This window comes from Hyperolius riggenbachi, chromosome 10 (genome assembly GCF_040937935.1).
Source record: "Hyperolius riggenbachi isolate aHypRig1 chromosome 10, aHypRig1.pri, whole genome shotgun sequence".
NCBI classification, from domain to species: domain Eukaryota; kingdom Metazoa; phylum Chordata; class Amphibia; order Anura; family Hyperoliidae; genus Hyperolius; species Hyperolius riggenbachi.
The window spans coordinates 203,718,773-203,790,861 of NC_090655.1; the positions used below are offsets into that span (position 1 = coordinate 203,718,773).

At 43.5% G+C, this 72,089-nt stretch overlaps 1 protein-coding gene across 1 annotated transcript; it reads left to right on the forward strand.

Moving 5' to 3' along the window:
* Positions 1–22,936: 22,936 nt before the first annotated feature.
* Positions 22,937–54,095, forward strand: LOC137535789 (membrane-spanning 4-domains subfamily A member 15-like). The gene is made up of 7 exons (XM_068257691.1): positions 22,937–22,987; positions 26,931–27,221; positions 32,924–33,034; positions 35,318–35,374; positions 39,143–39,283; positions 40,857–40,982; positions 53,255–54,095. The coding sequence occupies exons 1-7, from the start codon at positions 22,937–22,939 to the stop codon at positions 53,390–53,392; spliced, it is 915 nt and encodes a 304-aa protein (XP_068113792.1). The 3' UTR covers positions 53,393–54,095.
* The last annotated feature ends 17,994 nt before the right edge of the window (positions 54,096–72,089 follow it).

The following is a 72,089-nucleotide window of genomic DNA, read 5'->3' on the forward strand; positions in this document are numbered from 1 at the left end:
TCATATTTTATATTTAGCGGAAATATGGAATTCTATAAAAATGTTAATTTAGTAAGCCATGAATTTAAGAAGCCAGGAAGCCTGTGCAGAGAGGATCCACAGGCTTCCTGTACCGGGTCACAGCGTGACTTTACGTCAGAGTCGCTGATCTAATGTAATTGATAGCGGCCATCCCGGGAGCAGGAGTGCTTAGATAAGGGGCGGTGAGTGTCTCCTTTTTACCAAATAGATGTGAGTATGCTTATACGCATACCCACGACATCTTCTCAAGGCCCCTTTAAGGTGGTTCTCATGAAACGAGGGGTCAACTTCGCCATGTGGCCGAGTTATTCAAACATAAGGATTTATGAGGATTTTCCATGTAAACATCAACATTGTCATGGCCTAACCTTTTAATCAATTGTAGCACCTAATATCGATTTAAAGACATGATCAACAATTTATGATCACTTAGTCTAATTAAATGTGGCAATTTTGTGGAGCTGATTTGCAAAACTCCCGTGGACCAATTGGAAGTTCGGCATAAAACTCACAAACTTGTCAGCAAAGATTTCACTCATTCCTACTGGCTTTGCCACCAGAGGGGCAGCTGTGGAGGAAGAGCTTGGAAGTGAAAACTTTAAATAAAAACATTCCTCAGATCTGCGGTAGTCTTCCAATGTCATTTTAATTCAATTAACTGCTATTATTGCTCTCCAAAGACCAGAATTAACTGGCATACTTTTTCCTCATTGACTGCAATGTTATTTGACATTAAAAGAAAAAGGAACATTAACAACAGCAGGTGAACATTAACAAATAAGGCCATAGCTACAGAATGTTCCATGTAAGGGCTCGTTTCCACCATAGCGAATCCGCATGCGGCGACGAGATGCAGATTCGCTTGTTACACTGAAGTGGCCGGGGCTGTTTCCACATGTGCGGCGTGCGGGAGCGATTTGGCGGTGGGCCAAATCTGCACGACGAGACCCACAGAATTCGCCTGCGTCGGGAATCCGTGCGAATCGCCGCTAATGTATTTAATAGTAAAAACGCATGCGTTTGTTACATGCGTTTTTACCCGCGATTTCGCGTGCGATTTCGCACCTTTTTCAATGTTATTTTGCCCTGGCAGTGTCATGGTTAATTTCGCATGGCACCCTGCCATGCGAAATCGCACGCGAAATCGCGGGTAAAAACGCATGCGGAAACGCATCCGCATGCGTTTTTACAAGCGTCGGAATGCCGGCGAAATCGCGTCGCAACAGTGGAAACGAGCCCTAATGCTAGGTACACACCATACAATTTTCTGTTAGATTCTTCTGTTAGATTTACCTACAACATGGAAAAAAGCTATCTGGCAGGTAAATCTAAGAGAAAATCTAACAGAAAATTGTATGGTGTGTACCTAGCATAAGTGAAAGGTACATATACCAAGGAAAAATAAAACATATACAGAGAAGAGTCACCCCTGTTGATGCTAATGGACTATCCTGCAGTGTTGCTTGTGGATTGTCACCAAAGTCGTTTTTGCATCGAAAATGCTTTTTACAATTTTGAGAAAATATTTGGTAAAATACATTGGCCTCAATTCACTAAGCTTAACTCCTGTCTTTAATAACTCTTCTGAGCTGTTTTACAGTTATCACAACTATATCACTATGGTGATAACTATAAAACAGCTCAGAAGAGTTATTAAAGACAGGAGTTAAGCTTAGTGAATTGAGGCCATTGTATTTTCTCAATATGGAAAATTCACAAAAAAATGCAAAAAAAGTGTTATATTTTATTTTTACTCAAAATATTATTTATTTTAGTGTAAAAATGTGTGAGAAATAAAATAAAAAAAAATTACAAACTTATTTCAAAATTATTTTAAATGGCATGTTTCCCAGAAAGTCAAATTTTACATTATTTATGAGAAAATGAATGCGAAAAGAATATCAGCATTTTCGCTCATCACTGCTTTCCTGAAAGATAATGAGGCTCTGAATGCTTCTTTATGTGTGTTGGGGATAGGACTGCCTTCTCTCCGGTGCCCATCCATGGCGACGGTTATCACCGTGATAGGTTAAAAGAAGGACGAGGGCGAGAATGTTACAGCTGCTTTATTTTTCCATAATAGTTATTTATTAAATAGCAATAATAAAATCCATTTGATTTCCTTAAGCATATATGGGTGTGTAGTGCACAGCACACATCGATATTTTTTCATTTATATGATTGAGCAACCCAGAAAACTGTTCAGGTGCTTATGTGTAATCGGAGAAGGTTGGGAAGCAGTGGAGATAACGAGGCATATATATAAGGCTTAAACAAAGAAATCACAGATTCTCATTGATCAGCTGATCCTGCACAGGTACAGTGCTATTGTGTATAGATGGAGGGATAGCTTGCTGTAATGTACATTGATGTGATGTGATGCAATAGCTGGTAATAAGCATAGATGTTAATATAGGTTCAGGTCTTGTTTCTTCTTGTTCTGGTGTTGGGTTTGTATTAAGTTTATTGATAAGTTAAATCTGAGTGTGAAATTAGCTGGACCCAATAGCCAGTTGGGAGCATTATGTGTGGCCAGTTTGGTGGCCAAGAGTACAAAAGACATGCATAAAATAACATCAGAAGGACTTCAAAGTCATATGCAAACAAATAGTAGCAGTAGGGTATTGCTTTTGTTTGCATATGCAAGCAAAAGCAACTTGGGTAGCAAAACATATTTTACAGCATTGAGATGGTTGGTTTTACTTTCATCATCATCATATTAAGTGATCTTATGTTAAAAAGATTTACAAATGTCTATACTGATGTTTAATTAATTCTGATGGCAACATTCTCTGGAACTGAAATCAAAAGTTGTGGACAGGTTGTATGCACTATGCCTCTTAAAACTATGAGCAATCCTGCACTCTGCAGAAGCATAGCTTTGCACGGCTAGGTGGAGATGAATATGTAGGGCAGTATGCAGTAAGACATGGCAGCTCTGTGTATAGGCTAGGTAATAGTTTATTGGTTCAATGCAATGTATTTTAAAGGGGAAAGTCATCCCCTTTCCATCAGGTTTGGTAAAGGTGAGATAATTCTCCAGCTGGCTGGCCATATCTTTTTTTTTTCTTACACACAATGAATGAGCTCTCCCCCTTTGTCTCTCTAATTATACAGCCAGCCTGCACGGAGTTAAAAAGCAGCGCCTGCACTTCCTACTTCCTCTCTGATCACTCCTCCTATCCACACAGGAGTATTTTATCTTCCTTATACAAAGTTATGTAGCACAGAATAATCTTATTTCAGTTCAAATAGCATGGATTTACTAAAGACAGGTCCTGTCGCACCAACATCCTCAGCATTTGTGAAGTGTTGAACGCAAATTTAGATCTTGGGAAAGGAATAGATGTAGTGTATTAGACTTTGCAAAGACATTTTACACTGTTCTCCAAAATAGCCTGGTGCAGCTCAGGATACAGGGACTAGGGGGTTAATTCATCATTCAACGCAGTAATATTACCATACACGCACAGTGCGTGGCAATATTACCTGTAGTACCACACGGAAGTACCATGAGAAATGCTAGTAGCATGACACGCACTGTTACCATAGTAACGGTCACACTACTGAAATACTGCGGGTCACGCTACTAGCTCTCACTTTACTTCCGATAAATATATTTTACTGATAAGGTTTGAAAAATCTCTTGGAGAAAACTCAGAAGAAAGTTAATAGGATATGGGAAAATGTGTTTCTGTGGATAGAGATACGGTTGAGGGGCAGAAAGCAAAAATAGGTGGTAACATACCATACTGAAAATAGGAAACTGTAAGCAGTTGAAGGAAACCAGAGTTGAAGCTCGGGTTCAGAAAGCTATTTTTACCTAAGGAGAGGAAAGCTCCTGCATACTAATGGGGCTTTCCACAGTGTCTTCTGGTCCCCGGTTGCTGACCCCCTAGATGAGGAGCGACAATGGAGGTCCAGAGGAAGATGTGGGAAGCGACTACAGGATCCAGAGGCTCTTCTTTTCTTTGGTAAGTATGTGTTTTCTTAGCCGAGGTTTGCCTCGGGTACACAATTTCTTGTAAATTGTGCCACTTATGCTAATAATAAATAAGAGTCACTTGGCTTAGCCGGGATGTTTGTACTTTGCACCCATTGCCTGAAGAAGCGGGGCCACACTATGTTGCATTGTCCCCTGGAGTATGTAAATAAACTTGTGTTATTGATAAATACATTGACATTCTTGTGTCTGCTTGGAGGAGGTAAGTTAGCCACTACCTCCTCAAGTTTTAAACTTGTTAAGAGACTTCTCTCCTTTTGGATTTTTTTAGTACGCTATATCAAATCCCCCTTTGGTGGAGGGATGTTATCCCCTTTTTCTGTTTTTACGGAGAGCGACTTCTTAATCATGAGTGGGGTCAGTTCTAATCTCCCCACCTGTTTATACAGTGGTTGCCTTTGAGGTAACTTCGCTTTGTGAGTATAGCTTATTTACTCTACCATTTCCACACCTATTACCAGTATTTACTACACTAAATCTAGCACTTGATGTCCCTACTTTGTATTCTAATACTAAGTAAAGCTGAACTAAAGGGATTCATTATTTCTCAACAACGTTGCCATTTCATTTAAAAACCCTTTTGTAATGACGCACAGAGTAGTGATGACAGCAATTAAATAAAAGTGACATAAAAGAGGTAAACAGCATAACTGTGTATTTTGCTGGGATAATAAAGATAATTGTATGTCATGAAGTTCAAAGATTTTACTCTATTCAAACAGAAGTAAGTTAATGATGTGTAAACTGCTTTAGAGTCATAATAGAAACAAAGACATCCACATGGTGCTTCTGCAGGGGTAATCGGTCTTTAGTGATCAGTGCCACTCAAAGCATGTAAACATAATAAAAAAATATGTACTGGGGAAAATATACATACTATAGTTTTCATTTTATTTAAAAAATTGCAAAAAAAAAGAGAAAAAGAATAGTAGCTTTAAATGATACATCCAGGCAGAATTTTAAAAAAAATCCACTTACCTGGGGCTTCCTCCAGCCCCTGGCAGCTGCCCTGTGTCCTTGCTACAACTCCGGTGGCTCCCTGTGTCCTCTGCTGCAGAAGCCAACCTCGCTAGGTCGGCTTCCTGGTCAGCTTCCTGTGCGTTCCACCACGCGGCTCACGTGGTCTGGCCCACATCATCAGGTCTCTACTGTGCAGGCACAGTACAATCCTGGTGACGTCAGCCAGACCACCTGACCCGCTCAGTGGAACGCTCAAGAAGCCAACCTGGCGAGGTTGGCTTCTGCAGCGGAGTACACCAGGAGCCACTAGAGCAGCAGTGAGGGCACAGGACGGCTGCCAAGGGCTGGAAGAAGCCCCAGGTAAGTGGATTTTTTTTTTATTCTGCCTGGACCTTCCCTTTAAAGTAGAACTAGAATGACTGATCTGCATATTCTACATGAGGTTATCAGTACAAGATCACTATAATACTCATTCTGGCCCATATGCAATTCACATTTTCTTCTGAGTTTTCTCCTATGTGACATTTTTAAACTTGTCAATAAAATGCCCTTTAAAGGGACTCCGAGCTCAGAAAAAAAGGAAAGTTGTACTCACCAGGGGCTTTTTCCAGCCCAGTGCTGGTCGGGAGGTCCCACGCCGGCGTCCTGGCTCCTCTCCTTCTCCCCGCTCTGGAATGGCTGGCAGGCCGCAGCCCGGGCGACACTCTCCCGAGTGTCGGGCTGCTTCTTCCGCATATGACGCGGATTACGTCACACGCCGGCCGCCTCGCGTCATCACGGCGGCCGGCGTGAAAGTACTGCGCATGCGCGAACAAAGCCGTGATGACGCGAGGCGGCCGGCGTGTGACGTAATCCGCGTCATATGCGGAAGAAGCAGCCCGACACTCGGGAGAGTGTCTCCCGGGCTGCGGCCTGCCAGCCATTCCGGAGCGGGGAGAAGGAGAGGAGCCAGGACGCCGGCGTGGGACCTCCCGACCAGCACTGGGCTGGAAAAAGCCCCTGGTGAGTACAACTTTCCTTTTTTTTCTGAGCTCGGAGTCCCTTTAAGCCACCAGAAAGCAAGAAAATACTCAAAATAATTTTGATCTCACCCTTTCACCTACGTTTTGGTATTTTTATAGTTAAAAAGTGCTGGAAAGTTATTTTATATCAAAGATGAAGGATTATCTCCTAGGAGAAAACTCAGGTGAAAAAGTGAATTGCATATGGCCCTCTAAGTCTATATCAAATGGGTTCATGTATCACAGTAGTTTCAACCAATAGTGTATTTCATTACATAGAAAATAGCCCTGATGCTTCCATGAAGGGTCAAAAATTTCAAAATCTGCCTCACAGAAGTATTGTGGGAAACTAATGCCATATTTACATTGTAAACTTTCAATACAGAATAAGGGAGCATATGTACACTGCGTCCCATATACTATCTTCATGACATAAAATTAAGAAGCCTGTTTTTACTGTTACTATCAGCTAATTTAGTTCAAATATACCCAGACATTTATACAGTATGTACAGATAACCCCTTCACTTCGAGGCAACAAAGTCTCATCAGTTCACAACATTATGCATATCTGCACTGGTTAAATCACCTGAATAAAGGTGTGTGTATCTCAAGTTCAAAAGTAATCACCATATTAAGGTAGGTATAGAGCAAGCTCAGTTTAGGTAACAACATGTTGCACAAAGGAGCCCCCAAAACATAGACTTTTCTTCCTCATTCTGTGTCTATTAATAAAATCATATTGATCTTAATTGTAGTCTTCCTTTGGAGTAGGCAAGTGCACCATCTTTCCTCTTTTTAAATTGTTTTTATTTGTTTGGCTCCTGTAGCAATAGTTAGCAAATCACAATTCTGATAAGGAGTTCTAAAACATAACTTTTGCTACAATATCTGTAAAAAAAACAAACAAACAGGTGTGGGAGCTGTACAAATGTAAAGAAAAAAACACAGGGACACTGGGAGCCCTTATGGTGTATTATCTTAGGATAAATGGTCAAACAAAAAAAAAAAGTAATACTACTCACAAGAAAAGGTTGCTTAAAGAGGCATGTGGGAAAGTCCTGTCCCCACTCAGTCTTTTTCTCCTCGAAAAATTATTCACTTTAAAAGTGTCGTGAAGGCCCCACATAGTGGGGTGATAAACTAGGATGTGGAAACAGTAGGAGGCGCCCTTGTGTTTGGATATACTTTCAAGGTATATCTATATAAACAGCGGCTTGCAAAAGTATTCGAAAGTGACCTTAAGACTATACCGCACCCTGCTTGACCTGAGGAAGCGGTTTGAGCAGCGAAACTCGTTGTCTGAAGTGCTTGTTACCAATAAAATAATTATATCTTTTACAAAATTGGAAGTCTCCCTATATAAGGTAGGCAAGCATCGTTATATAGTTATATATTTACAGTGGCTTGCAAAGGTATTCAGCCCCCCCTGAAGTTTTCCACATTTTGCCACATTACTGCCACAAACATGAATCAATTTTATTGGAATTCCACGTGAAAGACCAATACAAAGTGGTGTACACGTGAGAAGTGGAACAAAAATCATACATGATTTCAAGCATTTTTTACAAATCAATAACTGCAAAGTGGGGTGTGCATAATTATTCAGCCCCCTGAGTCAACACTTTGTAGAACCACCTTTTGCTGCAATTACAGCTGCCAGTCTTTTAGGGTATGTCTCTACCAGCTTTGCATATCTAGAGACTGAAATATTTGCCCATTCTTCTTTGCAAAAGTGCTCCAGCTCAGTCAGATTAAATGGACAGCATTTGTGAACAGCATTTTTCAGATCTTGCCACAAATTCACGATTGGATTTAGATCTGGACTTTGACTGGGCCATTCTAACACATGAATATGTTTTGTTTTAAACCATTCCATTGTTGCCCTGGCTTTATGTTTAGGGTCATTGTCCTGCTGGAAGGCGAACCTCTGCCCCAGTCTCAAGTCTTTTGCAGACTCCAAGAGGTTTTCTTCCAAGATTGCCCTGTATTTGACTCCATCCATCTTCCCATCAACTCTGACCAGCTTCCCTGTCCCTGCTGAAGAGAGGCACCCCCAGAGCATGATGTTGCCACCACCATATTTGACAGTGGAGATGATGCATTCTGAGTGATGTGCAGTGTTAGTTTTCCGCCACACATAGCGTTTTGCATTTTGGCCAAAAGTTCCATTTTGGTCTCATCTGACCAGAGCACCTTCTTCCACATGTTTGCTGTGTCCCCACATGGCTCGTGGCAAACTGCAAACGGGACTTCTTATGCTTTTCTGTTAACAATGGCTTTCTTATTGCCACTCTTCCATAAAGGCCAACTTTGTGCAGTGCATGACTAATAGTTGTCCTATGGACAGATTCCCCCACCTGAGCTGTAGATCTCTGCAGCTCGTCCAGAGTCACCATGGGACTCTTGACTGCATTTCTGATTAGCGCTCTCCTTGTTCAGCCTGTGAGTTTAGGTGGACGGCCTTGTCTTGGTACTCCAATGATCGCTTGAACAGTGCTCCGTGGGATGTTCAAGGCTTTGGAAATCTTTTTGTAGCCTAAGCTTGCTTTAAATTTCTCAATAACTTTATCCCTGACCTGTCTGGTGTGTTCTTTGGACTTCATGGTGTTATTGCTCCCAATATTCTCTTAGACAACCTCTAAGGCCGTCACAGAGCAGCTGTATTTGTACTGACATTAGATTACACACAGGTGCAATCTATTTAGTCATTAGCACTCATCAGGCAATGTCTATGGGCAACTGACTGCACTCAGACCAAAGGGGGCTGAATAATTATGCACACCCCACTTTGCAGTTATTGATTTGTAAAACATGTTTGGAATCATGTATGATTTTCGTTCCACTTCTCACATGTACACCACTTTGTGTTGGTCTTTCAAGTGGAATTCCAATAAAATTGATTCATGTTTGTGGCAGTAATATGACAAAATGTGGAAAACTTCAGGGGGGCCGAATACTTTTGCAAGCCACTGTAAATATATAACTATATAACGATGTTTGCCTATCTTATATAGGGAGACTTCCAATTTTGTAAATGATATAATTATTTTATTGGTAACAAGCACTTCAGACAATGAGTTTCGCGGCTCAAACCGCTTCCTCAGGTCAAGTAGGGTGCGGTATAGTCTCAAGGTCACGAATAGCGCCTCAAACAGGTGGGTCAAAATACAAAAAAAAGAAATCTAGTACTGTGTACATCTATATGACAGTTGTCTGAGCTAAAAAGGAACAAAATAGGACACGTTCCTTACACATTCCTAACATACAAAATATTAAACTAGAATGAGCTCAGGGAAAAGGAACTAAATCATTTATCCAGAAAAAAGAATGACCAAACTAGTAAGTAATAATCAATAATCAATAAATCAATAATCTTCATTAAGCAATTTGTACAAAAGTATAAAATCAATTATAAGTCACCTAAAGTGGGTGAAATAGGCTGGAGACAATAATAAAATTACAAATAGTATCAGCTCTACAATGAAACCTGAGTGGATATTGGGTTATCGGGTTAATGAAGTTCTGTAATTAAATAAAGCTGGCTGCAATATACAATAGAACACCCAGGAATAGTTGCAATAACACACAGTGAAATTGAGCAGTAAACACCAATACATACAGAATTACCTCATATGATGTCAAATAAAATTGCATAGATTTGCTCATAAATTCTCGAGAAAGAACTGCAACAAATCAGTAATACTTCTTGAAGTACGTAGCAAAGAATGAGGTAGTGAGGAATATATATTGCATAGGTTTGCAGCTGATATAAACTAAAAGAAAAGTGCCTGTGCAAAAATAAAGCGATGTTGCTTTAACCACTTGAGGACCACAGTGTTAAACCCCCTAAAGACCAGGCCATTTTTTGCTAAATTGGCCATTGCAGCTTTATGGCCTCACTGCAGGGCCGCACAACTCAGCACACAAGTTACCCCCCCCCCCCCCCCTTTATCCACACCAACAGAGCTTTCTGTTGGTGGGGTCTGATCGCTCCCCCAAAGTTATTATTTATTTATTTTTGTTTTTAAAAAATGTATGTTATTATTTTTGTAATAAATTTTACTATTTATTATTTTTTTTTTTTTAAAAACTCCCTCCCGAAGCCAGCCAATCCCAGCGATCGGCTGTCATAGGCTTCAGCCTATGAGAGCCGATCACTGTACAGTGTCCCAGGGGGACAGCGTTTCACATGGCTGTCCCCAGCGCTGTACTATGTTAATAGACAGCGGTTTCACCTTCTAACAGTCTCTTAGCTGCGATAGCCGCAGGGAGACTGAAGGCGGCGCACCGCCATTCAAGCAGGGATGCCCGTGCATCAGTGCACGCAATCTCCTGCAACACAGGCCTGCAGGACCTTATGCCAATCGGCATTAGGCGGTCCTGGGGCTGCCACTGCGGCCATGTTCATCGGCGTGACGCGGTCGGCGAGTAGTTAAAGGGAACCTTAACTGAGAGGGATATGGATGTTTCCTTTTAAACAATACCAGTTGCTTGGCAGTCCTGCTGATCTCTTTGATTGCAGTAGTGGCTGAATCACACACCTGAAACAAGCATGTAGCTAACCCAGTCTGACTTCAGTCAGAGCACCTGATCTACATGCTTATTGAGGGGCTGTGGCTAAAAGTATTAGAGACAAGGGATCATCAGAAGAGTCAGGCAATTGCACAATAGTGCTTTAAATTTGGGTCCCCTGGCAAAGCCCTCTCTGGGGTGAGACAGGAAGGAGGTTAGTGGGTGGGTGCTTGTATGTAGCATCATGACAGATTCACTGCTACCTGGGAGGATGTTGACTCATATGAACGGTGTCCAGCCTACTGTTCACCCCATTAACTTTTTGCAATAGCCATTTAACATAAGCAGACAGCTGTCATATAAGTGTAGTCATCACTAGATTTTTTTATTTTTGTATTTTGACCCATCTTTTGAGGTTTTTTTTATTATTGTATTAAAAGTTATGTTTTAGGCTAGGTTCACAGTGGAAGCTAGGTTGTATTCCCTGTAAAAATAGGAACTCAATAGAATATAAATGTTGCATCCCACATTAGGCGGCCATTACTATCACGTTACATACAATGAAGCATACAGGCAATAAAAAGTCTGCTTCACTGCCACTGTTAACGTGCTAGCTATGCGGTAATGAATTGCAGGACTGTGTTGGGATACCGGAGTCTGTTGGATCACAGCGCAACATGTGCACTCTAAACATTGCATGGATGGTGCAAAACTTATGGTACACCCACTGGGGGTGCTGGAAGATTTCTGGAGATGTGCTAGTCAATCAGGCCCTTTATTATACTTAGCACAACCAGTAGTCACTGGGCATCAGTTAGAACCTTCTCTCACAAAGGTATTTTGTTAAACAGTCTCATTGAATGGGCGGAGTAAAATAAAAAGTGAGTGAATACTGCTGCTGCAGTAATACACTGTGGCCTGTGGCTAGTACTTTGTGTTTAACATACTAATGGCAATATCAAAAGTATTTATAAACCTCTACTACCTACTCTTACAGAGAAATGAAGTTTGGAAGAGATGCATAACTATTTATCTATAAACGTTTTGATAGAAATGATCAGTGACATGCTTATAATGACACTTGGATGATAACTTAACCACTTCGTCCACAGGTCAGTAGATATACGTCCTCTGGGACTTCATCTAAGCCACAGGTCAGTAGATATACGTCCTCTGGGACTTCATCTAAGCCACAGGTCAGTAGATATACGTCCTCTGGGACTTCATCTAAGCCACAGGTCAGTAGAGAAGCAGTGCTGTGCAGGATTGGGCTTGCTCCACATTTCTGGCACTATCTTATGCAGGACTAATTGGTGAATGGGAATATAAGTTTACTATTAAAAATACTTTTATTTTCTCATTCATACTGAAAAACACACTCTGTAGCATTATTTCAGAATCAAATATCTTCACCATAAATTGTGACCGGAACATAATCTAAGTTTTGTGATAAGCAGTAAGAATAGCCAAACAAAATGTGTGTTTTTTATCTACAGTAGAACTTTTATATTTTTAAACTGGAATTGGTAAAACTGAGAAATACATGTTTTTTCTATTTTTTTCTTTGTTTTCCCATTAAAATTCATAGAAAACAAAATTGTTTGTGGGAAAAAATGGCATACAATGAAAGCCTAGTTTGTCTTGAAAAAAAACAATATATATTTCATTTCTGTATCACAAGTAGGGACAAGGTTATTTCAGATTAAATAAGGACATAGCTAAACTGTCAAAACTGCTCTGGTCAATAAGTGGGAAAAAGGGTCTAGATGCGAAGTGAACTGAATGCTTAAAGGAATACTATAGATGTATGCATTTATTTTTAAATGCTGTATGTGTTGTAGCACACATTAGGGCAAGTACTAGGAGCAATTTGATTCCTCACACAGCTGTTCCTCTCAGCTGTAAAATCCTCCGTCAGTTTTGGCGTCAGTGTTGGATACAAAATGTATCTAAATACTGACGGCTCCCAGAGGGCTAGACCATGTCTCTGCACAGGGGAGTTGCTATCAACTCCTCAGTTTATAGTTTAATTATCACCTTGCTGAAAGAATCTTATTGATATGGTGGTAAGGGGTTAAAGATTCTAGCAATGTGTGTTTATTATCTTTGCTTCTCTTGACTGATAAAGATACTAATAATGCTAATTGTAGACAGTGGTCTGTCCCTCTCAGTAGCTTGTAAAGTGGATGCAGCCTGGAGTGAATCACCACAAGCAGGCAGCCAGGCAACCAGTCTGAGTGTAAACACAGACTAGTGTTATAGCTAGTTATATTCCAGCAATATTACAGCTCATTTAGTTACCTGTTACCACCTCAGATCAGCCTGTTTCTCCTCATGTCTCTTGCATGCTGTGATTGACACAGTGAAATATATTTGTGAGCTGTGTGAGAAATGAATTTTTAAGCAGGGATAGTGAGAGAGAGACCTGGGTGAATAAATAAAGTGCCCCTAGCACTAGTGGTAATGTGTACACTAATATAGAGTATTAAAAAAAAAAGTCATTTCAATCGATAGCATTCCTTTAAATATTTTAATAGCTGTAAAATGGTTTTGATTGATCATCAATCCTGACCATGGTTGCATTTTAAATGGCCAGTATATCTAACCAATCAAAACCTTAGCTTATAATCAGTTTAATATTACCACCTGTAAATATGCTCTGTTTAGGAGAATCACTAAGTTGCCCAGAGACCATCCTTTGTATACATGTCGAACTCTGGCCCATAGGCAAAATCTGGCCCTCTGAGCTATAAGATTTGGCCCCCATGTGGTTTTCCCACTTTGCCTTATGTTTGGCTCACTCTAGACCATGAGAGAAGCTATATTGGAGAGTAAGCCCTAGATCACCAGCGAAGCCATAGGGGGAGGAGGAAAGCACTAAATACCAGGAGACTGTATTGGAGAGGGAATAACGCCATTAGACACCAGGTTATAAAATGGAGAGACAGAGAGCCCAGTATAGTGTAGTATGTCAAATGCAATTGGAAATGATGCAAAGTGAGATGTGTATACTCACAAACATGGGTTACCATATAGGCAACCACTGTACAGGCAGGTGAGGAGATTAAACCTGTCCTCACTCAGGATTAAGAAGTCGCTCTCTGTAGGTCGGAAAAAAGGGGGTAGGGGGTGAATAGACACCAGGGAACTGTTTAGGGAAAGGAGGAGGCCGCTAGACACTAGGAAACTGTATAGGGGAGGGAGAGATGACAACTTAACATCAGGGAATTGTATACAAGAGGTAGGGAAAACCACTAGACACCAGGGAACCGTATAGGGGAAGGAGGGAGCTATTAGACAAAAATAAACTTTATGTAACGGTTGGTGTCAGCACACAGAGAGTATCTGATTATTGATGATCTGCAGAATCACCAATAATACAAGTATGGCTAACCTCTGGACACCTAATAAAGTGTAAGTGTTTGGGTGCAACCGTAACTTTAATGAGGGGCTGGTGAGGTATAAACAGTACACTGAGCGTGTACCAACGTATAACCTCCAGCAAGCTGGAGAGACAAAACTGAAGAGGCTGAATCCCCCGAGGTGATTCAGACTATACTGCAGGTAATTAAGGCTAAACTATAGCCTAACAGAGCTGCTGATCCAGCGGAGCTGGCGCAGTAACACCTCACCAGTGGTGAGGGCCCACTGGCGAGTAGAATGGTCAGACAGGCAAGGTTCGGTAACAGAGAGGTAAGTATCGGTACAGAATCGTGGGACAAGAGAGTAAGCGGTAATCAGGCAGAGGTTCAGCAACAGGTAGGCAAATAGGCGAAGGAACAGGATCAGAAGGCAGGATCAGAGTCAGAGGGAATAGCTAAGAGTCATACACAGGAGATCAAACAGTAAGCAATATCCTAGTCTTGGTGTGAAATCCATAGCATCTCAACACCAGGGAACTAGTCTAAACCAATAACAACAGATAACAATCTCCTAATCTTGGTGTGAAATCCGTAGCATCAACACCAGGGAACTAGCCTAAGGTCTGAGCGCTAACACGCTAGCATTCACGACAACAGACAAAGTAGCAATGCAGCCCAGAGGCTTATGAAGCAGAGGAGACCTCACTGGCACGCCCCCCTCTCATCAGCCAATCCTGGGCGCCATAGGTCTCCCCTGACGTCAGCCGACCAGCAGGTCAGCTGACGGGCTTCCTCCCCGCATAAAGGTCCCGTCTATGTGCACGCCCGCGCGCTATGGCAGCCCCCTGCACGTCAGTGTCCTGGACGCCGAACGGACGGATGACCGCATGGAGGCAGCTGCGGCGGCGGTGCTGTCCGCCGCAGCTGCCTGGTTTCTTACACTTTATAAGGGAAAGAGGTGGCCACTAGACATTGAGGTCGGCCCACGACTTGGTCCCAGAGCTCAATTTCGGTCCACTTTTTATTTGCATTTGACACCCCTCCTCTACAAACAGGGACTGCTGAGTTTGAACTTATTGGCCCTTATTCAGTTTACTTTTCTTCTAAGATTTCTCCTAGGAGATAACTTTTCATTTTATGTTTAAATTAACTTTTCAGCACTCTTCAGTTGAAAAAGTACCAAAAAGAACATGAGAAAGTACCGGCATAATTATTCTGAGTATTTTTTTAAACATTTTTTAAAGAGAATATGAAAACGATCTACTAGGAGATAACCCAAGACAAAAAGTAAATTGCATATGGCCCCTTTATTCTATTTGAGGAGAAAATTATTTCTCTATAAATGATCTGATAGACCCTTTTGGGATGAAAATAAAACAAAACTTTTTTGTATTTCATAGTTTTTTTTTTTAAGTAACTCTGAGAATATAATTTTTCAAATTCATGGTAACAATAAAGCAGACATTTCTGATATGACAAAGCTGTTTTAAAAATTCCTTTGAGTATTTTTTTATCCGTACCAAAAATAACTTTTTACACAGATATACGCAACGTGGAACATGACAGGTTTGTTTATTTCTGAAATCTGATGTCATTTAAATAGGATAAATCTACAATGCATTACTTAGAGCTTAAAAATAGCTTACAAATTTCACATAAACTCCTTTGTTCTAGCTGTTTGTTCTAGCTAATAATGTGTAACGATCTAATCTGAAATACATTAGTCTTTCTCATACTACAGAGAGTCACATAAAATTGATCCTGTTTGATCTGCGGTTGGTTTATTTGTTGAATACTTTTCTAACATAGCAACTGTGCCGTCATGTGCTACTTTAAAAAGGAACTTTACTGAATATAACAAAGAATAAGATTGCTAATTTTTTTTTTTACAATATTACTTTATAAATGATTTACAGCTGGCAAGGTATATCAATGTGGAATGTCCGTTTTTTGTTTGTTGCAAAGGGAGATGGACCAACAGCTGGTCTCCCAGAATGCTCTTGGGTAGAAGGCTGTGTGACATCATAGCCTAGGCTAAGCATCACTGGGAGCGTGGGGTTACAAACCAATATACAGCTATATGTAGATATAGAAAGCGTTTTTTTTTTTTTTTTTTCAGCTCTTCCTTTTCAGTAAGCCAGTACCTATTCAATAAGGAGTACTTGGGCAAGGCTCTACCACTACTGATTGGTTGCCTCTCAAGCACTTGGAGTCCGACAGGAGAAAAGTGCTATACAATTTATTTTATTTTATTTTTAACATAAAAATGGTTGTTCTGAATAATCCACTACATTCTACAACATGTAATTTTGGTTCCTTTCTAAGTCACAAAAGATGGACGCCATGATGAAGTCTGGAGCCCATGTCTCGGTGACAGGGTGTTATTGTTGCCAATAAAGGTCACATATTTAACTAAGGGGAAGAGAATCCTTCAGATACATGTACAAGCAATTTTGTAGGTAGACACATAAAAACATACTTTCCGTCCTCCATTCGCTAACCTTACATATGGAGTATTTCTAATACATCAATCTGTTCCCAAGCAATAGAAAAATAGCTTCAATAAACCACATTACACTATGTATTGCACAAACTGCTCTACACTGGAGTGAGGCTTACTAAATGTTCCTCACAACTCAATGCCGTTAGCAAAATATACCCCTGCAGCTATATGTGCTTTGAAGGCCACCATACCTGTATGCTGGGTCATTGTCCTCTGGCAATCACCACCGGCCCCGTACGCCACTCGTAATATCTCAGACATTAAAGTTGAAGATGATATTTCCGGTAGAGGCAGAGCAGTTGCCGCCCATCTCCTCCCTGTTGCCACCCATCCCCGCCCCTCTGTGCGATCGCCTATGTAGTTGTCCCATCCCTCACTGTTCAGAGAGTGAGCCGGGACATATGCTGCAATATACATGTATAAACATATGTATATCTTCAGTGCAACCCCCAATGTTAGTGCTGTCAGCTTCACTGCTCCCCGCCACCTATTTCATATTTATTTTTACATTTATAAATTGGCTTTTTTGTCAATATGGCCATGACCCCGGAAGTAGTTCTGGGAGTTGTGGCCATATTGGAAAAAAGCCAATTTATAAATGTAAAAATAAACATGAAAACAGCAGCGGGGAGTGGTGAAAATGACAGCAATAACATCAGGGGGTCACACTGAAGACATACATATGTTTATACATAGGTATATAAAACATTACAAATCTGCTTTAAACAATTTAAATAATAATGCAAACAATATATTAAATGTACTATTTATTGGGCAGGCAGGATTGCTGCCTTTAAGATGCTGATTATGCTGATTATATTATATATATTGTGCACCCTACCTTTCACTATACAACAGCCTTTTTTCCCCTCACTACATAGATTATGTGTGTATGAAAAAGGGCACGTGAAAAAAGTGCCTGGCTGGATAATCAAATGGCACCAGTGGATAATATAATTTGATAACAATAAACATCGTTGTCAAACTTGCTTAACAATAAATACCATTGTTAAAACAGATGGAAAATAATAATTAAAATATATTAATGTTAACAATTGTTAAGTAATTCAACAATACAGCTTAACACAAACCTACTCTCACACAGAAACCTCCCCTGGTGGCGCCTAACCCAAACCCCCCCCCCCCCATGGTGCCTAACCCTAACCACCCTCCCGGTGGAGCCTAACCTTCCATCCCCCGGTGGCGCCTAACCCTAACCACCCCCCTTGGTGTTGCCTAACCCTAACCACTCGCTCTGCAGAAACACCCTTTTCCACATAGAAACGGTAAAAACGATGATAACGTAAAATCTGTACATAAAAACAAATGTTAATGTTCTAATGTTGTCAACGATATTTATCTCGGCGCCCTTTTTTCTGCTTTTGTCATATTAACAATAATTGTATTAAAGTCTATGGCGGCGCCCTTTTTGTCCACCCTCAGCCGCCACCCTTTTTTCTTGCTACCTAGATTACTGACTGCCTTAGCTATACAGAGTATTGCAAGAGCTGCATGGCGGTGTGTGGCAATTAGAGATGGCCCGAACCTCCGATTTTTGGTTCACGAACCGGGTTCGCGAACTTCCGCAAAAGTTCGGTTCGAAGGCACTTTTGCGAACCACAATAGACTTCAATGGGGAGGCAAACTAGAAACATTTATGCTGGCCAGAAAAGTGATGGAAAAGATGTTTCAAGGGGTCTAACACCTGAGTTTTTTCGGTGACTACAAGAGGGGAAAAAAATTCAAAAAGACCTTACAGTTTTGGAGAAAATCAATTTTAAAATTCTCCTTCTGACCGTGGGAAGATTAAAGGCCCGCCGACTTTAGCGGTTAATAGCAAAGCCTCTTTAAAAGCTAGAAACACCAAAATTGCTGGGAATGTTAACCACTTGAGGACCGTGGGCTTTACACCCCTTAAGGACCAGCCACTTTTTTTCCATTCAGACCACTGCAGCTTTCTCGGTTTATTGCTCGCTCATACAACCTACCACCTAAATGAATTTTGGCTCCTTTTCTTGTCACTAATAAAGCTTTCTTTTGGTGCTATTTGATTGCTGCTGCGATTTTTACTTTTATTATATTCATCAAAAAAGACATGAATTTTGGCAAAAAAATGATTTTTTTTTGACTTTCTGTGCTGACATTTTTCAAATAAAGTAAAATTTCTGTATACATGCAGCGCAAAAAATGTGGACAAACATGTTTTTGATTAAAAAAAACCCATTCAGCCTATATTGATTGGTTTGGGTAAAAGTTAAAGCGTTTACAAACTATGGTGCAAAAAGTGAATTTTCCCATTTTCAAGCATCTATGACTTTTCTGACCCCCTGTCATGTTTCATGAGGTGCTAGAATTCCAGGGTAGTATAAATACCCCCCAAATGACCCCAAAGTATTCACTGAGAGGCATAGTGAGTTCATAGAAGATATTATTTTTTGTCACAAGTAAGCGGAAAATGACACTTTGTGACAAAAAAAAAAAAAAAAAAGTTTCCATTTCTTCTAACTTGCGACAAAAAAAAAATGAAACCTGCCACTGACTCACTATGCCCCTCTCTGAATACCTTGAAGTGTCTACTTTCCAAAATGGGGTCATTTGTGGGGTGTGTTTACTGTCCTGGCATTTTGGGGGGTGCCTAATTGTAAGCACCCCTGTAAAGCCTAAAGGTGCTCATTGGACTTTGGACCCCTTAGCGCAATTAGGCTGCAAAAAAGTGCCACACATGTGGTATTTCCATACTCAGGAGAAGTAGTACAATGTGTTTTGAGGTGTATTTTTACACATACCCATGCTGGGTGGGAGAAATATCTCTGTAAATGACATTTTTTTAATTTTTTTACACACAATTGTCCATTTACAGAGAGATTTTTCCCACCCAGCATGGGTATGTGTAAAAATACACCCCAAAACACATTTTACTACTTCTCCCGAGTACGGCGATACCACATGTGTGGCACTTTTTTGCACCCTAACTGTGCTAAGGGGCCCAAAGTCCAATGAGTACCTTTAGGATTTCACAGGTCATTTTGCGGAATTTGATTTCCAGACTACTCCTCACGGTTTAGGGCCCCTAAAATGCCAGGGCAGTATAGGAACCCCACAAGTGAACCCATTTTAGAAAAAAAAGACACCCCGAGGTATTCCGTTAGGAGTATGGTGAGTTCATAGAAGATTTAATTTTTTGTCACAAGTTAGTAAAAAATGACACTTTGTGAAAAAAAAAACAATAAAAATCAATTTCCGCTAACTTTTGACAAAAAATAAAATCTTCTATGAACTCGTCATACACCTAACAGAATACCTTGGGGTGTCTTTTTTTCTAAAATGGGGTCACTTGTGGGGTTCCTATACCGCCCTGGCATTTTACGGGCCCAAAACCGTGAGTAGTCTGGAAACCAAATGTCTCAAAATGACTGTTCAGGGGTATATGCATCTGAAAATTTTGATGACAGGTGGTCTATGAGGGGCGAATTTTGTGGAACCGGTCATAAGCAGGGTGGCCTTTTAGATGACAGGTTGTATTGGGCCTGATCTGATGGATAGGAGTGCTAGGGGGTGACAGGAGGTGATTGATGTGTGTCTCAGGGGGTGGTTAGAGGGGAAAATAGATGCAATCAATGCACTGGGGAGGTGATCGGAAGGGGGTCTGAGGGGGATCTGAGGGTTTGGCCGAGTGATCAGGAGCCCACACGGGGCAAATTAGGAGCCCACACGGGGCAAATGGGTAGTTGTGCTAGGGGGTGACAGGAGGTGATTGATGGGTGTCTCAAGGTGTGATTAGAGGGGGGAATAGATGCAAGCAATGCACTGGCGAGGTGATCAGGGCTGGGGTCTGAGGGCGTTCTGAGGGTATGGGCGGGTGATTGAGTGCCCTAGGGGCAGATAGGGGTCTAATCTGATGGGTAGCAGTGACAGGGGGTGATTGATGGGTAATTAGTGGGTGTTTAGAGGAGACAATAGATGTAAACACTGCACTTGGGAGGTGATCTGATGTCGGATCTGCGGGCGATCTATTGGTGTGGGTGGGTGATCAGATTGCCCGCAAGGGGCAGGGTAGGGGCTGATTGATGGGTGGCAGTGACAGGGGGTGATTGATGGGTGGCAGTGACAGGGGGTGATTGATGGGTGATCAGTGGGTTATTACAGGGAAGGACAGATGTAAATAATGCCCTGGCGAATGAGAGTAGAGAAAGAGCAATGGTGCACATCCGGCTAAAACGTCATTTTATTGCTTCAATTTAAAATCAATGAACAAAGGTTACAGACCAGCATCTTGGAGAGAGGTACAGGCAGTAAAGGGTTTACAGCCGTTTCGCGCCTTAACACATGTGGCGCATCATCAGGTCCTGATGATGCGCCACATGTGTTAAGGCGCGAAACGGCTGTAGACCCTTTACTGCCTGTACCTCTCTCCAAGATGCTGGTCTGTAACCTTTGTTCATTGATTTTAAATTGAAGTAATAAAATGACGTTTTAGCCGGATGTGCACCATTGCTCTTTCTCTACTCTCAAGCGTTTGTCTATGGATGGATGAGTGGCACTCCTGAGCTGGTGATTTATCCTGTGCATGGACTCTCCTTGCAAATAGTAATGCCCTGGCGAATTGATAAGGGGGGGTCTGAGGGCAATCTGAGCGTGTAGGCGGGTGATTGGGTGCCCGCAAGGGGCAGATTAGGGTCTGATCTGATGGGTAACAGTGACAGGTGGTGGTAGGGGGTGACTGATGGGTAATTAGTGGGTGTTTAGAGGAGACAATAGATGTAAACACTGCGCTTGGGTGGTGATCTGATGTCGGATCTGCGGGCGATCTATTGGTGTGGGTGGGTGATCAGATTGCCCGCAAGGGGCAGGTTAGGAGCTGATTGATGGGTGGCAGTGACAGGGGGTGATTGATGGGTGGCAGTGACAGGGGGTGATTGATGGATGATTGACAGGTGATTGACAGGTGATCAGTGGGTTATTACAGGGAAGGACAGATGTAAATAATGCCCTGGCAAATTGATAAGGGGGGGGGGGGGTCTGAGGGCAATCTGAGCATGTAGGCGGGTGATTGGGTGCCCGCAAGGGGCAGATTAGGGTCTGATCTGATGGGTAACAGTGACAGGTGGTGATAGGGGGTGATTGATGGGTGATTGATGGGTAATTAGTGGGTGTTTAGAGGAGAGAATAGATGTAAACACTGCGTTTGGGTGGTGATCTGATGTCGGATCTGCGGGCGATCTATTGGTGTGGGTGGGTGATCAGATTGCCCGCAAGGGGCAGGTTAGGGGCTGATTGATGGGTGGCAGTGACAGGGGGTGATTGATGGGTGATTGACAGGTGATTGACAGGTGATTGACAGGTGATTGACAGGTGATCAGGGGGGATAGATGCATACAGTACACGGGGGGGGGGGGTCTGGGGAGGGTCTAGGGGGGAATCTGAGGGGTGGGGGGTGATCAGGAGGGGGCGGTGGGCAGGGGGGGGGATAAAAAAAAAATAGCGTTGACAGATAGTGACAGGGAGTGATTGATGGGTGATTAGGAGGGTGATTAGGTGCAAACAGGGGTCTGGGGGGTGGGCAGGGGGGGGGGGGGTCTGAGGGGTGCTGTGGGCGATCTGGGGCAGGGGGGGAGAAATCAGTGTGCTTGGGTGCGACATAGGGTGGCTGCAGCCTGCCCTGGTGGTCCCTCGGACACTGGGACCACCAGGGCAGGAGGCAGCCTGTATAATACACTTTGTAAACATTACAAAGTGTATTATACACTTTGTATGCGGCGATCGTCGGGTTAACATCCCGCCGGCGCTTCCGTATGGCCGGCGGGATGTTGCGGCGGGTGTACGGAGACAGGCGCAGGCGGAGGATCGCGTCACAGATGACGCGATCGCTCCACCCATGCCCTTACAAGGACCGACGCCTCTGTGGGTGAGCTGGTCCTTGCGGGCTCCACATCCCGGCCGCCCCTGTGCGTTAGGCGGTCGGGAAGCGGTTAAGAAGAACAGTGGGAAATAGAGAAACATTTTTTTTTCAAAAAGACCTTATACTTTTATTGAGAAAATCGATTTTAAAGTTTCAAAGAAAAAAGAGCCGATTCATTAAAAAAGAACCGATTCATTAAAAAGAACCGGCTCATTCATGAACCGTTAGTATAGCTTAGAATGCATCCTGTGCAGGACGTATAGCTGCCGCCTCCCGCTGTCTCTCTCCACCTGCCTTCACCTGTCAACCTCACCTAGGATGGCACCTGGTGCACCCATGGGTGCACCAGGTGCCAGCCCAGGTGAGGTTGACAGGTGAGGGCAGGTGGGGAGAGACAGTGGGAGCTGGCAGCTATGCGTCCCAAAAGATTGCCGCAGATGCGCAGTCTGCATAGACACAATTGCGGCTGCACAGCTCTAGGGCCTCAATATGCGGGCATACATTGGACGCATCGGGAGGAGGTCCTAGAGCTGCGCAGCCGCAATCACGTCTATGCGGACTGCGCAGCCGCGGCAATCTGTGGCGGCCATATTGAGGGGGGAATGAGAACCCGACCTGTTCGGAGGAGTCAGGACCCGACCGGGGCTGGTATTACTGCGGGAGCTATGGCAGAATGAACGGGAGGGCGCGGACGGTGTCCTCCATGGATCTGGATTATGAAAAGGTATTTAGCTTTTTTGACATTTGTGGCCTCGGAAGTCCTTTAAATATTGTTTCCTACTAACTTTTTAACACATCCTGAAAATTTGGTGTTGCTGCTAGGATGTAAGGGGCCTTTGCTATTAACTGCTAAAGTCGGCAGGTGATAACCAACTAGAGTTATAGGGGTGCAAAAGTGCTGAATTTTGCCATTGGCATTTATTGGGCTCCCTATTTCACTTTCAAAAATCTCAAATCTTTTCAAAGGATGATGGCTCAGCAGTGGAAAATTTTCTAGCATTGTAGGAACTTTTAGGGGGCTCAGGACTGGTGAGTTTGGGGCCCTTAGGCCAAAGAGCTCATAGCCTAGGGTCACAAAAGCTTGTTTTTTTGGCAATAATGGCAGTGACGAACGTAAATCACCGCCATGTCCGTTAGCAAAGTCTGAAGCTCACGACATGTCGCATGCAGGTAGAAGGCATATTTTTGTACTTGCATTCCAATGTTGGGTTCCCTACATCTCTCCAAACCAGAGTTATGGGGGTGCAAAAGTGCTAAAATTTCCCATAGGCTTTTATTGGGGCCTAGGTTTTGAGGGTACAAAAGCGCAGGTTTCTGCCGAACGGTATGGCTGAGCGACTCCAAATTTTCAGGCTTTGTACAGAGTTTAAGGGGGCTCAGGGCTAGTAAGTTGCGGGCCCCTAACCCAAAGACATCATATCCTAGGGTCACAAAAACCTGTTTATTTTTGCAATGGTGCTGGTGATGAACGTAAATCGCTGCCATGTCCGTTAGCAAAGTCTGAAGCTCACAACATGTCGCATGCAGGTAGAAGGCATATTGTTGTACTTGCACTCCAACGTTGGGTTCCCTACATCTCTGCAAACCAGAGTTATGGGTGTGCAGAAGTGCCCCTTACATCCTAGCAACACCAAATTTGCAGGAAATGTTAAAAAGATAGCAGGAAACAATATTTAAAGGACTTCCAAGGCCACAAATGTGAAAAAAGTGAAATACCTTTTCATAATCCAGATCCATGAAGGACGCCATCCGCGCCCTCCCGTTCATTCCGCCATGGCTCCCGCAGTAATACCGGCCCCGGTTGGGTCCCGACTCCTCCGAACAGGTCGGGTTCTCATTCCCCCCTCAATATGGCCGCCACAGATTGGCGCGGCTGTGCAGTCCGCATAGACGTGATTGCGCAGCTCTAGGACCTCCTCCCGATGCATCCGATGTATGCACGCATATTGATGACACGGCGGTAGAAGGCCCTAGAGCTGCACAGCCGCAATCACGTCTATGCGGACTGCGCAGCCGCAATCACTTTTTTCATACTTGTGTCCTTGGAAATCCTTTAAAAAAACATTTATATTTTTTTTTATTATTTTTATGTGCTGAGTGTGGGAAATCTGAAAACAAAAAAATGATGTGCGGTCCCCCCTACCGAGCTCTCTGTAATCCCTTGTCCCTCATGCAAGCTGGTATAGCCAGAATTCAGAGCCCCGGCCACGTGGGGCTTCGCACCCTGAGCTATACCAGCCCGCATGGTCCATGTTATGGGGGGGCTCCGGAGGAGAGGGGCGGCCAAGCCTTCCCCTCTCCCCCCGAGCCCTTGTCCAATCCATAGACAAGGGGCTCTTCCCCACCTCCGGTGCCCCAGGAGGAGGTGGGGGCGATGACTCCCTGAGAAGAAGGGGACCCCAGATGCCCACCCCCTCCCAGGAGAAATGAGTATAGGTGTACAAAGTACCCCTTACCCATTTCCACAAAGGGTTAAATGAAACACAACCACGAAAAAAAATCCTTTATTGTTCTTTATTGTTCTTAATTAACCAGAAATACTTACCTGTAACTTTAAAAACATTCCCCATGCCAATATCCTCAGTAAACGATCCAACGAATACAATATCCTCTTATCTTGTGTTCTTCAATTAAGTTGATTGAACATCTCTGACGCCTCCCACATAGAAGAGAAAGCGTCCTTTGGGATGCATAGCTGCCGGCTCCCGCTGTCTCTCCCCATCTGCCTTCACCTGTCACCCTCACCTAGGCTGGCACCTGGTGCGCCCATGGGTGCACCGGGTGCCAGCCTAGGTGAAGGTGACAGGTGAAGGCAGGTGGGGAGAGACAGTGGGAGTCGGCAGCTATATGTCCTGCATAGGATGCATTCTAAGCATTCTAAGTTCATGAATGAGCCGATTCTTTTTAATTAATTGGTTCTTTTTTAATGAATCGGCTCTTTTTTTCTTTGAAAATTTAAAATCGATTTTCTAAAAAAGTATAAGGTCTTTTCGAAAATGTTTCCTCCTGTTCCTACTTTTTAACATTAACAGCAATTTTGGTGTTTCTAGCTTTTAAAGGGGCTTTGCTATTAACCGCTAAAGTTGGCGGGCGTTTAATATTCCAACGGTCGGAAGGAGAATTTTAAAATAGATTTTCTCAAAAACTAAAATTTCGTGGTTCACTGCAAATGCAAACCACCAAAGTACGCCGAGAACTGTTCGCCGGTGAACCGTTTGCTGGCGAACCGTTTGGGCCATCCCTAGTGGCAATGGGTGCACGGAGATCTTCAATTAACGTAACCAAGATCCCAAGATGAAAGGATATTAGCGTTTGACTTTTCCGAGGATATTGGCATGGGAACATTTTTTTTAAAAGTACAGGTAAGTATTTCTTTTTGTTGTGGTTTTTTTTCACTTTACCCTTTGTGGAAATGGGTAAGGGGTACTATGTACCCCTATACTCATGAAATGGAAGAAGAAATGACAGTACCTGGCACCAAATGCAGCAGGGCAGACAACCGGAGATGGGAATCAGAGCGTGCACATCCGAAATTTAATTGTAATCCAGTGGAATAGAAGACAAAGATCGAGGAACCGCTTCTTTAAAATCCCTTTATTCCGGTGGGGGAAATAGCAGATTGTACCAGGTACAATCTGCCTCTGAAGAAGCTGGTTTAAGCCAGCGAAACAGCTGTCAGGCATCTGATACCCCCACTGCTATGTACCTGCTATTTCCCCCACCGGAATAAAGGGATTTTAAAGAAGCGGTGCCTCGATCTTTGCCTTCTACCCCTATACTCATTTCTTCTTGGAGGGGGTGGGCATCCGGGGGTCCCCTTTCTAAAGGGGACTCCCAGATACCACCATCAACCCCCATCAGGGTTTCATCGGCCCTTCCACCTCCTGGGGCACAGGAGGTGGGGAAGAGCCCCTTGTCCATGGATTTTACAAGGGTTCTGGGAGAGAGGGGGAGGCTTGGCCACATTTGTTTGTGTGCATAAATTTTTGCATACATTTTTTGTACATACAGATTTTACGTTATCAAAGATATTATCTTTTCTATGCGTGTATGGGTGTTTCTGCAGGTGGAGTGGTTACCGTTAGGCACCACCCTGAGGGTGGTTAGGGCAAGGCACCACCCAGGGCACAGTTAGGGTTAGGCAACACCGGGGGTGGTTAGGGTTAGGAACCACATGGGGTCAGTTAGGGTTAGGCACTACCGAGGGGTTTAGGGTTAGGCACCACCAGGGGGTGGTTAGGTTTAGGCACTACCAAGGGAGGGTTTTGTGTGAGAGTAGGGTTGGGTTAAGCTGTATTGTTGAATTATGTAACAGTGTTTAATATTAATATATTTTCATTATTATCTCCCGTTTGTTTTAAAACAGTATTTATTGTTAACCAATTTTGTTAATGATGATTATCATTATTGAGATTTCGTTATTCACCAGCGCCAATTCGATATCCAGCCGGGTCCTTTCTTCCTGGCGCCTTCTTTTCGTTCACACGTGTTAGGGAGTCTTGACCAAGTTCTCCTTACGGAATATGTGCTGACTTACTGAACAGGAAGAACTGAGATTTGAATTCTGTACACTATCCAGCCACTGTCTTAATATGTTTAATCAAACAACCAATCAATGAGCCATTTTTCCTGTTAAACTTTTTTTGTAATCATTTTCCTTTTACTAGTCTGACCTCAAAATGTCTTTCCCTGGAGGTGCAAAGTCACAGGAGATTGGTGTTCCACCATCTTATCAACCAACAGCCCCACCTGTGCAATGGAATATCCCTCCTCCTGGGGCCTCTGGATATAATATCCCCCCAAACCAGCAGATGTGGAGTGTCCCTACAGCACAGCAATTTGGCCAGGCTGCTGTCCCTCAGCAATGGAACAGTCCAGTGCCTACAGTTACACCTCTGACGTCACAGCCACAAAAGTTCCATCAGATATTTCTGGAGGGCAAACCAAAAGCCTTAGGGGTAAGTGTGAGAAAGGAAGTCAACCGCCAGTCTGTGTTTCCAAATGGTGATTGCACCTTTACATGTAGACGTTTAAAGCTCACGTTTAGAATTCCATTTTTGTTAATGCATTTAATTAAAACTGAATACAGATACAGTATATAGGGGTGTAACACTGCAAGGGATGCAGCCGCAGGATGGCCCAGAAGCCACAGGGGTCCTCCGTCCTGAGAGACTGACAACTAAGGTCAAGGAGAGAAAAAGCTGTCTGCTCTCTGCACAATTGTTCTAATGACTGCATCTGCTCAGCCACTGATAAGGAATCATACAAAGTTTTGCAGACACAGATTTGTAGACAGTCCCTATTCAGTGTTCATCAGGGTCTTGTGTACAGCTCTTTTCTACTCCCAGCCTTTTTACTCCTCCCAAGTGCTGTGTCCTGTAGTGATGCTTGAGGAGTCTGGGCACAGGGAGAAAAAGCTTTCTATTCTCTGCAGGTTTGAGGTTTAGCGGGAGGGGGCCCCATACAAAGTTTCACAGGAGGGCCCAGTGATTTCTAGTTAAGCCTCGGCAGATATACATTTTATTACAAAAATTGCCCATTCTTATAATATAAAATGGTAACTAAACTGTTCTAAATCATGGGTGTTCTTTATGTCCTAAGCTAAAGCCATGCCTTCCTACTGATTAACAGCATGTAAAAGTGTCTTATGGTACATTGGGGTGTATTTGGCTGTATTTTACGTTTTGGCCACAATATGGCACTACACTTAGTTCACTGGCTGCTGTTTACAGCAGATAGGAACAAAATTGTTTGTAACTGTTTCCTTGGGGTTATGAATGAGAGACGCTCTCTCTCCCATTCATAACAGCACAGGGATCAGGGCTAAAAATGGATGATTCTTACGCCCTGGTCACGGAAGAACAGGGATGCGGTGGCACCGAAAACGGTGCAGGAATCGCGATTGGCGGTGGTAAGTAAACAGTGCGTATGTATATATATATATATATATATATATATATATATATATATATATATATATATATATACCCCTGATTTGCTAATGGTAAACACAGGGGAGTATATACAGTGGCTTGCAAAAGCATTCGGCCCCCTTGAAGTTTTCCACATTTTGTCATATTACTGCTACAAACATGAATCAATTTTATTGGAATTCCACATGAAAGACCAACACAAAGTGGTGTACACATGAGAAGTGGAACGAAAATCATACATGATTCCAAACATTTTTTTACAAATAAATAACTGCAAAGTGGTGTGTGCATAATTATTCGGCCCCCTTTGATCTGAGTGCAGTCAGTTGCCTGTAGACATTGCCTGATGAGTGCTAATGACTAAATAGAGTGCACCTGTGTGTAATCTAATGTCAGTACAAATACAGCTGCTCTGTGACGGCCTCAGAGGCTGTCTAAGAGAATATTGGGAGCAGCAACACCGTGAAGTCCAAAGAACACACAAGACAGGTCCAAGGCAGGTCAGGGATCAAGTTATTGAGAAATTTAAAGCAGGCTTAGGCTACAAAAAGATTTCCAAAGCCTTGAACATCCCACGGAGCACTGTTCAAGCGATAATTCAGAAATGGAAGGAGTATGGCACAACTGTAAACCTACCAAGACAAGGCCATCCACCTAAACTTACAGGCCGAACAAGGAGAGCGCTGATCAGAAATGCAGTCAAGAGACCAATGGTGACTCTGGACGAGCTGCAGAGATCTACAGCTCAGGTGGGAGACTTTGTCCATAGGACAACTATTAGTCATGCACTGTACAAAGTTGGCCTTTATGGAAGAGTGGCAAGAAGAAAGGCATTGTATACAGAAAGCATAAGAAGTCCCGTTTGCAGTTTGCCACAAGCCATGTGGGGGACACAGCAACCATGTGGAAGAAGGTGCTCGGGTCAGATGAGACCAAAATTGAACTTTTTGGCCAAAATGAAAAACACTATGTGTGGCAGAAAACTAACACTGCTCATCACTCTGAACACATCATCCCCATTGTCAAATATGGTGGTGGCAGCATCATGCTTGGGGGGTGCATCTCTTCAGCAGGGACAGGGAAGCTGGTCAGAGTTGATGGGAAGATGGATGGAGCCAAATACAGGGCAAACTTGGAAGAAAACCTCTTGGAGACTGCAAAAGATTTGAGACTGTTTCACCTTCCAGCAGGACAATGACCCTAAACATAAAGCCAGGGCAACAATGGAACGGTTCAAAACAAAATATATCTATGTGTTAGAATGGCCCAGTCAAAGTCCAGATCTAAATCCAATCGAGAATCTGTGGCAAGATCTGAAAACTGCTGTTCACAAACGCTGTCCATCTAATCTGAATGAGCTGGAGCTGTTTTGCAAAGAAGAATGGGCAAGGATTTCAGTCTCTAGATGTGCAAAGCTGGTAGAGACATACCCTAAAAGACTGGCAGCTGTAAGTGCAGCAAAAGGTGGTTCTACAAAGTATTGACTCAGGGGGCTGAATAATTACGCACACCCCACTTTGCAGTTATTTATTTGTAAATAATGTTTGGAATGATGTATGATTTTCGATCCACTTCTCATGTGTACACCACTTTGTGTTGGTCTTTCACGTGGAATTTTAATAAAATTGATGCATGTTTGTGGCAGTAATGTGACAAAATGTGGAAAACTTCAAGGGGGCTGAATACTTTTGCAACCCACTGTATATATATATATATATATATATATATATATATATATATATATATATATATATATATATATATATATACACACCCCTGATTTGCTAGTGGTAAACACAGGGGAGTATATATATGTAGCAGAAATCCGGAACTGGTTAAGGGGATTTCTAAAGAAAAATAAATATATTGTACATATATATAGATTAAATATTTCTAATTTTTTAGATTTTATCTTTCCTGTATACATACATCCTTTTAACTAAACAAAAAAAGTATTACAGATGCAGCAAAGACTTAAAGCACACCTAAACTGAAAGGGATGTGAAAGGCTGACATATTTATTTCCTTTTAAACTATGCAGATTGCCTGTCTGTCCTGCTGATCCTCTCCCTTTAATACTTTTAGCCATAGACTCTAAACAGGCATGCCAATCGGGTGTCCTGATTGAAGTCTGACTGAATTAGCAACACGCTTGTTTCAGGTGTTTAATTCAGACACTACTGCAGCCAAAGAGATCAAAAGGACTGCCAGGCAACTGATATTGTTTAAAAGAAAGAAAATATCCCTCTCAGTTCAGGTGTATTTTAACATTGAAGTAAACCTAACCAAAAACTTTTATTGAGTGATTTTTTCCCCACTATAAAAGCATTGCAAAGTAATTTTATAAGGTAAAAAAAAAATTTAAGAGAAAATGCAGTTGATAGTTGTGTGATCAACCCCATGACAATTTATTTGATACTACAGGGATATAATGAAAATTAGTAACATATAGTTTGAAAAAACAACAAAGCCTTAAAGGATCTCTAACAATAAAAATGCCCCTGGGGGGATTTACCTTAGGAGGGGGAAATCTCTGGATCCTAATGAGGCTTCCGACCATCCTCCTCTGTCCCATGGTGGCCTTTCACTGCCCCTTCAAACAGCGGGCATGTCAATATTTACCTTCCCTGCTCCAGCGCTGGTGCAGTAGCGGCTCTTGGCTCTGAAATAGGCGGAAATAGTCGATCCCAGTCAGGTCTGCTCTACTGCGCATGTGCAGGTCGCCTAGATATGTAGGTACTAGCAGCTCCCTTGCAGGATTGGTTAGATGCACTATCTGTCCCAGGGAGGACGGTAAGGGTATGTGCTCCTATTCCTTAGATGCGCTGAATGAGTGCATGTTTGTGCTATGTATGTTACAGGGCCAGAGTTAGGACACATACGACACGGGGCTACCTCTACGCGGTGTATATGACTACGCAAAAGACTTTATTCATGTAACGAAGATCCTAGCTTTTAAGTTAGCTGTAGGGACAGCATTGATTGCTGCATGATTTTTGTGAATGGATTCGCATGAGGATTTACCTGAGTTTGCGGAAGTTCATTTTTGACTTTGCTTTTTTGCTTGCCACACCCCTTCCAGCAACTCCCTGTTAAATCTGCAAGTGTTTAAATGTCCTAGCTCGAGGGAAGGAGCCGGGATTTTCTGTTTTTTATATCCTTTAAGAAGGGGACCGCCAGATGTCCACCCCCTCCCAGTATAGGGTACAAAGTACCCCTTAGCCATTTCCATAAAGGGTTAAATGAAATAAAAACACAACGAGTAAAGTCCTTTATTTCTCTTAATTAACCAGAAATACTTACCTGCACCTTTTAAAAAAAAGTTCCCACGCTAATATCCTCAGAAAAGGTCCCACTCATAAATGCTCTATATTGCAATCTTCTGTCCCTGTCCACATCCCGTCCAAATTTGATGTTAACTGAGGTTAGTGTGCCTTATCTGCAGTGCGCGATGTAGCTTTGTGCATCTTTTAGTGTGCACAAAGCTACTTAAGGGGCACTAAGTTCAGATAAGGCACACTAACTCAGATAAGGCACACTAATCTCAGCTAAGGCACACTAACCAGCGTAGCGCCGGAAATTTTTTATTTATGCCGGCGCTAACACTTAGCGCCGGTTAGTGAATCAAGCCCAATATGTCCTATTTCATGTAGGTTTTCTTGTCAAACATGCTAAGTAAACTTAATGAGTGCAAAATGTCTAAAAACTGCTTGGCAGTAGATGTTTGCGTTTAGGACAAATCAGCTGTCAGAGGAAGGGTTAAGCCTACAGTCAACAGAAATGACTTTAAGCTGGGGATGTGGAACTCCTGTCCTCAAGGTCCGAGGTCCTCCTCACACATTTTTGGCACATCTTTAATTAATTGATGAAAGTGAATCAGGAAAGGCGTGGTTCATCAAATAGAATACATTTCTCCATTTCTCAGTCCATCCAAAAAACTGGCATGAAAATGGCCCTCGAAGGCTAGAATTTGACATCTGTGCTGTACTTAAAGTGGACCTGAAGTCTTGCACATGACAGAAGGAAATCATAGAGAAATACACCTTTTATTCCCGGAAGTGAGGCATACTCTCAATGGAAAGTATGCCTCACTAAACTGTTTGGCTATAACGTGTGGTACGACTTCTAAGCTGCTGTGCGGGGGGGAACATTCAGAATTGCACCACACCAATTGTAAAAGCAGCCTAAAATATAAAATCTTGTATTCCACAAGGAGGGTGTTGTCCACACTTGGCAGAATTCTTCTTTAAATTGAACATCTCCATTTTCACATACAGTTTTCTGCCACATAATGGTTTAACAGTACAAATATATGCATAGTTTTGTACATCATGCAGTACAGACTAACCAGCAAGCTCATGGTGAACCAGAACTCATTGTGTGTAAGGGGCTACAATGGTCTAAAAAGCCCCCTTACTAAAATGCTATGGAAAACAAACGTTTGCTTTCTTAAAACAGAAAGTATTTGTGATAATTCAGGTTGGAGTGAGCTCTGAGATGTCTCCCAGTGCATCACTGCTGAATATATGCAAATCAACCATTGTTGCCCTTGGAAGCTAAATACACCTCTACATCCATACATACATCTTGCAGAAATGTTATTTGATAAAACATAAATTGTTTGCTTTCAAAATTATCTTTCCTTTCCACTTCCTCTTTAACCTGACCTTGCAAGTCAGCTTAGCACAGACAGATGAAAAATAATTGCCACCTTCTTTTGTTTCTAGACCATCCTGATCCTTGTGGGACTGTTACACATCGGCTTGGGTGTTGGCCAGATCTTCACTTTAACATTTACTGCACTGTTTAGTGGAATTCCCTTTTGGGGAGGATTATTTGTAAGTAACAAAAATGATCAGCTTTCAAGTCTTGGCATGTCAGTGACACAAGAACAACGTGTCTCAAGAATCAAAATTCAGGGAATGATGTTGTACAGACGCACCCCTATCCTGGAGGCTATCAATGTGTTCTGTTGCCATGAAGGGGGGGGGGGGGGGTGAAGGGATGCCTATCAGTGCGCAATGAAGCAGCTTCCATCGGTTGGGGTGGGGAGTTAAAATAAAATTGTGATCGGCTGTGCTTGGGCATTGGGGGTCATTAAGGATACAACATGATGGATCCCTATCAGCTCTTGATGCTGGAGCAGGATGAATCAGTGGTCGCTGGATACACATAACAATCGTCTGCTGAAATGGTCGTTATCAGCCATTTTGGCTGATGGTTATCGCATGTGTGTATGCACCGTTATACTATTTCTGTAATGCTTATAACAGTATCATTTACTAAAGCAATGATGTAGTGATGATGTGGTACATTCTATAACTCTCTGCACCACATTATTCATTGAAAAAGAGAATTGTCAATAATTTACACCTGGTCTCTTTGGCACAGTCAAATCTTATCTGTATCGTAACCAGGGGCATTGCTAGGATCTGAAGAGATCCAGGGCAAGTTTGGGCACTCCACCAGAAAATGGGTGTGGCCATGGGTGAAGCCAAAGTTAGATGAACTTGACAGTAGTCTAAGTAGGTCTGAATAGCAAAATGCCCCCTTAGAAGAACCACAGCTCTCTGGATGCCCCCATAAAGGGATCACAGTGCCCAGCATTGCACCACAGCACCCAGTATGCCCACATAGAGGCATCACAGCACCCACCATATCTGCAACTGATGCACCACAGCTCCCAGCATGCCCCCCGTTGAGGCACCACCACTGACTCTGCCTGGGGGGAAATCTGGGGCACCCCAGAATAGATGCAGGGAACATGCAACTGATCTTTGGGCCTAGCAACTCCCCTGATTGTAACCAGGTCTTGGGTGGAATTCAGTTAGCTTATCATCACACTGGAATGTAGGCTGAAACTACTAGAACATTGCTTGGCAAACCATATCTGGCCTACATGAGCTGTACATTCAGCTGCCAATAGGCAGCCAAATTCCTCTTTCCCCCTTCCCTCATCGCAATGTCGTAAGTGGGCTATTAGTGGAAGTTAAAACGTACCCATTTGCTGCTTCCTGCATCGTGTCTCCATGGTAATGGCGTCACGTGCACATCCTCACATGACACACCAGCGTATGACATGCTGACTGCCCGCGTGTGATATGCTGGCGTGTCATGTGACGTATGTCACGTGACGCCTTTACCATGGAGATGCGAGGCAGGAAGCAGTGAATACCGTGTTTCCCCTAAAGTAAAACATCCCCTGAGAAAAAGACCTAGCAGGAATTTCAAGAATGCTTGAAATGTAAGACATCCTCCGAATTTAAGCCCTAGCAAGCAGCTTACATGACACCAGCAAGTCACACTGAATACAAAGCCTGGATACAGGAGAGCAGCAGTATAATGTTAATTCTACACAGTCCTATATATGTGTCAGGCAATTTGTGTTTTTGTTGGAGCCAGACTCTCTGATCTGTCCTGATAAGCATCAGCAGCTCTTCACCTCTTCATCTCTTCCCAGGACACACACACACAGTCACACAGCTTATCCTATGCTCTAGGGAGCCTGACAGAGTTCTCTGCCTGCAAGAAATAGACTTATTCACAAGATCAGCAGAATCAATTTCTTGTAAGTGAGAGACAATATCTTCAAACGACAACCTCTGTGTGTTTTGCTTGTTTTTCAGCATGGCATACAGTATGTATATTTTGTATAGGAAAACTACCAGTGTTTGCCCAAAAATAAGACATCCTCTGAAAATAAGCCCTAGCACATCTTTTAGAGCAAAAAATAATATAAACAGTGTCTTATTTTCGGGGAAACACGGTAGGTAAGTTTTAACCCCCGCTAATCGCCCGCTCGCAACTCTGCAGGAAGGGAGGGGGAAAAAAAAGGAGGAGACCAGGAATGTTAACAATGCGGCCCAGGCCACGCAAAGTTTGGCCAGGCCTAGAACATCCTAAAAACCAAGAAAATAAGAAAAACATGGGTAAGCACACAAAATCTATGCAGTGCAGATAGCATTGTTGGTTTGAATTTATCCACTTTGCTGAGCATAGTTACTAATAACTGGGCAGGAAATGGACTGAGGCATACAGTTTTCACCTAAATATTCTTATAAGGCTGTCAAACATGAAGTATTTCCTTTTCATTACAGTACATGTTTCTTTGCTTCTTGCAGTGCATCATTGCAGGGTCTTTGTCAGTGAAAGCTGAGTCCAGGGCTTCTATGTGTCTGGTAAGTGGACATTGCGTATATTCAAACACTAGAGATTAGCTTTTACATACAATCAGGTAAACATAGCACTGGAATATGGCTTTTTGCTTATATCCAGATGTATTCCTTTACAGGATTATTTATACCGATGCCATCTTTATACCCATGCTATACAAATTGTCACGTTACTAGCTAGCTAGGCCTGTTATATGAACCGCTGGTAATATTGCTGTGCACAGGCAGTGCATAACAATATCACCGGTACTAATGCCAGCAGAGTAGCATGCATTGCACATCTAGTGTGATCTGTGGTAAATGGGTAATGTGAGCATTGGTATGGAAACACGTGTTAAGCAAGTATCCTACCATAACATGGTCAGGGCTGATCCTAATATCACTGGTATGATGAGAGAATTCAAAGTTCAGCCTTTGCAGATGATGCAAATGATTTGCTTTTGTTTCATTCGAAATCCCTCCATCACAATACCTAACCTAGTGGCACGTTTCACAGAGTTTAGCCTGATCTAAATACTGTATGTAAGATAAACTTCCAGAAATCTGAAGCTTTAAATGTTTCCCTGGCTCATTCTACTGTCACACAATGTAAAATGAACTTCCCATTCAAATGGTCCACACAGGGCCGGATTTACCATAAGGCATTGTAGGCACGTGCCTACAGGTGACTGATGATGGTAAGGCGGCTCATTGCTCTGCCTAAATGGCCCCCACCCTCCTTCCCTATACAGAGTCTTGAGCCCAGCTCTTGGCATTCCACTGCCACAATGTCTCTTCAGTCAGGGACACCTCTAGCTACTTAATACTGAGGGTCACCTGTAGCAGTCTACACCAGGCAGGGGAAGTAGGGGAGAGGTGACAGCCAGCACACTTGCACTGCAGTTTGGAGGGGTTTGGAGGTCCATAGAGGGCAAAGTCTAAGGGGCCAGAACTGTGCCCATAGGCTTCAGTGAGGTAGATCCAGGCCTGGGACCGAAGCTATTAAAGTGTAAAAAAAATATTCATGGCTGGGGCTTCCTCCAGACCCCTCCAGGCTGATTGCTCCCTCACAGTCCTTTTGTGCCAACTGGATCTTCCGCCATCGGCCCCGGAAGGTCCTTCAGTCAGAGCCAGTTGGCGCAGAGGCAGTCCAGCTGCGCCCGCTCCCTCTTCGTTCTCTCATGGCCGGGCACGTTCTGTGCCTGAGCATTGCCCCCATTGCCTTTACGCCAGCTTTTAGGTTCCTGGTGCTGCTGCTGTTTTCTGGTTATAATGATTTCAATCTGTGGCTTTTAATAGGGCTGAGCTCTTGGAATCCAAGTTTCAAGTTTGGCATTGGAATTTGGCAGTTCCGAGTATACACTCGAAACTCGAAAATTCGGCAGTTCCGAGTACCAAGTTCGTTTTTCCATTGAAGTCAATAGTGCCAACTTCCGCGGTTAATTGTAAAGCCCCCATACATGCTATCATCACCAAATTTGCCACGTATGTTAAGCAGATGAGTAGGAACATGGTAAAAAAAAGACCTTATAGTTTTTGAGAAAATCGATTTCAAAGTTTCATAGGAATAATGGTTTTTAAACTGTGTAAAATGACACTTTGCGGCAGTACAGGGTACTGCATTTCGAGTTCTGAGTTCTGTATACATATTGTGTACATTTCATGAAAACAGACAGTGTGTGGTCCCCCCTCCCGAGCCTCCTTAACCCCTTATCCCCCATGCAGGCTGGGATAGCAAGAATGCAGAATCCTGGCCGCATGGGGCTTCACACCCTGAGCTATACCAGCCTGCATGGTCCATGATATGGGGGGGGGCTCTAGAGGAGAAGCGTGGCCAAGTCTCCCTCTCTCACCCAGAGCTCTTGTCCAATCCAGGGACAAGGGGCTCTTCCCCACCTCCGGTGCCCAAGGAGGAGGTGGGGGCCACTGACGTCCTGGGGGGTTCATGGTGCCATCCGGGGGTCCCCTTTAACAAGTGGATCCCTGGAGGCCCACCACCCCTCCCCAGGAGAAATGTGTGTAGGGGTACACAGTACCCCTCACCCATTTCCGCAAAGAGTTAAAAAAAACATGATAATGAAAAAAGTCCTTTATTGTTCTAAATTCACCGGGGAAACTTACCTTGCGATAGTCCCATGCCAGTATCCTCAGAAGTAGTCCCACGCCAGTATCCTCTAAGACATCCCACCACCCTCCCACACCAACGAACTCCCGCCGCTGAATGGTCACAGTCAGCCTTTGCATCTGCATAGCAGAGGCTGGGAACACACACATTTTGCCTTTGAAACAAGACATTTCGGCAAACAGTGATGCAAATAATATGGCCGCTGGGAAATCCCAGATTGCTGGAGGCCACACTAGAGTGGCGAAACAAGCATTTTTAACATAGATGGTGGGTCCAAGTAACCAGAGCAGGAGGTGTCCTGGTCCCCTGGACCCACCCATTCATGTGAAATAATGCTCATTCTTACACTCTAATGTGGCCTCCAGGATTCCCCAGAAGCCATTTTGTTTGCCGAGAATTCTTGTTTCAGAAAACAATTTTCACATTTCCAGCTTATGCAATACAGATTGCAGAGGCTGTCTACAGCCATTCAGCCCCAGGAGTTTGACAGGATCGGCCACGTGCGGTGGACCTCCTAAGAGGATACTGGCGTGGGATTATCGCAATGTAAGTATCCCCGGTTAATCTAGAACAATAAAGGACTTTTTTTTGTTGTCATGTTTTTATTTATTTTTTTAACTCTTTGCAGAAATGGGGAAATCTCATTTCTCCTGGGGATCGAGCAGGTCTCTGGGGACCAGCTTGTTAAAGAGGACCCCCGGATGCCACCATGAACACCCCCAGGACGTCGGTGGCTCTCACCTCCTCCTGGGGCACCGGATACCTCCTCCTGGGGCACAGGAGGTGGGAAAAAGCCCTTTGACCATGGATTGGACACGGGCTCTGGGGGAGAGGGGGGGAGGCTTGGCCCCTCTCCTCCAGAGCTCCCCCCATACCATGGACCTAGAGGCTGGTATAGCTCAGGGTGTGAAGCCCCATGCGGCAGGCATTTTGGCTATCCCAGCCTGCATGGGAAGGGGGGGGGGGGGTTAAGGAGGCTCGGGAGGGGGACCCCACGCTGTCTGTTTTCATGAAATGTATACAATATGTATACAGAACTCGGAATTCGGGAAGCAGTACCCTGTACTGCAGCACAGTGTCATTTTACACAGTTTAAAAACCATTTTTTCTATGAAACTTTGAAATCAATTTTCTCAAAAATTATAAGGTCTTTTCACAATTTATTTTTTTTACCATGTTCCTACTCATCTACTTAACATACATGGCAAATTTGGTGATGATAGCATGTACAGCAGCTTTACAATCAACTGCAAAATTCGGGGCCATTTAATTTTATAGAAATGCATTAGGAACACAAAAATTCGGAACACGAAATTCAGTTTTCGCCTGCGGTACACCGAATTTCAGAAAAATCAGAATTCAGCTGTTCCAATCAGCCCTGCCTTTTAAATGACTATCTATGAAAGTCTGCTGAAAGAAGAAAATGGTGTTGTATTTGAAGAGCCCCCAGATTATAGTTTTAATTTAAATTGTAATTTAAACTGTGAAACTAGTTGATATGTCAACTCAACAGTACCTATTCCTTTAATGTTAGGCATGAGCAGGCATTAATAATCCATAATCATGTGAACAATTTACCCTTTTTTTAATGAACAAGTGTTCCTATGAAAGTGTTCCTAAGCGATCTGTGAGGTTTTAAGCATGTCTCTTTGTTGTGTCTTTTCACATAGATCAAAGGCTCACTGGGTTTGAACATTGTGATATCTATTTTCGCTGTCTTTGGACTGATACTCAACATCTTGGACTTTTTTGTTGATTATTGCCGTATTCTTAGCAGTTACTATGGCTGTCGTGAGCTTGAAAATCTAATGGTAAACTAAATATTTTTGACTGAATTACTTATGAGTTTTTTTAAAGAATATTAAACATCTATTTGTGACACCACCCCCGACCTTGTTTCTTTTGAATGTCACTAATGGACTGTTGTCATTTTTTTTTCCTAGTCTGTCTTGGCACATGTACACTGGTTGCAGTTTGCATAGAGCACATTCAGTGTTTGCAATTGACACCTGATCAATCATATGTGCCTCCCCACCCCTTCCTCTATACTATTATAAAATCTAACTATTCTTTAAAAGGCTATTTTAGACAACCCAACTAGAAATAATAATATAAAAATATGGTATCATCTCTTCAGAAAACAGGGTTCTTTCGGAGTCATTCAGAACAAGGGGAAGACCCAAAGGATTTAAATAATTGAATTTCAAAATAAAATTGTGCATAAGAAGATTATTGAAAAAAATGTAAAACATATCTAATAATTAAAGATTGATTTAGTAAATAAAATGAAATTAAAATAAGAAAGAACTTGTCTGAGGCAGTCTCTGTGAAATGACCATTGCATACACTGAGATTTTTAAGTCCAAAGTGCAAGAAAGTGTTTGTTTAACCTCTTGAGGACCGCAGTGCTAAACCCCCCTAGTGACCAGGCCATTTTTAGTAAAATAGGCCACTGCAGCTTTAAGGCCAAGCTGCAGGGCCGCACAACACAGCACACAAGTGATTCCCCCCCCCCTTTTCTCCCCACCAACAGAGCTCTCTGTTGGTGGGGTCTGATCGCTCCTCCATGTTTATTTTTTTTATATAAATATTATTGTTATTGTTTTTTACTGTTTTTTTTTAATATCTTCCCTCCCTCTCTCCCTCCCTTGCCACAGCCAGCCAATTATGGCGATCGGCTCTCATGGGCTTCTGCCTATGAGAGCCGATCGCTCTCTTGTCCCCCAGAGGGACAGCCGTGTGACCAAACCACTACAGACATTTAGGGGTTTTTCAGACGTCATGATGTGCAAATCTTTATTTTTTTCCTCTGTATTTTTCAGTTTAAATTTTAATTCACATGCTTGCAATGTTTATATGCATTTGAATGCAAATTTTAATTTTGTGATTTTTCCGTGCATACCAATGAAGTTAATTTATATGAAAACACATTTCATTAACCAAAAAATTGCATGCATTTTTTTGTGCAAATCACTACTTTTTCACAAATGAAATGGGCGGCAAAAAAGCGAACATGCCGTCTAATTGAAAAAGCACAAAAAATGCAAAATGCAAATCCCTGTGGATGCACAAAAATTGTGATGCAACTGAAATACAGTACATGGTACATGTGCTGTTATCACGTTAAGAAAATCTCAAATTCACTCACTGTGTTCAAGTGATACATTATGGGAGTAATGTTTTACTTACATGTATCTGAAGTGTGTGAGTTTCCTCTCCACTTACTGCTCCTGAGTCCTGAGTGATCATAGTAGAGTTCTCCAGCAATATGGGGGACTTCACTGACCTCAAGGTACTTTTTTTTACAGAAACATTCAAATGCACAGTAAGCTATGGCTTTGCAGATTTTTCTTGCATTTTTTAAATTATGTTTTGCTTTTCTAGACTGGAGGCAATGCTATTCGTGCTGTGTTTATTCTGACATACTTGCTGCTGTTCGCTGTCTCAGTTTCAATTTCGGTATATGGCTGTCGTGCTCAAAATCATCCCCCTCCTGCAACAACCCAGCAGGTAAGTTGCACCACAAGATAATTATTAAATTGTCTTTTATTAAAAGACAAAGCTACAGAACAACTTTTGAAAAGGTAACCCTTGTATTCTACGCACGCACGCACACACGCACACACGCACACACGCACACACACACACACACACACACACACACACACACACACACACACACACACACACACACACACACACACACACACACACACACACACACACACACACACACACACACACACACACACACACACACACACACACACACACACACACACACACACACACACTTGATGGTCTAATATTGGCCGTCGCCCTCCTGATTTTAGGCTGTCGCTATCAATCCCTGCTGTGCACTGATGAGGACCACAAGACTCTGTAAAATGTAAAGCTATAGGCGTGCTATACACCAGCGGTTGTGGATGCTAGCCTGGCTTTCAGGGGCATAAAGAGATAATTTGCATATTCAGTAGTGGGTTCACTTAAAGCTGAATTATTGCAAACTCCTTTGGTTTTAAGAAGGCAAACCAACCTAAGCATTGCATTCTAGTAGGCGTTTTTTGGTCTCTTTTAGTCCCCTACACTCTCCTTTTACTTTTTTGCAAAGGGCATATATTTTGTAGTATATAAGAATAAGCTATAAGCAGTCAAACAAGGGCATGAATAAACCCAGGGAACAGATGTAAGTTAAATGCTTGTTGATAGTGCAGTACCTTTGACTCATTGTGCTGTAAATTCTTTGGAATGCTATGATGTCTCTCTGGAGAGCAGAAGATATAGTTCATATAGTTCATGTTGAACTGCCCCGACCTGTTTGTAGCGGTATTCCTAAAAATTGTTAACTGTTCCTTGCAATCAGGGATATTTCCTGCTTTACTGAAGGAAGCAATCATCAGGCCTCTCCTCAAAAAACCCTCCCTGGACCCAGATGCAATGACCAGCTACAGACCTGTCTCTAACCTTCCCTTTCTGGGCAAGCTAATTGAAAAAGCTGTTTACCTCCAGCTAGAAGCCAAAATCCTACAAAACAACAGTTATGACTAGTGTTGGGCGAACAGTGTTCGCCACTGTTCGGGTTCTGCAGAACATCACCCTGTTCGGGTGATGTTCGAGTTCGGCCGAACACCTGACGGTGCTCGGCCAAACCGTTCGGCCATATGGCCGAACTAAGAGCGCATGGCCGAACGTTCCCCGAACGTTCGGCTAGCGCTGTGATTGGCCGAACGGGTCACGTGGTTCGGACCCGAACGCGCTCTGATTGGCCGAACGGGTCACGTGGTTCGGGTAAATAAATACCCGAACCACGTCATATCTCCGCCATTTGTCTGTGGGTTTAGCTTTGGGTAGGCAGGCAGGGTAGTTCGCGCTCCAGCCACGCTAGCCAGGGTCCCCCCTGTCATTGTGTCACTGCTGGGAACAGTAGTACACCGCTTGCTCAGCCACACTATATAGCATTCTGTTTACTGCCACTCTGTGTACCTCGCTCAGCCACACTATATAGCATTCTGTTTACTGCCACTCTGTGTCTGCTGGGAATAGTAGTACACCGCTTGCTCAGCCACACTATATAGCATTCTGTTTACTGCCACTCTGTGTACCTCGCTCAGCCACACTATATAGCATTCTGTTTACTGCCACTCTGTGTCTGCTGGGAATAGTGGTACACCGCTCGCTCAGCCACACTATATAGCATTCTGTTCACTGTTCTGTGTCTGCTTGGAATAGTGGTACACCGCTCGCTCAGCCACACTATATAGCATTCTGTTTACTGTTCTGTGTCTGCTGGGAATAGTGGTACACCGCTCGCTCAGCCACACTATATAGCATTCTGTTTACTGTTCTGTGTCTGCTGGGAATAGTGGTACACCGCTCGCTCAGCCACACTATATAGCATTCTGTTCACTGTTCTGTGTCTGCTGGGAATAGTGGTACACCGCTCGCTCAGCCACACTATATAGCATTCTGTTCACTGTTCTGTGTCTGCTGGGAATAGTGGTACACCGCTCGCTCAGCCACACTATATAGCATTCTGTTTACTGTTCTGTGTCTGCTGGGAATAGTGGTACACCGCTCGCTCATCCACACTATATAGCATTCTGTTCACTGTTCTGTGTCTGCTGGGAATAGTGGTACACCGCTCGCTCAGCCACACTATATAGCATTCTGTTCACTGTTCTGTGTCTGCTGGGAATAGTGGTACACCGCTCGCTCAGCCACACTATATAGCATTCTGTTCACTGTTCTGTGTCTGCTGGGAATAGTGGTACACCGCTCGCTCAGCCACACTATATAGCATTCTGTTTACTGTTCTGTGTCTGCTGGGAATAGTGGTACACCGCTCGCTCAGCCACACTATATAGCATTCTGTTTACTGTTCTGTGTCTGCTGGGAATAGTGGTACACCGCTCGCTCAGCCACACTATATAGCATTCTGTTTACTGTTCTGTGTCTGCTGGGAACAGTAGTACACCGCTCGCTCAGCCAGAGTATATAGCATTGTGTTTACTGCCACTCTGTGTACACCGCTCAGCCAGACTATATACCATTGTTTACTGACACTCTGTGTACACCGCTCAGCCAGACTATATACCATTGTTTACTGACACTCTGTGTACACCGCTCAGCCAGACTATATACCATTGTTTACTGCCACTCTGATTCTGCTGGGAACAGTAGTACACCGCTCGCTCAGCCAGACTATATACCATTGTTTACTGACACTCTGTGTACACCACTCAGCCAGACTATATACCATTGTTTACTGCCACTCTGATTCTGCTGGGAACAGTAGTACACCGCTCGCTCAGCCAGACTATATACCATTGTTTACTGACACTATATAGCAGACTATATAGCATTGTGTGTACACCGCTCAGCCAGACTATATACCATTGTTTACTGACACTCTGTGTACACCGCTCAGCCAGACTATATACCATTGTTTACTGCCACTCTGATTCTGCTGGGAACAGTAGTACACCGCTCGCTCAGCCAGACTATATACCATTGTTTACTGACACTCTGTGTACACCGCTCAGCCAGACTATATACCATTGTTTACTGCCACTCTGATTCTGCTGGGAACAGTAGTACACCGCTCGCTCAGCCAGACTATATAGCATTGTGTTTACTGCCACTCTGTGTACACCGCTCAGCCACACTATATAGCATTGCGTACTCTGCCAGTCAGTGTGTATATTGCTGGGATCAGTAATACTCCACTCACCGTCAACCACTATATGAGCTCAACATGAGTTCCCCAGAGACCTCCGCTGTGAGCAGCACTCCCAACAACAGCAACAGCCAACGCCCCACGCAAGCTATAACATCCACCCCAGCAGCCAGTGGTCAGCAGCAGCCCTCCCCGGAGGAGAACGTTGTGTCCATCAGTCCGTCGCCAGAGCGATTAATGAGGGCTGCCATTGAGGAGATGATGGGGCCTGATGTGGAGGAGGAGGTCTGGCTCAGGCCAGCATCCCAAGTTAATGTTGAGGACGATGAGGGGTCTGTGTCTGGGGATGTTGGGGTGGCAGAGGTGGTGGGTGGGTCAGACTCAGGAGAAGAGTTGTATGATGAGGATGATGATCGGGACCATCTGTATGTGCCTCAGAGTCCGACCCCGGAAAACATGTTGTATCGTGTGTTTAGGTACTAAAATCTGCATTCCCTCCCAGTAGTGTTGGGCGAACAGTGTTTGCCACTGTTCGGGTTCTGCAGAACATCACCCTGTTCGGGGTGACTATATAGCAGACTATATAGCATTGTGTTTAATGCCACTCTGTGTACACGGCTCAGCCACACTATATAGCATTGTGTTTACTTCCACTCTGTGTCTGCTGGGAACAGTAGTACACCGCTCACCCGCCACTGTATAGCATTGTGCTCTGTGTCACTGCTGACAATAGTGGTACACCGCTCACCCACCACTGTATAGCATTTCTGTACTGCCACTGTACTGCTGCCAGTCAGCGTGTACTTTAAGGATAAGTGAAATGAGGAAGAAATCCGGTGAAAGAGGGAGGGGCAAGGGAAGAGGTGTTTCCCCTGACGGTTCACGTACAGGCCACAGGGGAGCACCCAAGAAAACCCACTCAATACTGCCCATGTTGTCCAGGACAACAACCCTCACAGATCCAAAAGAACAGGACCAGATAATTACTTGGATGACCTCTCAAGCGTCCAGCAGTGGGTTAAGCAGCACCAGCACATCACGCACGAGGTCCGAGTCCTCAGCCAGTTAAAGTCTGGGCTTTCTTTGAAGACTGCACTGAGGATGTTACCATGGCGATTTGCAAGGTGTGCAAGACCCGCCTGAGCAGGGGGAAAAGTATTAACAACCTCTCCACCACCAGCATGAGCCGCCACATTCTATCCAAACATCCCACTCTGTGGGCAAACGCGGCAGGACAGGGTACCACCAGCAACACTGCCTCCCTTGGGTTCACCAGACTCACCACCAGACCCGCCTCAGCAGCAGCAGTAGCCCAGCCATTGCGTGGTTCACAACATTCACAAACATCAGACGATGCTGACACTGTCACTTTCCGGACTAGTGCTCTTGAGGTCTCCCAGTGTTCATCAAACACAACAACCAACAGCCCTTCGGTGTGCAGCGCTACGGTTGAGTTGTCTGTCTCTGAGATGTTTGAGCACAAGAGGAAATTGCCAGCAAATGACCCCCGGGCCGTGGCAGTAACAGCCAGCCAGCATAGCCAAGCTTCTGGCCTGCGAAATGCTGCCATATCGAGTGGTGGAGACAAACAGCTTCAAGGGCATGATGTCAGTGGCCATCCCACGTTACGTGGTTCCCAGCCGCTACCACTTTGCGCGCTCTGCAGTGCCTGAGTTGCATGAGCACGTGGTCAGCTAAATAACCCGAAGCTTGAAGAATGCCGTTGCCTGCAAGGTTCACCTCACCACTGACACCTGGACGAGTGCGTTCGGCCAGGGTCGATACATCTCCCTTACCGCGCACTGGGTGAACCTTGTGGAGCCTGGCAGCGATTCCTCACCTGCTACGGCGCGGGTGTTGCCCACGCCGCAAACAGCTGGATAACAACAGCAGCACCTACCTCTCTGACTCCTTCTCCTCCAACGCATCTCAAAGCTGTACCTCATCCGGAAATGCTAACCCAGCACCAGCAGCAGTAGGATCGTGGAAGCAGTGCAGCACAGCTGTTGGCATGCGTCAGCAAGCGTTGCTGAAGCTGATCTGCCTTGGGGATAAGCAGCACACAGGGGAGGAAATTTGGAGGGGAATAAAGGAACAGACGGATTTGTGGCTGGCACCGCTGGACCTGAAACCGGGCATGAAGCTAGACACCTGGCACGAACTGGCAATGTACGCAATAGAGGTGCTGGCTTGCCCGGCAGCCAGCGTTATGTCGGAACGCTGTTTCAGTGCTGCCGGAGGCATCATCACAGATCGGCGTATCCGCCTCTCCACAGAAAATGCAGACCGTCTGACTCAAATTAAAATGAATCAATCCTGGATTGGAAACGACTACGCAACACTCCTGGACCCCAACCAAGTAACATGACCGATGAACATCTGGGATGGTTTAGCGTTTCCGGTCCCTGTTTATTGAACCTCTCATCTGTATTACATTTATGACTGCATGGCGGCAAAAAGCATTGCTGCTATATCCGCACGCTTTTTGTCCTCATGCAAGGCCTGGGTTGTTGTGTCTCACAAAGCGTGGCCTTCTCCTCCTGCGCCTCCTCCTGTTCCATCACGTGTGCTGCTGCTGCTGCTGCTGCTGCTGGGTTACCGTTGCCGGTCCCTGTTTATGGAACCTCTTATCTTTATTACATTTATGACTACATGGCGGTACAAAGCATGCTATCCGCACGCTTTTTGTCCTCATGCAAGGCCTGGGTTGTTGTGTCTCACAAAGCGTGGCCTTCTCCTCCTGCGCCTCCTCCTGTTCCATCACATGTGCTGCTGCTGCTGCTGCTGCTGCTGGGTTACCGTTGCCGGTCCCTGTTTATGGAACCTCTTATCTTTATTACATTTATGACTACATGGCGGTACAAAGCATGCTATCCGCACGCTTTTTGTCCTCATGCAAGGCCTGGGTTGTTGTGTCTCACAAAGCGTGGCCTTCTCCTCCTGCGCCTCCTCCTGTTCCATCACGTGTGCTGCTGCTGGGTTAGCGTTGCCGCGTGGTCCCTGTTTATTGAACCACTTATCTTTATTACATTTATGACTGCATGGTGGTACAAAGCATGCTATCCGCACGCTTCTTGTCCTCATGCAAGGCCTGGGTTGTTGTGTCTCAAAGCGTGGCCTTCTCCTCCTGCGCCACCCTCCTCCTGTTCCATCACGTGTGCTGCTGCTGGGTTAGCATTACCGGTCCCTTTTCCTGGAACCTCTTATATGTATTACATTTATGACTGCATGCCGACAAAAAGCATGTTACCTGTGCAAAGAAAACAGACATTTCCCGCATTTAAAAGACAGTTTTCCCTTTGAAACTTTAAAATCGATTTTCTCAAAAACTATAAGCTCTTTTTGCTAAATTTTTTTTTCCTCTTGTACCCACTCCCAAGGTGCACATACCCTGTAAATTTGGGGTATGTAGCATGTAAGGAGGCTTTACAAACCACAAAAGTTCGGGTCCCCATTGACTTCCATTATGTTCGGAGTTCGGGTCGAACACCCGAACATCGCGGCCATGTTCGGCCTGTTCGGCCCGAACCCGAACATCTAGATGTTCGCCCAACACTAGTTATGACCCATTCCAGTCTGGCTTCAGGAAACACCACAGCACTGAAACTGCCCTCATCCAAATATGCAACCACCTGCTCATGGCAAGAGACAGAGGAGAGTGCTCGATCCTCATACTGCTAGACCTTTCTGCAGCCTTTGATACAGTTGACCATGACATCTTGATAAACAGGCTACAGGAATACTGCAGCATTGATGGCGTAGTTCTTCAGTGGTTCCAATCCTTCTTGAGTGGCAGAACCCACAAAGTGTCTATGGGGCCCTTCCTGTCCAACCCTGTATCACTTAAGTATGGGGTGCCCCAAGGCTCAATCCTCTCTTCCCTGCTTTTCCCGATTTACATGTTACCGCTGGGAAAACTAATCCAAAAACATGGCCTGACATACCACTGCTATGCAGACGACACCCAACTATATCTTTCCTTCAAGCCTGGTGTGACAGACCCAACTCTAACTATAAACGCCTGCTTACGTGAACTACAGCAATGGATGAGTGACAACTGGCTGAAACTAAATGCAGACAAAACTGAAGTCCTTCTGATTGGAGGGCAGAGCATGATAACAAAACAACTTAACTTACAGTCTTCACCACTGGGAATAGGAGGCACGGATCTACGCAGCTCTAATCATGTGCATAGCCTGAAAGTTCTAATTGATGGGGATTTAAACTTCAGAACTCAAATCTCTGCTGTGGTGAAATCATCCTATTTTCACCTGAAGAACATTGCAAAAATCAAGCACCTCATCCCCCCAGAAGATCTGCCAACCTTAGTCCATGCCTTCATCACATCCCGACTGGACTACTGCAATGCTCTCTACACTGGCCTTCCAAAAAAGGTCTTGTACCGTCTACAGCTGATACAGAATACTGCTGCCAGACTGCTAACCAACCAACCCCGTCACTGCCACATAACGCCAGTCCTGCACTCCCTTCACTGGCTACCTATAGAATGGAGGGTCCTATTCAAGATCGGCCTACTGACATTTAAATCCCTGAATAATCTAGGACCTGGATACATGAAAGATATGTTGCAGCTGCGTAGCAATCCCCGCATTCCCAGATCCACAGCTTCTAATAATCTAGTCATACCCAGAGTCCACTTGGAAACTTTTGGTCCCAGAGCCTTCTGTCATGCTGCCCCTACGTTTTGGAACGCCTTACCTCAACAGATCAGGACAGCTCCATCCCTGGACGTGTTTAAATCCAGACTGAAAACCCACCTGTTCAGTTTGGCATTTGCAGAATTATAACTTTTGTTGTGTGAATACTTCATCCTACTACCAATTACTGAATCTGAGAGAGCCTACGCGCTTTGAGTCCTATGGGAGAAAAGCGCTATAGAAATGTTATTGTATTGTATTGTATTATATAGAAACTGAAAGCAGAAGTCCTCTGTTATTGTCTCACACTGACCCTAGCGACAAGTGGCCATAAATTCACATAACAGAACAGCAGTACTATTTAAGGGCAAAAAAATGTAGGTAAGAAATAAAAAAAATGTGCTAAAATAAATTGGCCTGGAACACTTGCAGACCTTTAAATACATTAACTGCCAAAGGGTTACAATTAGTCTTTAATTTCTATGGTTTTAACCTCCCTGGCATTATCCCTGAGTCAGGCTCGAGGTGGAAAAAAGCAGCCAGGAGCGCTAATCCCGAGCCTAACTTAGGGTAGTCGCCGGGAGGCTTGTGCAGAGCCTTATGTGCAGTGGACCTTTTAACTCACCTCCCTCGTGAGCCAGACACTGGCAGCCATTTTTTTTTCTTTCTTCGGAGGCTCTGCATCCCTCTGGCGAGATTGCCATCTGTCGCCATGACGACAGCTGGCAATTTCACTATAGGGTTACACTGCCTCCCGTAGGACGGAAAGGGGCATTGCAGTGCTGGATCCCAGGGAGATGAGTACGCGCTGAACTGCCGCAGATCTCTCTGTGGTGGTATTTTTTTTCCTGATTTTTAGGATCTAAAAGCAAGCTAAAAAAATTGCACCACTCTTAGACCCTAAAATCTAGAAATAGTCATACCCCCATGGAGGACAATGCTACCCCCTCTGGTTCCACCCTCAACTAACAATACAAATGTCTCTCTCCCCCAAATATCAACTGTTATACCCAAAAGAATCACAAAATCAGGATGATGATGTCACACTGGAGCTTTCTTACCCGCCTCCCTCAGTTTATGACTGACCACATTACAGTGTCTTGGCCTCAGTATCTTCTGGGAGAGGAAATTGGCATGCATGAAAAAAGGGCCTGGCTGGATAACGAAATGGCACCGGTGGATAACTAAATCTGATAACAATAAACATCATTGTCAAACTTAATTAACAATAAATACCATTTTTAAAACAGATGAAAAAAAATAACAAAAATATATTAATGTTAAAAATCATTACATAATTCAACAATATAGCAAAACCAACCCTACTCTCACACAGAACCCTCCCCTGATGGTGCCTAAAACTAACCACTCCCCTGGTGGCGCCTAACCCTAACCAGCCCCGGTGGTGCCTAACCCCAACCATCGCCCTGGTGGTGCTTAACCCTAACCACTCCCCCTGGTGTTGCCTAAAATGAACCGCTGCCCGGGTGGTGTCCAAACCTAACCACTCCCCCTGGTGTTCCCTAACCACTCTCTCTGCAGAAACACCCTTTTCCACATAGAAACAATAATATCTTTGATAACGTAAATGTAACGATTGGTGTCAGCACGCAGAGAGAATCTGATTATTGGTGATCTGCAGTATCACCAAGAATGCAGATATATACCTCATTATTGATGATCTGCAGATAATACAGATATATTGCTAACCTCTGGACACCTATATAGTGTGAGTGTTTGGTGCAACAGTAATAACTTTGAATGAGGACCACCCGAGGAGCAGGTGGTCCTTGGCAGTATGAGAAATACCTCCCTTTGGAAGTGCAGAGATCTTGCAGCAGCCTGAGACATCCAAGGGGGCGGAGTCCCAGGCTGAATAGCAAGAAGACCCGGTGGCTAGTGACCCCTGGAAGATGGGCGTCACAAGCAGGTCTGGAGAATATCACAAATGATAATACAGTTCCCTAGTCTTGGGTGCGAGGTCCGTGGTCTCAGCACTCTGGAACTAGTCTGGAGCATAACACAAAGATAATACAGTTCTCTAGTCTTGAGTGCGAGGTCCGTGGTCTCAGCACCCTGGAACTAGTCTGGAGTATAACACAAATGATAATACAGTTCCCTAGTCTTGGGTGCGAGGTCCGTGGTCTCAGCACCCTGGAACTAGCCTGGAGTATAACACAAATGATAATACAGTTCCCTAGTCTTGGGTGCGAGGTCCGTGGTCTCAGCACCCTGGAACTAGTCTGGAGTATAACACAAAATGATAATACAGTTCCCTAGTCTTGGGTGCGAGGTCCATGGTCTCAGCACCCTGGAACTAGTCTGGAGTATAACACAAAGATAAACAGAAGTAATCTGGCTCAGTGTGAATTCCCAGGTCCTCCTGGTTCAAACACACTGTAGGATCTGACTATGGTCTGAATGCTTCCACGTACGTGTTCACAATGGCAGACAACCAGCAACTGACAAGCAAGCTGTATATATAGTTGCAGGACTCTGCCGCCCCACCCGAGCCACTCAGCCAATCAGAAGTCCAGCAGGAATCAGCTGATCGTCCGGATCAGCTGATACCTCTGCTGCTGGTATAAAGGTCCTGACTTCAGGCGCGCGCACTTGTAGCTCTCCATCCATCTGTGTGAACTAACAGACCCAGCCGCACCAGACGCATGCTGCTGCGTGCAAACCGCTGCGTTGGACGTGGAAACAGCCGCCTTACTGCCAGTACATGCGGCGGCTTTTCCGCGATCTCTCACAGTAAAATCTATACATACAAATGAAATAATATGATAAAAACGTTAACACTGCAAGCTTATAAAACGAGAACATACTTCAAAAACTTTAATGTTTTAATGTTGCTAATGATTTTATCCCTGCGCCCTTTTTTCTGCTTTATTTCGCCTTATTAACGATAATTGCATTAAAGTCTATGGCAGCGCCCTTTTTGTCCACCCTCAGCCGGCGCCCTTTTTTTCTGCTACCGGAAATTGTGCTCATACCACTAATCCTCTCTCTTTACACCTCCCTCCTGCAGCAACACAATATTGAAACAGACAGATTCACTAAGCAGGCACATATAAGAGTAAGTTATAAATGTATAAAAATGTGCGGTAATTTGCGGTAATTCAGCTTTAAGTGAACATATGTGGTTACCCACAATGCACCACTACTGAATATGCAAATTATCTCTTTATGCCCTTTAAGCTTGCATCCAGAACCGCTAGTTTCTAGCAAGCCTATAGCTTTAATTTTTGGGCAAAAAAATATGAGGCTCAAGAGTTTTATTTTCTATTTTTCTATGGTTTTATGAGGCATTGGTAGTGTAAAAAAATGGAGAGACATACCAAGGTATAAATGTCCTTTGCTAGGTTTAGAAGTTATCTGGATTAAGGAATGAAAAACTAGAAAACAGTATAAATTTTGACATATTAATTGACTGTTCCAATAATTAAGACTTTAAAATAGAACATACCGTGGCTAGGCAAGAAAAAGAAAAAGAGAGGCGAAAGACCAATCAATTATAAAGTAAACTCCTTTTTAACAGTTATAATAATGAAATGAAGTATAGTAGGTAAAACTGGAGAAATGCCAAAATGCACAAATGTGTTAGGAACACATGGAGTTTTCCAGAAAATGTTGCAAAAGGTTCACTTTTAGAATCATGCCTTTCTGGGGGTCTTGCAGTGTGATGGAGCTATAGATAACTCTGTTCTATTTTATTCACGTTAAAAGCATACTTATGACACTTGGGCCCATATGTAATTCACTTTTTCTCCTGACTTTTCACCTAGGTGATATTTTTACACCTTATCATAAAATGCCCTTTAAGTCGCCAACGAGCAAAAAAATACTCAAAATAGATTTGATAGTACTTTTTCACCAACGTTTGGGTACTTTTTCAATTGTAAAATGCTGAAAATTTAGTTTACAAGGAAGATGAAAATTATCTCCTAGGAAGATAAAAACTTAATTGCATATGGGCCCAGGAGGCCATATGTAATTCACTTTTTCTCTTGAGATTTCTCCCAAGTGATATTTTAAAAAAAAAATTGTCAATTATATGCCCTTTAAACCATCAGAAAGCAAACAAATAATACAAATAATTTTAATAGTACTTTTGGCACTTCTTTTATTGCAAAGTGCTGAAATGTTTTAAATTGAAGATGCAAAATTAATTATTATGACCTAGGGGCCATATGCAATTCACCTTTTCTCCTGAGTTTTCTCCTAGGAGATAATTTTTCATCTTCGATTTAAAATAACTTTCTAGCACTTTGAAATGGAAAAAGTATGTGAAAAAATAGTGTAAAAATTATTTTGAGTATTTGTTATCACCTAGGAGAAAAAGATAATTGCATATGGGCCAAGGTGCCAGTAGTCTCTTTACATGCCTGTAACTGTACATTATCACTATGACTCTGTGCCTTATGAGTGCTATTATTTCTTCCTAGATGGTGGTGGTACAGCAGAGCCCTGCAGTTCAACAACCTGGGCCATACCCAGCATATGTTCAGCAAGCACTCCCACATTATATGGCTCAAGATGGAAACAGAATGGCACCAATGGTTTTACAGAGTCCCCAATATTAAAAGATAAAAACACTTTTAATATTATTTGCCATAACTCCCCTCCTCTAACTCTGAAATATATCATACTACTGTGTCCTTTGGGAAACTGGGACAGTTTTGAAGATTGAGTGATGCCAGGCAGTTTCCTCATCCTGGTTTTGAAATGGTTCTCAAATCGAAAATGAGCCTACTCACCATTGGGTCATTTTGCCTGCCATTGCCTCATTGAGCCAATTCCTCGTTGGCTCATTTTGCCTGATGTTGGCTCATTGCCTGCTGTTGGCTCATTTTGCCTGATGTTGGCTCATTGCCTGCTGTTGGCTCATTTTGCCTGCCTTTGATTGATCTTGCCTGCCTACCTTTTAGTTTACCTTCTCCATTTTCATTATTTATCTTGAATCTGGCTGGAACAGGTGTTTTATTGTTTTGACTTATCTGAATGTTTCTAGATCATGTTCTCAATTATTCATGCTAAATCAACATTAAAAATGGAGATAAACTTACTAAACAAAATTACTTGTCAATAGTTCTCTATGAGATCAATATCCCCAATAAAAAAGGCATATATTGTAAGTTCTGTACCTTTTATAATGGAAATGAGCTGAATATGCATCAGGGGTGGTGTGCACCTAAACAGGCATATAGAATTAAGAACCTCTGGAAAGATACACTATAGAAAACCACTGCAGGTATATATTTGCATCAATTGCAGTATGGAGGAAGTTTGGACCTTTTTTTTTTTTTTAATTATCATTATATTTTTTTTATTTGAAACCAAGTGCACACTATCTGCGTTGCATTATGGGGGCACAACACAATCAACACACTATAGCATGCATGTTATTCTTTATAGCGTATACATTTGGTAGGTTATCACACACACAATAGCTCCAATTTAATGAGCACTACCGCATTCAGTAAAACAAACAAAACATAGTTAAAGTGGTCTGAAACTCTGACAAAACATTCAGTAAAAATGTGTTTTCCTACTTTTTTTTTACTCATACAGTTATCATATTTGCTTTTGTGCATAAGTAATATTGTCTGTTTACAAATTACAAGTTTCCAAAGTGTAGTTTATCTTGCCCTGAAACCTGCCATTGCATATTATTCAAACTGCTTTTTATTATATATTAACATTTTCTAATGAGCTTTACTGAAATGTGTGTGGGTATGAAGCACAGAGAGTTGCTTTTCACTTGTTAGACTATGTTTACACACATTGATACAACATTGGAATGTAAACAAAGATACTGTTATCTACAGTTTGGATGTGGATTGAAGCTGAATAGCAGGACAAAGTGCTCTTGTTTAACTATTTCAGTGATGTTTTGCTTAAAAAAAAACTCTGGGATAGTAGCTTTGAAACTGTGAGGAATCTTTTAGAGTGAAGTAGAAATGTTGGCTTTCAGACCACTTTAATTTTAATAAACAATTTTTGAATTTTCAATTCACTATGGATGTTGCCACATTGAACTAGTAAGCTACGAACTTTGGGGGTAAATGTGTCAATGTAAACTCAAGACAGTCAGAGCATGTGGTAAAACTAGTAAGATGTTCAGTATCAAGCCTGTAACTGTCGGTAAGATAACAACAGTTTGGAGGGTATAGAAGGGAGGAAAAGGAGCAATGAAAAGGAGAAAGCTAATTAAACTATTCAGGAAAATTAAAATAGTAAATAAGATACTAATTGTTTTGAACTGATACAAATGTGATGTTAATGTATGCACTGTGGCCTTGCACTTTACTTGCCAATATAATAAAGCAATATTCACACTGTACTTCATCCAGGTACACCAAAAAAAGTAAAAATGGAGGATCAATTTAAATAAAACTTCATTAAAGAATATTAGTGATCTAAAAACTTCCATAGTTCTTTGTTAAAAGGAGGAGTGTTGGTAAAGGGGCAGCACAAATTTTATATATATTTTTTTTACAAGACCTTCAGGTGGACTGCAGGCAATCCTGGCCTTTCTATCATACTATAATATGAACAAAAATGGAATTCAGAGTTATTAATTGCCTTTATTTTGAATGCTACTGACTAGGAATGGTCAATAAGATGCACATAATGTTGAGTTGATGCAGAAGTATGCACATTTTGTATGCAAATGTATGCAGCTTGAAAATAAACCAATCAAATCCTACTAAGGTAAATTTGATTGATCAGTTTTTAAGCTGCATATATGTGCATACAAAATGTGCATAAACTTCATCAACTTGAAATTATTTGCATCTCATTGACCAGGATGGTCAATGAGATGCAAATAATTTCAAGTTGATGCAGGTTTATGCACATTGACTGCTAATGTCAAACCATAGTATTAAGTGAACTGACAATATTATGTAGTGCGCCTTACCTTCCATGTTAAGCCACATTTATGACCTTATGACCCAGTTATCAGGGCAAATCATCACCACTTAAATGCAAAAAAAGCTGATTAACCCATTCCATGTTTGCTAGATTACTGATGATATTCCCACTGACCATAATAGGGGATTTCTGGAGATCAGCACTGCGTAATATGTTGGCGCTTTATAAATACAATAAATAAATAAATCCCTTAGTAGGTTTCTTCATAGTTTGCTAAAGCAATTAAAAAAAAAAAAAAAAAAAACAGTTTAACAGTTTAACTAACCTGGGGCTTCTACCAGCCCCCTGCAGCCATCTTGTGCCTGTAATTCTTTGATGCTCCAGTCACCCGCATTGCCCCCTTTTCAGCCAGTCAACTAAGTAGATGGCCACTGCACATGCAGGGTGCTGGCCCGCGTGTTCTTGATCGTGCTCCCATTGCTGGGAGCATTTTGCGCATACGCAGTGGAGATTTTTACGTGCTGTGCATGTGCAGTGTGCTCCCATCCATGGGAGCACAATCAGGAGGTGGGCAGACTGGGGCCACACATCCAGCTGAAAGAGGGGCACTGAGGGTGACAGGAGCATCTTAGAATAACGGCGCAGGCACAGGACGGATGCAGGGGGCTGGTAGAAGCCCCAGGTAAGTTAAACTATTATTCCCTTTAGGTTTCCTTTAAGCAATGATTACCTTCACAATGATGATAAGAAGTGTATACAAACTGTTTACAACGAGAAAGAAGGTGACAGGTTTTCAAATACAATTTTCCATCAGAACATTGTTACACACTATAGTTTATTTTCAGAGCAGGCACAGCTTAGCAGCTTTTACTGTTAATACTGGGGATGGCATCAAAATAGTTTACATTGGGAATAAAAATAATAGATAGTTCCCTGCTTACAAACGACTCAAAATACAAATGTCTCATACATGCAAAGTTGTTCTTGTGTACAAAATATACTGTACAGTTTTTATTGTTACATATCTTACTTTAGTAGTGTCAAATTAACTGTTAAGTAGCTTAAAACCACTTCCCCATTAAAAACCAGAACATTTTTTCACATTTCATGCTCTTTCCATTTATTTGACAATAACTTTATTGCTAATTATCACACCTAAATGATCTATGAATGGAAAATAAACTAGGCTTTATTTCAGTGGTACTTTTGCTAAGAATTATTTTATTTTATCTGCATCCTTACTCTAAAGTCTCTGGTCCTGTCCAGTAAAAAAAAAAAAAAAAAAAGAATGTGGTAGAAGATCTCTGTTCTTATCACTGAAACTATAGGTATCAGATGGTGAGCAGCTCACATCACAGCTAACTCTTCTACATCTTAAAGGACCACTGTAGTGAAAAAAGGTAAGCAGTTAAAATTTGACAGAATCAACAGGTTTTGAATAAGTCCATCTCCTCATGGGGGATTCTCAGTGTTTTCTTCGTTTTTAAAAGCAGTTCCTGAACGGCAATTCTAAAACTTCTAAAATGGTAAGATACCAGCCAGCCTCCCTACATATTTGCACGCTATTTTGCCAGTTAGACTTAGCAACTGCTGTTCTGGAAATGCTTTTAAAAACAAAAAAAACTTGAGAACACCCCATGAGGAGATGGACTAGTTTAAAACCTGTCCATTCTGTCAGATTTTAACTGCTTACTTTTTTCCATTGGAGTGGTTCTTTAACAAAGGCACATCCTTTGGAAGCCAGAGGATGGTAGGTTCTCTTATTTTAAAGGGAACCTAAACTGAGAGGGATATGGATGTTTCCTTTTAAACAATACCAGTTGCCTGGCAGTCCTGCTGATCTCTTTGGCTGCAGTAGTGGCTGAATCACAGACCTGAAACAAGCATGCAGCTAATCCAGTCTGACTTCAGTCTGAGCACCTGATCTGCATGCTTGTTCAGGGGCTGTGGCTGAGAACATTAGAGACACAGGATCAGCAGGAGAGTCAGACAACTGGTATTATTTTAAAAGGAAAAAAAAACATATCCTTCTCAGTTTAGGTCCCTTAACAACAGCCACAGCAGCAATTATTCAGAACTGCAGATTTATCAGCATACTGATACTGTACACACTGATATAAGCAATCCATTTTCATCTAAAGTTGCCAAAACATTTGACAAATAAAGCTTAAAATCTTGAACAAAAGTTATCCCACAGGTACTGCCACAAGCTACTCCATTAACAACTACAATAGAGCAACACAATTGGGAACACTGTATAAAGTCATTGCAATACTGAAGATTAAAAAGCACCCTATTTGGTTTTGTTTGCTCTTTTAACATTTTAGTTCAAACTGTTAATGCAAATAATTTATTGATAGATCAGAGTAATGTGGTCATCCTTACATTGTTGTGTTCCTAATATTGCTATCACTGTTTGTGAAAGATCAAAAAGATTGCTAGTCCTGTGTGGCTTATTGTACTTATGATGAGAAAGCAACCACATATTGGCCCATATGCAATTCACTTTTTCTCGTGGGTATTCTCCTAAGTGATATTTGTAAACGTTGTCAATAAAATGCCCTTTAAACCACCAGCAAGCAAAAAAATACTCAAAATAATTTTGATCGTTATTTTTCACCTAACTTTTGGTACCTATTCCACTGCAAAGTGCTGAAAAGTTATTTTAAGAAGTTGAAAAATCATCTACTGGGAGAAAACTCAGGAGAAAAACTGAATTGCATTTAGCACATTATCTTCTCCATAAGAGGCCATTGCCCATATGCAATTAACTTTTTCTCCTGAGTTTTCTCCCAGGAGATCATTTTTCATCTCCTATTTAAAATAACTCTTCAGCGCTTTACATTTTAAAAAGTATCAAAGAGTAGTTAAAAAAGTACTACTGAAATTATTTTACAGGAGTCATCAGGGGAAAAAGGATAAAATAAGTGGTACTTAGCTGGGGCTTCCTCCAGCCCCAAGCTCCCAGAATGTCCCTCGCCGCAGCTCTCCCTGCAGGTCCGTCTTGGTCCTTGGCGATGATGTCAGAGCGACCTCCAGGTCGGCCTGAACTGCGCTTGCGCGAGCGGCGCTGTCAATCACCACCACGTGGGCCGGAGCGGACTGCACAGACGCAGTAGTTCTGCGCCTGCACAGTCCGCTCCGGCCCACGTGGCGGTGATTGACAGCGCCACTCGTGCAGGCGCAGTACAGGCCGACCTGGAGGTCGCTCTGACGTCATTGCCGGGGACCGGGCGGACCTGCGGCGAACGGCTGCGGGGAGAGCTGCGGCAAGGGACATGCTGGGAGCTTGGGGCTGGAGGAAGCTCCCAGTAAGTACCACTTATTTTATCCTTTTTCCCCTGATGACTCCTTTAAGTATTTCCTTGTTTCTTGTAGTCTTTAAAGAGGCACTTAAGTCTCCCAAAAGCCTGGGGCTTCCCTCAGCCCCCTGCAGCCGATCGCTGCCCTCGCCGCGTCTCTGCGATCCTCCTGTCCCCGCCGGCGACCACTTCCGGTTTCCAGGTGAGTAAAACTCATTTTTTTGGGGAGACTTAAGGTTCACTTTAAGGCATTTTATTGACACATTTCAAAATATCACCTAGGAGAAAACTCAGGAGAAAAAGTTAATTGCATATGGGCGCGTGGCCCTCATTCAGTGCACTTTTGGGCAATTGGGCAATTAACGTTTTCTCCTGAATTTCTGAAGAGATAATTTTTCATCTTTGATCTAGAATAACTTTTCAGTACTTTTTAATGGAAAAAGTACCAAAAAGTCAGTGAAAAAGTACTATCCAAATTCTTGTGAGTATTTTTTATGCTTACTGGTGGTTTAAAAAGCATTTTATTGACAAGTTTGATAGTATCACCGAGGAGAAAACTCGGGAGAAAAAAGTTAATTGCATATGGGCAGCACGGTGGCGTAGTGGTTAGCTCTCTCGCCTTGCAGCGCTGGGTCCCTGGTTCGAATCCCAGCCAGGGCACTATCTGCAAAGAGTTTGTATGTTCTCTCCGTGTCTGCGTGGGTTTCCTCCGGGCACTCCGGTTTCCTCCCACATTCCAAAAACATACGGATAAGTTAATTGGCTGCCCCTAAAACTTGGCCCTAGACTACAGTACTTACACTACATAATATAGACATATGGCAATGGTAGGGATTAGATTGTGAGCTCCTTTGAGGGACAGTTAGTGACAAGATATATATATTTATATACTGTACAGCGCTGCGTAATATGTCGGCGCTATATAAATACTAAATAATAATAATATGGACCTTTTTCTCTCGTTTTCTCCTACGAGATAATTTTTTTTATCTATCTTTTATTTAAAATAACTTTTCAGCAGTTTGCAATTGAAAAAGTACCAACAGTAGGTGAAAAAGTATTATCAAAATTATTTTGAGTATTTCCTTACTTGCTGGTGGCTTAAAAGGAATTTTATTTGCAAGTTGTGAAAATATCACCTAGAAGCAAATTTAGGAACAAAAGTTAATTGAATAGAGGCCCATATCATTATTTTATGGACACCCAATATTTATGAACCACACCACTTTGGAAAAGGTAATGTTACTTTAACATCTTACATCTCTGCTTCAAAATTTTTCTTGGTGATCGAGAACAAATAAAACATTATTAAAAAAACAACAACTCCGGACTCTGACTTTGTAAATAGTTTTTGAGATATAGCAAACTAAAAGATGTATGAGAATAATCTGTGCCACAGCAGTTCTATGTCTCAAATTCAAAACAAGACCCTGCGTGGAAATGAATGTTTTCTCCTGGCAATCCTCCAGTGAGGACGTTTATTACACTTTCTGATATACAAGAATTTACAAGACATAGAATTTTTAACCCTTTTCAATTTAGTTATGAAAATGACGTGACCAAAAGTGTAAAACGTGAATATTAGGTAACAAATCAAATAAGCTCCACATGTGAACATATTGAACGCTACATAAAAAGCATGGTATTATCTAGAGATTATGTTTTACATCAGTTTTGCATTATACATACCCCTTATGGAGATAGATCTTCTTTTCCTTTTCAGCGCAGCAATTTAGAGGTGAAGTGATGAGAAATCCCAGATGGATGGTAGTGAGAAGCAAATAGAGGCTAGAGACAGGCCTGTTGTACTGCTGCTCTGGCTCCACTCCCACATCTCTATTACAGCTTATGACATCACTGCACTGAGACAAATACAACCTCAACTTCTCTGGCACCAATTTTACTATTATGCAGGGCTGCTTATAGCAAGGAAAAAGACTTATGTAATTTAGGTATCTTTTAAAGGAATTGTACTATATCAATTTCATTTTGTTTTTGATTTTTTATTATTATTATTATTATTATTTTTTTTTTACAAGAACATGTTATTCATTTTTAGAATACAATAATTGATGAAACAGCACTCACAAAATTACAAACTCATGAAAACAGGTGCCTGATTAGTCCCACATAGGCAACCTACTCCTTCGCAGGTCTGTATAAGGTTTCACACATGCAAGTCTCCTGAACCAATGTATAACAGGAGATTATACTATAAAAAGTCCACAGACTTGTATGACTGGTGGAGCACTGTGGGACACGCTAGGTTACACTAGTCCAGTCAAATCAAATATCATTGTCCGCGCTCTCCCTCCAGCAAATATCTTCCAATACCAATAAATGGAGTATAGAAAACCCCTTACGGGTACAGACCCACCAGATTCAAGGGTCTAACGACCAGAACTCGCATTTGGGGTGTGCCCCCCTCCCCCCCCCATAGCATCTCTGGCAGTGTATGTGTCTTTCCTGTCCCTCTCCATCTGGCATGGATTTACTCCGTTCTGCACCAGCTAGCAGGCTCTCTGACCCGGACTTAGCTTGTGAAAAAATTTCAAAGAGGACCTGCCTCTAATAGTGTATTATTTCTTTATTAAAAATCACCTTTACAAACAAGGCTTTAAAAATCAGCGGTGCAGCGAGGCTAGCATGACATAGTCCTTATGGAGGAGTTAGCTCCCGGGTGGCCGCGTCTCTCCTATGCAATGCCTCTGCTCATGCCTAGAGATGACTCGAACCTCCGATTTTAGGTTTGTGAACCTCCAACGCAAAAGTTCGGGTTCTCGCGAACTTCGCGAACCGCAATAAACTTCAATGCGGAGGTGAACTTTGAAAACTGCAAACATGTATGCTGGCCACAAAAGTGATGGAAAAGATGTTTCAGGGGGTCTAAAACCTGGACTTTTGCATGGTGGAGTGGGATACGCGTCAAAAGTCCCGGGAAAAATCTGGATTTGACGCACAGCAGCGTTTTAAGAGCAGAAAACTAGAAACATTAATTCTGGCCAGAAAAATGATGGAAAAGATGTGTCAAGGGGTCTAACATCTGAGTTTTTGCATGGATGAGTGTGATAGATGCCAAAAGTCCCGAGGAAAAATCTGGATTTGACGCACAGCAGCGTTTTAAGGGCAGAAATCACATTGCAATGCTAAATTGCAGGCCTAAAGTGCTTTAAAACATCTTGCATGTGTATACATCAATCAGATAGTGTAATTAGTGTACTGCTTCACACTCCAAACTCACTGTGTAACGCACCGCAAACAGCTGTTTGTGTAGTGACAGCGGTGCTGGACTGGTGCGCACCATGGCAAGAGTGCAGGCTATGGCGGTTTTCAAGCCCATATGATCGCCGGGCTGAGGTAGCTCAATTATAGAACAACAGTGACTGTCCAGCTGATCAAATTTGGTCTGTCCACAATGAAGCAACGACCTTATTATCTTGGGTGTGCCCCCCACTCCCCGAAACACTCATATAGCCGGCGGTCATTGCTTCATTGTGATATGCAAGCCCCTTACCGCAGCAAGGTAACAATCACGAAGGGGAATTAACACATGTAAATGCCTTTTGTTTTGTTGTTGCAGTTGCAGTATAGCCAGAAAAATTAGGGAGGCATGTACACACACCAGAAAAATTACTATAGCGGCCGCTGCTAGCAGTGGCCTTAAAAATTCAGGAATCCGCCTGGTGTCCTGAACCCTGTTGGTGGTGGTGGAGAAGGCAGTCAAGTGGCTTGTAGGCAGAGATGCTGTGTGGGGACCAACTTAGTCTTGGGGCAGGCAGTCACACGGCGTGCAGGCAGGGATGCTGTGTGTGGGGACTGACTTCGTTTTTGGGCGGGCAGTAGACCTCCAGGATCCATGCCTCATTCATTTTGATAAAGGTGAGGTACTGAACACTTTTATGATTTAGACAACTTCTCTTCTCAGTGACAATGCCTCCAGCTGCGCTGGCAAATTGGGACAGCTCTGGCCACAGGTCAAGCCTGGGCACCCAGTAGTCCAAGGGTTCATCGCTGCTCACAGTGTCTACATCCACACTTAAGGCCAGGTAGTTGGCTACCTGCCGGTCCAGGCGTTGGTGGGGGGTAGATCTGGAAGGGCTAAGCGAGGCGTTAGGACTAAAATATGTCTGCATGTCCGACATCACCATGAGAACGCTGGAGCGTGCTGTCCTTGCCTGCGTGGACATAGGAGAAGGATTACTGGCAGTGGTTAGAGATGTCGCGAACGGTTCGCCGGCAAACGGTTCCAGGCGAACTTCAGTGGTTTGCGTTCACCAAGAGCAAGCAAACTTTTCCGGAAGTTCGATTCACCCCATAATGCTCTATTGAGCAGAACTTTCACCCTCTTCATCACAGTCAGCAGGCACATTGTTGCCAATCAGACTACACTCACTCCTGGAGCCCCACCCCCCCTTATAAAAGGTAAGGTCCTTGTGCCGTTTTACTCACTAGTCTGCCTGCATTAATTAGTTAAGGGACAGCTGCTGACAGACTCTGCTTCACCCGGGTCTGAGTGCTTGGTAGTCAGCTCTCTTAACCGCTATACCACCACCAGCACTACATGCTGAAGGCAGCCTAGCATGTACCATTATGATATATCTTAGAGAAAGATGAGCTTGCTTAAGGATGTGCAGTATGTCAAAAGCCAACTCACATTGGCCAGGAGTAGAACACAGTCTCTGTGGCACAATTGGTTAGCGTGTTTGGCTGTTAACTAAAAGGTTGGTGGTTCAACCCCACCCAGGCATGGCCTTGCCTTTTATGTTCAACAGTTGTCCGAAGAGAACCCCAGATAGCCCAGATAGCCATGTAGATTCATCTCTCTCTCTCTCTCTCTCTAGTAGGGATGGTCACCGCGTTCCGCGGAATTGTATTTTCCGCAATTTTGGAAGGAAATTGGTCATTCCATTCCATTTGGTCGGAACGGAATTGCTTTTTTTCAATCCGGCAGAATTCCGAAATTGCCTGTGAAATTCTGCTGGTATCCGTTGATGCCATTGAAGTGAATTTTCAGCTTAAAACCATCAAGTCCTAGAGAGAGAGAGAGAGAGAGAGAGAGCAAGCTTATTTTTCTCTTGGGTAAATCACAATGGTACATGCTAGGCTGGCTTCAGCATGTAGTGTTGATGGTGGTATAGCGGTTAAGAGAGCTGACTACCAAGCACTCAGACCTGGGTTCAATTCCTGGCCAAGACCTGGGTTCAATTCCTGGCATGTCTAAGATGGCATGACACCTGGCATGCAGCATAGGCCCTGGGGAGCTGGGGCTGTGTAGCTGGAGAGGAGATTGCAGCCCCAGTAGAGTTGAATTGCCACTCAGCCAAGGAGGAGGAGGATGACGGCGACAGCGAAGAGGATGTAGCAGGAGGAGAGGAGGTGGCAGCAGGCCTGCCTGCAAGCCGTGGAGGTGTCACAAGTTGGTCCGCTGCACAACCACGTACTCCCTGCTTGCCAACGGTCACCAGGTTGACCCAATGGGCTGTGTAAGTAATGTACCTGCCCTGACCGTGCTTGTCAGACCGGGCATCCATGGTCATATGGACCCTTGACCCAACGCTGTGTGCCAGAGATGAAACCACTTGCCTCTCAACTTCATGGTACAGTTTGGGTATCACCTTTTTAGAGAAAAAATTGTGGCCTGGTATCTTCCACTGTGGTGTCCCAATGGCCACAAATTTACAGAAGGCCTCAGAGTCCACCAGCTGGTATGGTAACAGCTGGCGAGATAACAGTTCCGCCAAGCCAGCTGTCAAACGCCGGGCAAGGGGGTGACTGGCAGAATTTGTCTTCTTCTGCTCTTGTGTGCTTTTGTGTGCTGCTTTTCCTCTGGTGCTCTTCCCATTGCAGTTTTTGCCTTTTCTCCATGTGCCTTCATAAGGCAGTTGTCCCTATGCAGCTGTTGGCTTTTCCACGGCTCAATTTTTGGAGGCAGAGATAACAGGTGGCATTGCTCTGATCTAAGGCAGACACACTAAAAAATGTCCAAACCGCTGAGCCCACCTGGGGTGATGGCACTATGGTGGCATCAGCAGCTGACGTTGAAGGGCATGTTGGCTGGCTGTACATAGCACCGGATACATGGCGCCGGACACTGCCACCAGCTGCTTCTGAAAATGAGCTCCCCATGCTTCTTTCAGGAACTCGTCTCCTCCTACTCCTCTCTGACTCCCCCTCTGAACTGTCCCCTTGGTCATCTTGTCTCTTAGGATCCCACGTGGCTTCCTTATCTTCGTCATCATCATAATCATCCTCCTCAGCCTAACTTGCCTCAGACACCTCATAAACTGCACCAACAGCATGTACTTTATCATCTTCCTCCTCACACGTTACGTCCATAGTGTTGCCTAACTCAGACATATGAGGTGGTGTAACTTGCTTAGCGCCTTCATCTTGTTCTAGCATTATTGGCTGTGAATCAGTTAATTCCCCACCAAATAACTTCTGCAAAGTGTCAAATGCAGTGGATGTGGTGCTTGTAGTAGCGCTGGTGGCTGCGGAAGATGAGGTGTTCTGTGTTAAATAGTCAACCACGTCCTGACAATCTTGGGAGTTGATGGAACGTGCCTTCTTCTGAGCACTGTGTCAAGAACCGGCCCCACGGCACGCCTACGGTTCCCAACTGGGGATTAGATTAGATTGCGAAGGGAGCGGCCTTATTTAAGCTAACACAAGGCTGTCACCCCTCAAAAACACTTCTCGCTGCCACCACTAGCTGCTGCTAGACACTCCAACAATTCCCACTCTGCTGTTGAGTGGCCTGCACCCAGTCCAGCATTTCCGTATTTGGGTCAGCTTTGCGTTTTAGGCCAGAATACGAGAATGCCACACAAACACAATGTAATCACACAGTAGCAAGGCACAATCAGGCACTGAACTTGTAACGCAAATTACACTGCAGTCCCTCCAGACTATGAGTTTTGGCTAGTACAGCAGAAGTCAAACTTATTAAATAAATATTTAATATTCCAGAAAAAAGTGGAACAGTGCAGAAAATAATATATACAAAAGATTTTTAAAAACAAAGTAAAAATTACAAAGACACACAACAAGTAAAGAAATAAAAACGGGAATCAAAACAGAAACTGAGCTTTTACCAGCGCAAAGGTCCAACTTGGCCATGGAAGGACACAAATTCTGATTGGATCAGGATCATCTCTAGCTGTCGCTACCTTCAGGAGAAGATGATTTGTGACTGTCCTTGGCCGACTTATATAGTCCGATTTGTAGCCTGGAGGCACAAATCCAGATATAATTTAATTTCCTCAGAAGGTTTGCACAGAATGCTTGTCATATCCTTGCTGGCTGTGATATGCAAACGTCAAAGGTTCCTGTTTTAGCTTCCAACTTTCCGGGCTTCCTTAGTCCAGATTGTATATTGGGTCAACAGGGCTGTTTGCATGCATACAAAGTTCAAAGCAATGCAACACCTTTTCAGCAGATTCAGGACAAAAGAGTGTGTGTCGTTATCTAATTACCTGTCTCCTTGCTGGAGGCTACAGTGTCCAGAGGAACTGAATGCAAATGTACTTTACACTGCCATACGGACAATCAAATTAGCAGCTTCCTTCAGCCTAGTGCCCAATTATACCTCAAAGCCAGATGCCAGACTGGCCTCTTAACATACATACACATCTGAAATAGTACACAGCAGAGAGGAACACATCTGAAATAGTACACAGCAGAGAGAAAATGAACAAAATGGCTTCTGTATTATATGCCATATCACAAACGGCTGATTTATTATGACACACTGTACTTTGGTCCAGGGCCGCACGAAATCACATCAACACGACCTCGAACAGACCTGCCGGGTGGCCTTCCTCTGGGTCTGCCTCTGCCTATTGTTTTGTCCATATCGGGGAGATGAAGTGAAAGGTATGCACTGACTTGACTAATACAATGTGCAGCCACACAGGTGCAGTGAAAGGTATGCAGTGACACTGGTATTACAATACAATGTGCAGCTGTCACACAGGTACATTTAACAGGTATGCACGGAGTGGTATATTACCCAGCGTGCAGTCACACAGGTACTGTGAACAATTATGCAATGACTGGTATTACAAATTTGCAGCTGTCACACACACAGGTACCGTGAACAGGTGCAGTGACAATGCGTGCATTCACATAGGTAGGTAGGTGCACTGAACAACAACAGGTGTGTATGCAGTGATTGGTATTACAAATGTGCAGCTGTCACGCACACACACAGGTACCGTGAACAAGTGCAGTGACACTGCGTGCAGTCACGTAGGTAGGTGGGTGCACTGAACAACAACAGGTAGGTATGCAGTGATGGGTATTACAAATGCGCAGCTGTCGCACACACAAACATACCGTGAACAGGTGCAGTGACACTGCGAAGGGTCACGTAGGTAGGTGGGTGCACTGAACAACAGGTAGGTATATGCAGTGATGGGTATTACAAATGTGTAGCTGTCACACACACACAGGTACCGTGAACAGGTACAGTGACTGGTGGTATTAAATATCACACTGCGTGCGCTCATGTGGCGGGTAGGTGGGTGCACTGAACAACAGGTAGGTATATGCAGTGATGGGTATTACAAATGTGTAGCTGTCACACACACACAGGTACCGTGAACAGGTACAGTGACTGGTGGTATTAAATATCACACTGCGTGCGCTCACGTAGGTAGGTGGGTGCACTGAACAACAACAGGTAGGTATGCAGTGATGGGTATTACAAATGTGCAGCTGTCACACACACACACACACACACACACACACACACACACACACACACACACACACAGGTACCGTGAACAGGTACAGTGACTGGTGGTATTAAATGTCACACTGCGTGCGCTCACGTAGGTAGGTGGCTGCACTGAACAACAGGTAGGTATATGCAGTGATGGGTATTACAAATGTGCAGCTGTCACACACACACACACACACACACACACGTATTGTAAACAGGTACAGTGACTGGTGCGCTTACGTAGATAGGTGGGTGTACTGAACAACAGGTAGGTATATGCAGTGATGGGTATTACAAATGTGCAGCTGCCTGTCACACACACAGGTAGTCACTGAATGTGCTGGGCCTGGCAGTGGCACAGTAGGAATTACCAAGGGGCCAAGATCCAACAGCTAAGACTGACTGACAGGGCTGTATATGCAACACAAATGCAGGCCATGGCGGTTTTCCATATGGTCGCCGGGCTGAGGTAGCTCAATGATAGAACAACAGTGACTGTCCAGCTGATCGAATTTGGTCTGTCCACAATGAAACAACAACCTTATTATCTTGGGTGTTCCCCCCTCCCCCCGACACACTCGTATAGCCGGCAGGGCAAGCCCCTTCACCGCGGCAAGGTAACGATCACAAAGGGGAATTGACACATGTACATGCCTTTTGTTTTTTTGTTGCAGCCCCAGTGCATCCAGAAAATTAGGCAGGCATGTACACGCACCAGAAAAATTATTTTTCTGGGGAGCGACTTAGTCTTGGATCAGAAGGGACTACTGGGTGCGCAGGCTTGACCTGTGGCCAGAGCTGTCACAATTTGCCATTCAACTTCTGGCTTGCCCTGCCTCAAGCATCCTTGAAAGGACCTTCAGCGCAGCATTGTCAGTGAGAAGAGAAGTCGCCTAGGTCAAAAAGAGTGTTCAGTACCTCACCTTTATTAAAATGAATGAGGAATGGATCCCGGAGGGCTACTGCCTGCCCGAAGACTAAGTCAGACCCCACACACACAGCATCTCTGCCTGCATGCCGTGTGACTGCCTGCTCCAAGACTAAGTCATTCCCCACACAGCATCTCTGCCTGCAGGTCGATTGACTGCCTTCTCCGTCACCACCAACAGGGTCCAGGACTCCAGGTGGATTCTTTTTTTGGATGCACTGGAGCTGCAACAACAAAACAAAAGGCATGTAAATGTGTCAATTCCCCTTCGTGATCGTTAATTTGCCGTGGTGAAGGGGCTTGCGTATCAAAATGGAGCAATGACCGGCTATATGAAAATGTTGGGAGGCACACCTGACCCAAGATAATAAAGTTGTTGCTTCATTGTGGACAGACCAAATTCTATCAGCTGGACAGTCACTGTTGTTCTGTCATTGAGCTACCTCAGACCGAACATATGGGCTTGAAAACCGCCAGCACCTGTACTCTCGCCATGGTGCGCACCAGTCCAGCACCGCTGTCACTACACAAACAGCTGTTTGCGGTGCATTACACAGTGAGTTTGGTCTGTCAGTGTGAAGCAGTACACCAATTACACTACCTGATTGATGTATACACACGCAAGATGTTTTCAAGCACTTTATGCGTCCAATTTAGCATTGCAATGTGATTTCTGCCCTTAAAACCCTGCTCTGCGTCAAATCCGTAATTTTCCCTGGGACTTTTGCCGTGTATCCCACTCTGCCATGCCCCCTCCAGGTGTTAGACTCCTTGAAACATCTTTTTTTCCACTTTTGTGGCCAGAATTAGTGTTTGAAGTTTTGAAAGTTTGCCTCCCCATTGAAGCCTATTGTGGTTCGCAAAGTTCGGCGGTTCTCAAACTTTTGCGGAAGTTCACGTTCGAGGTTCGCTAACCTAAAATCGGAGGTTCGAGCCATCTCTACCGACTATGAATCGCAAATCGCTAGTGCAATGGCTAGTGTTTTTAAGTAGCGTTTTGTAAGCAATTTCTTAAGCATTTTCCAGCGATTTCGGTAGCGATTTTAAAAAGTGTAAGCATTTTGCCAGCTACTGTGTAGCAATTTGCAATTAGCGATTTTAATTCTGATTGGTCCTTGCAATTTTATAATTTTTTTTACAGTTTGCAGTAATTTAAAATTGCACACAAATCGCTATGTGTAGCGACACATGAGCGATTTGCCAGCGCAGGCATGGAAGGTAAAATCGCGACATTAGCATTTGATGAGTGGATCAGAAGTCGCAGTTAGTTGTAATCCTCCAGCTATGGTCATCAGCATTATAGACCCTTATAATTGAAAATTAAAAGAACCCTGGCTGAGACACAATAGCATGCATGAGTTTAATTGAAGAACAAAATATTTAATCTTTATGGCGCTTAAATACAATTTGCATTATTATTTGGAATCAGGGTTGCTCTCCAAATTCACGAATTCGCTATGTACCCGAAAATTCGGGTCAATTTTCATGGTTGCCAAATTTGCATTCGAATTCAAATGCTGTTGACGAATTCAAAGCTACCCGAATAGTGCCTCTCAAATTCGGCCGAATGATCGCAAATTCGGGTTCGATTCGGTATTCTGGGGAATCTGACCATTGAAATACTGTAAGAGGTCCAGGACGTCTTGAGAGCCAATACTATCTGGAACTAATTTGGATCCGGATACTCAGATATGCGATCCGGGTCTGATATCTGGATCAAAAAACCGGAAGTGCCCTTTAAATTCCTCTCCTTCTCCTCTCTCTATGGATCTTGTCTTCCAGGGATTTGTCGGATGTCAAAAGCAGGCTCAAATACATTGGCCAGGAATTGAACCCAGGTCAACTGCTTGGAAGGCAGCTATGTTCACCACTATACCACCAAAGTTGGTACTGTCATGATATAGCAGCTAGTTATGATGTTGGGATAATACAGGAACATATTCTATAATTTTTCTATCTGCTGCGTATTATGTCAGCCAGTCTGGCTTTGAAGGTATTAGCAGCTAGCTTCATGGACTGTGAATGTGATTGTGTGTGTGGGTCAATAGACCGACATTAGCATACAATTCCTCTAGACAGCCAGGTAATTAGATTCCCTTTTGTCTGGCATCCTGCAAATGTGGGGCATTGCTTTGATCTTTTGTATTAATGTAGACGGCTGCCTGTTGGTCAAAACAATATCCGACTAAGTGAGTCTGCCAAGTTCAAAGTGGACAGGAATGTTTGACATTTACATATGACAGGCCTGCTGGAATGTTGAGGAAGCCTTAATCAATTGTCACCTGGAGTGGGGGAAGTCCTTTTTGATGATCTGAAAATGGAGACAGGAAAGCTTTGAAGTTGCATATCACAAGAAAGGATATGATGCGTGTTATGTAGGAAATTGGATTATTCCTGGATATGGACATGTGAGTGGCCTCAGGCCATCAACCAGACTATATAACCCCAGCCTGGGACAGTCACAAATCGTAGCTCTCTGGAGGTAGCAACAACGCTAGGGCTTCCCCGACTACTGGTCGGAAAAACGGTGTTCTCCCGCCAACAACGCCCAGATCGATACGCTGGTGACGTTTTATTTTATGCAACTGTTCTTGTGTGTAACTTTGTTTCTTAACTCTGTAATTTTTACTTTGTTTTTGTAATCTTTTGTATATATTATTTTCTGCATTGTTCCATTTTTTCTCTGGAATATTAAATCGTTATTTAATAAGTTTGACTTCTGCTATACTAAACTAACACTCATAGCCTAAAAGAGACTGAAGTGTAACTGTGTATCAGTCCATGCCTGATTGTATGTTTGAGCAACCCTACCGTATGAGATTGTAATTGCATTGTGTGTATGGGGCACTTTTGCGCTTGACAGCAGAGTGGCTAACCGTATCGTTCGGAACGACTGTTAGTGGTTTTGCTGCACTACAGTGTAACTTGCATTACAAGCCAGTGCCTGATTGTGCTGTGTTACTGTACAACTGTACTGTGTGTGTGTGCGTGGCATTCCCGTATTCGGCCTAAAGTGCAAAGCTGACTCGAATACGGAAACGCGGATTGCGTGAGCACTCGACAGCAGAGTGGACGTTTCTAGCAACAGCCAGTGGTGGTAGTGAGAAATGTTTAAGGGGTCCCAGCCTTGTTTGTAGCTTGAATAAGGCTGCTCCCTGCTTGATCTGGTCAAACCCGCAGTCGGGAACCGTATATGCAGGTGTGCCGCGGGCCAGTTCCTGACATATGCTTACAGGCTTCAATTCAAGACTTCAGAAAGATCATGTGCCCCCTGGATGATGCTGGTGTAACACACACAGCAAAGGACAGCAATTTGAAGTCTGGAAGATTCCAGGGCAAGGGTGGGAAGGATGAAAAGCTAGGTGACCATGCAAAATAAACTAACTGAAATCCATGACCTTTTCCTCTCCAGCTCCCTCACCCTCCTTGCCCTCACAGAGACATGGCTC

Excerpts from the sequence above, each read along its gene's own strand:
- LOC137535789 (XM_068257691.1), top strand. The coding sequence starts at position 22,937 with ATGAACGGGAGGGCGCGGACGGTGTCCTCCATGGATCTGGATTATGAA. Across the intron at positions 33,035-35,317 it reads CCTTTTGGGGAGGATTATTT|TGCATCATTGCAGGGTCTTT; the intron begins GTAAGTAACAAA and ends TGCTTCTTGCAG. Across the intron at positions 35,375-39,142 it reads CCAGGGCTTCTATGTGTCTG|ATCAAAGGCTCACTGGGTTT; the intron begins GTAAGTGGACAT and ends CTTTTCACATAG.